The sequence below is a fragment of the Hyla sarda genome, chromosome 1 (genome assembly GCF_029499605.1).
Source record: "Hyla sarda isolate aHylSar1 chromosome 1, aHylSar1.hap1, whole genome shotgun sequence".
NCBI classification, from domain to species: Eukaryota; Metazoa; Chordata; class Amphibia; order Anura; family Hylidae; genus Hyla; species Hyla sarda.
Genome location: NC_079189.1, coordinates 1842195 through 1914283, shown reverse-complemented (window position 1 = coordinate 1914283; position 72089 = coordinate 1842195). Strand labels below are relative to the sequence as shown.

The 72089-nt window shown below is 46.4% G+C and overlaps 2 protein-coding genes and 1 long non-coding RNA gene across 8 annotated transcripts in view; 1 reads left to right on the top strand and 2 right to left on the bottom strand.

Moving 5' to 3' along the window:
• The window catches only part of LOC130276715 (zinc finger and SCAN domain-containing protein 2-like), a 114067-nt gene extending 94617 nt beyond the window's left edge, over positions 1-19450 (bottom strand). The window contains exons 1-2 of one of the 4 annotated variants that reach the window (XM_056526727.1): positions 19233-19450; positions 857-999 (exon numbers count right to left, since the gene is read on the bottom strand). In XM_056526727.1, coding sequence (XP_056382702.1) covers positions 857-889 — 33 coding nt within the window. In that variant the 5' untranslated portion in view covers positions 890-999; positions 19233-19450. Of the gene's footprint in view, positions 1-856; positions 1019-2476; positions 2615-19232 lie in introns of those variants that run through there. The other 3 variants (XM_056526484.1, XM_056526577.1, XM_056526662.1) reach the window with 3 other exon arrangements.
• A 27706-nt stretch (positions 19451-47156) lies between these two features.
• LOC130283280 (zinc finger protein 883-like) lies at positions 47157-69176 on the bottom strand. The gene is made up of 4 exons (XM_056532567.1): positions 68944-69176; positions 65580-65759; positions 62480-62606; positions 47157-49250 (listed from the first exon to the last, which is right to left on the bottom strand). Exons 1-4 carry the CDS (start codon positions 69064-69066, stop codon positions 47698-47700), a joined length of 1983 nt encoding a protein of 660 aa, XP_056388542.1. The 5' UTR covers positions 69067-69176; the 3' UTR covers positions 47157-47697.
• On the top strand, positions 55434-59792 carry LOC130290362 (uncharacterized). Of its 3 annotated transcripts, none has more exons than XR_008847593.1 (6): positions 55434-55569; positions 55670-55827; positions 56152-56334; positions 56886-57221; positions 57320-57632; positions 58031-59792. It is a non-coding gene; the product is annotated as an uncharacterized LOC130290362 (long non-coding RNA). The 3 variants fall into 3 exon arrangements; XR_008847597.1 differs by having other exon boundaries at positions 55440-55827; positions 56886-57030; positions 57119-57221; XR_008847588.1 differs by having other exon boundaries at positions 55440-55827.
• Positions 69177-72089: the final 2913 nt, after the last annotated feature.

The window sequence follows — 72089 nt, the reverse complement described above, 5'->3', positions numbered from 1 at the left end:
ACTACTGGGGTGACACACTGTAACAAACCTCCTCCTACTCATGTAATCTCCTTACTACTGGGGTGACACACTGTAACAATCCTCCTCCTCATGTAATCTCCTTACTACTGGGGTGACACACTGTAACAATCCTCCTCCTCATGTAATCTCCTTACTACTGGGGTGACACACTGTAACAAACCTCCTCCTACTCATGTAATCTCCTTACTACTGGAGTGACACACTGTAACAATCCTCCTCCTCATGTAATCTCCTTACTACTGGGGTGACACACTGTAACAAACCTCCTCCTACTCATGTAACCTCCTTACTACTGGGGTGACACACTGTAACAATCCTCATCTTCATGTAATCTCCTTACTACTGGAGTGACACACTGTAACAATCCTCATCTTCATGTAATCTCCTTACTACTGGGGTGACACACTGTAACAGACCTCCTCCTCATGTAATCTCCTTACTACTGGGGTGACACACTGTAACAAACCTCCTACTCATGTAATCTCCTTACTACTGGGGTGACACACTGTAACAAACCTCCTCCTCATGTAATTACCTTACTACTGGGGTGACACACTGTAACAAACCTCCTTCCCATGTAATTACCTTACTACTGGGGTGACACACTGTAACAAACCTCCTTCCCATGTAATCTCCCTACTACTGGGGTGACACACTGTAACAAACCTCCTCCTCATGTAATCTCCTTACTACTGGGGTGACACACTGTAACAAACCTCCTCCTCATGTAATCTCCTTACTACTGGGGTGACACACTGTAACAAACCTCCTCCTCATGTAATCTCCTTACTACTGGGGTGACACACTGTAACAAACCTCCTTCCCATGTAATTACCTTACTGCTAGGATAAGACTTTGTATCCATCATCTCTACAATAGATTCTCCTTTAGGCTGTGATGTCACAGGATGGGGCGGGGTCTATAGAGGAAGGACTGTATGTTTCTTTTAAGATTTTCTGGCTGCAGACTGGAGTTTCACTGTGGACAGGAAACATGTGACCTCCACTAGGCATCATGTGACAACCACCAGGAAGCATGTGACCTCCATTCAAAGGGTTAGTTTTTTTTAAACCGAACTTTATTGTAAGTAACAACCGGTGGACGGAATCATTCCCTTACCTCCTACCAGTAGCACGGATAAGGTGTTTCACCCACCGCAATCTGATGGAATGTTTATTGAATAATAAATTGAATAAGTGTCATTACACAGGAGAGCCCCCATGATCACCTCTTAGGGGGAGATTTATCAAAACCTGTGCAAAGTAAAAGTTGCCCATAGCAACCAATCAGATGGCTTCTTTCATTTTGCAGAGGCCTTGTTAAAAATGAAAGAAGCGATCTGATTGGTTGCTATGGGCAACTGGACAATTTTTCCTCTGTCCTGGTTAAATCTCCCCCTTAGGACGCGTTCACACGGATTAATTCCTCTTGAATTCTCCGCTACAAATTAATTCCCATCTCCTCTGCCCATTGACTTCAATGTTATTTCCGCTGTCCTGTTGACGCTGAATTCCGTTCCGCTTGAAGATAGGACATGTTCATTATTCAAGCGGAATCCGCTAGCAGAAATCAATTGAAGTCAATGGTAAAAAAAAAATTCCGCCCGACATCGTTTTTGCGCGGAATTCGCACGCAATTTGCACGCAATTTGGGCGGAATTCGCGCGCAATTTGCACGGAAATGGCTGAAAAACCCTTCACTTCTTTCTCTCCCATGTCCGCGCGCAATTCCGCGTGAATTTCCTGTGAATTTCGTGCAAAAAAAATAAAAAAATTTCCGCCCGTAAATATTCCAGCGTGAATTACTCTTCATTTACTCCGTGTGAACGCTCCCTTCGTCCCCTGTGTTCGTCCTCCGGACAGTAGGACTGGTGGTTGTCCCCTTTGGGCAGCTCATATAACCATTTTTCTTTTATTTTGCTTTGGGGAATTTTTTTCTTATTGCTGCCGACCGTCCCGTTCTCCGCCGTTTGGCGTATTTGTTTATCGGCGGGAGATTTCTTTTTACGAGCTGCTTTTTTTCTTTTCCCTAGCATCTTCTCCGGGCAGGAGTTTTCCTCCTTCTTTTACTCTGTTGCCCCAACGTTCCGAACATATTGTCCTGGGTGTGTACTGACGCTTATTCAATGAGAGGGGTGTGTCAGTGACATCACAACCCCCCACCGCCCAGGTGGGGGGTCGTGACGTCACTGACACACCCCCCTCATGACTTCATGCCACGAGTTTATGGGAGGGAGCGTGGCATAGACTTGCATTGAGGAGACGTGACGTCACGAGGGGCGTGGCCATGATGTCACGACCCCCGCCGCCGGCACCGTCGTGATCGTAGAGGTCCCAGCGGCGGGACCCCCACGATCAGACATCTTATCCTCTGTCCTTTGGATAGGGGCAGAGTACCCCTTTAAGCCACGCTAAGGGTCCTGTAGTCGTGATGCACCTTACTCTGTCCCTCCTACCTGTTTGGCTGCCGTCATCCTCCGGTGCTGCGCCATCTTGCGGAAGTGACGTCAGTGACCTCACTTCCGTTTCTCGCCACCGGTTTTCTCTGGAGATCTTTCTTACTCTCTGCCCTGTATGGGGGAAATGTTAAAGGGGTACTCCGGCGCTTAGACATCTTATCCCCTATCTAAAGGATATAGGATAACATGTCAGATCGCAGGGGTCCCGCCGCTGGGGACCCCCGTGATCTTGCACGTCACACCCTGTTAGGATCAGTCTCCGGAGCGTGTTCGCTCCGGGTCTGATTACTGTCGATCACGGGGACGGAGCATTGTGATGTCATGGCTCCGCCCCCGTGTGCCGCCCCCTCGATGCAAGCCTATGGGATGGGGCGTGACAGCTCCCATAGGCTTGCATTGAGGGGGCGGAGCGTAACTCATTATTATAAGTCTATTAAAATAATTTTTTTGGTATTAGCCCATCCTGGGGCGCTGGGCTTCAAGTTTTTGGCACCGATGACGCCTATATAAACCCTCTTTGAGCGCAGCGCTGTGTGACTTTCGGACCGTTTTTCTCTTTAGTTTCCTGCTAGAGTGCACTATTGCCAGTATAGCGCCCCCCCCCCCCCTTGGAAGACTCTTACAAGTTCTCCAGATGTCCACCATACTTCTATTTAAAAATCTTAATCCTTCCAGTACTTATCAGCTGCTGTGTAATACAGAGGAAAATTCTTTTCTTTTTGAATTTCCTTTCTGTCTGACCACAGTGCTCTCTGCTGACACCTCTTTCCATGTCAGGAACTGTCCAGAGCAGGAGAGGAGGTTTGTGATGGGGAATTGTTCCTGCTCATGACAGTCCCTGACATGGACAGAGGTGTCAGTAGAGAGCTCTGTGGTCACACAGAAAAGAAATTCAAAAAGAAAAAAACTTCCTCTGTAGTATACAGCTGCTAAAAAGTACTGGAAGGATTGTTTTTTTTTTTTAATAGAAGTCATTTACAAATCTGTTTAATTTTCTGCCACCAGTTGATTTAAAATAAAATTGTTTTCCCCCCGGAGTACCCCTTTAACCCCTTAAGGACCAAGGACGTACCGGTATGTCCTTGGTCCTGCTCTCCTGATATAACGCGGGGTTACACGGTAACCCCGCATCATATCACTGCGGGCCCGGCGTCATAGTGAAGCAGGGACCCGCCGCTAATAGTGCACAGCGCCGATCGCGGCGCCGCGCACTATTAACCCTTTAGCCGAGCGCTCAGAGCTGAGCCACGCGGCTAAAACCGAAAGTGAAAGCTCCCGGTTAACTCAGTGGGCTGTTCGGGATAGCCGCGGCGAAATCGCGGCATCCTGAAGAGCTTACAGTCCTCGTTGTCCGATCGCCGAATGACTGCTCAGTGCCTGAGATTCAGACATGAGCAGTCATGCGGCAGAATCATCGATCAGTGGTTTCCTATGAGAAACCAGTGATCAATGATAAAGATCAGTGTGTGCAGTGTTATAGTCTCCTATGGGATAATAATGATCAGTATAAGAGATCAGTGTGTGCAGTGTTATAGGTCCCTATGGGATAACAATGATCAGTATAAGAGATCAGTGTGTGCAGTGCTATAGTCTCCTATGGGATAATAATGATCAGTATAAGAGATCAGTGTGTGCAGTGCTATAGTCTCCTATGGGATAACAATGCTCAGTATAAGAGATCAGTGTGTGCAGTGCTGTAGTCTCCTATGGGATAACAATGATCAGTATAAGAGATCAGTGTGTGCAGTGTTATAGCCTCCTATGGGATAATAATGATCAGTATAAGAGATCAGTGTGTGCAGTGTTATAGGTCCCTATGGGATAATAATGATCAGTATAAGAGATCAGTGTGTGCAGTGTTATAGGTCCCTATGGGATAACAATGATCAGTATAAGAGATCAGTGTGTGCAGTGTTATAGTCTCCTATGGGATAATAATGATCAGTATAAGAGATCAGTGTGTGCAGTGTTATAGGTCCCTATGGGATAACAATGATCAGTATAAGAGATCAGTGTGTGCAGTGTTATAGGTCCCTATGGGATAATAATGATCAGTATAAGAGATCAGTGTGTGCAGTGTTATAGCCTACTATGGGATAATAATGATCAGCATAAGAGATCAGTGTGTGCAGTGTTATAGTCTCCTATGGGATAACAATGATCAGTATAAGAGATCAGTGTGTGCAGTGTTATAGGTCCCTATGGGATAATAATGATCAGTATAAGAGATCAGTGTGTGCAGTGTTATAGTCTTCTATGGGATAATAATGATCAGTATAAGAGATCAGTGTGTGCAGTGTTATAGGTCCCTATGGGATAATAATGATCAGTATAAGAGATCAGTGTGTGCAGTGTTATACGTCCCTATGGGATAATAATGATCAGTATAAGAGATCAGTGTGGGCAGTGTTATAGTCTCCTATGGGATAATAATGATCACTATAAGAGATCAGTGTGTGCAGTGTTATAGGTCCCTATGGGATAATAATGATCAGTATAAGAGATCAGTGTGTGCAGTGTTATAAGTCCCTATGGGATAACAATGATCAGTATAAGAGATCAGTGTGTGCAGTGTTATAGTCTCCTATGGGATAACAATGATCAGTATAAGAGATCAGTGTCTGCAGTGTTATAGGTCCCTATGGGATAATAATGATCACTATAAGAGATCAGTGAGTGCAGTGTTATAGCTCCCTATGGGATAACAATGATCAGTATAAGAGATCAGTGTGTGCAGTGTTATAGGTCCCTATGGGATAATAATGATCAGTATAAGAGATCAGTGTGTGCAGTGTTATAGTCCCCTATGGGATAACAATGATCAGTATAAGAGATCAGTGTGTGCAGTGTTATAGGTCCCTATGGGATAATAATGATCAGTATAAGAGATCAGTGTGTGCAGTGTTATAGGTCCCTATGGGTTAACAATGATCAGTATAAGAGATCAGTGTGTGCAGTGTTATAGCTCCCTATGGGATAATAATGATCAGTATAACAGATCAGTGTGTGCAGTGTTATAAGTCCCTATGGGATAACAATGATCAGTATAAGAGATCAGTGTGTGCAGTGTTATAGTCTCCTATGGGATAACAATGATCAGTATAAGAGATCAGTGTGTGCAGTGTTATAGGTCCCTATGGGATAATAATGATCAGTATAAGAGATCAGTGTGTGCAGTGTAATAGGTCCCTATGGGATAATAATGATCAGTATAAGAGATCAGTGTGTGCAGTGTTATAGTCTCCTATGGGATAATAATGATCAGTATAAGAGATCAGTGTGTGCAGTGTTATAGCTCTTTATGGGATAATAATGATCAGTATAAGAGATCAGTGTGTGCAGTGTTATAGTCTCCTATGGGATAATAATGATCAGTATAAGAGATCAGTGTGTGCAGTGTTATAGGTCCCTATGGGATAATAATGATCAGTATAAGAGATCAGTGTGTGCAGTGTTATAGGCCCCTATGGGATAATAATCATCAGTATAAGAGATCAGTGTGTGCAGTGTTATAGGTCCCTATGGGATAACAATGATCAGTATAAGAGATCAGTGTGTGCAGTGTTATAGTCTCCTATGGGATAATAATGATCAGTATAAGAGATCAGTGTGTGCAGTGTTATAGGTCCCTATGGGATAATAATGATCAGTATAAGAGATCAGTGTGTACAGTGTTATAGTCTCCTATGGGATAATAATGATCAGTATAAGAGATCAGTGTGTGCAGTGTTATAGTCTACTATGGGATAATAATGATCAGTATAATAGATCAGTGTGTGCAGTGTTATAGGTCCCTATGGGATAATAATGATCAGTATAAGAGATCAGTGTGTGCAGTGTTATAGTCTCCTATGGGATAATAATGATCAGTATAAGAGATCAGTGTGTGCAGTGTTATAGGTCCCTATGGGATAACAATGATCAGTATAAGATATCAGTGTGTTCAGTGTTAGAGCCCCCTATGGGATAATAATGATCAGTATAAGAGATCAGTGTGTGCAGTGTTATAGTCTCCTATGGGATAACAATGCTCAGTATAAGAGATCAGTGTGTGCAGTGTTATAGTCTCCTATGGGATAACAATGATCAGTATAAGAGATCAGTGTGTGCAGTGTTATAGTCTCCTATGGGATAATAATGATCAGTATAAGAGATCAGTGCGTGCAGTGTTATAGTCCCCTATGGGATAACAATGATCAGTATAAGAGATCAGTGTGTACAGTGTTATAGCCCCCTATGGGATAATAATGATCAGTATAAGAGATCAGTGTGTGCAGTGTTATAGTCTCCTATGGGATAATAATGATCAGTATAAGAGATCAGTGTGCGCAGTGTTATAGTCTCCTATGGGATAATAATGATCAGTGTGTGCAGTGTTATAGGTCCCTATGGGATAATAATGATCAGTATAAGAGATCAGTGTGTGCAGTGTTATAGTCTCCTATGGGATAACAATGATCAGTATAAGAGATCAGTGTGATCAGTGTTATAGTCTCCTATGGGATAATAATGATCAGTATAAGAGATCAGTGTGATCAGTGTTATAGTCTCCTATGGGATAATAATGATCAGTATAAGAGATCAGTGTGATCAGTATTATAGTCTCCTATATATAACACTGCAAAAAAAAAGTGAAAATAAAAAGTGAATGAATATCATTTAACTTCTCCCCTATTAAAAATTTGAATCACCCCCCTTTTCCAATAAAAAAAAAAACACAGTGTAAATAAAAATAAAGATAAACATATGTGGTATCACCGCGTGCAGAAATGTCCGAATTATAAAAATATATAATTAATTAAACCGCTGGGTCAATGGCGTGCGCGCAAAAAAATTCCAAAGTCCAAAATAGTGCATTTTTGGTCACTTTTTATATCATTTAAAAATGAATAAAAAGCGATCAATAAGTTGTATCAATGCAAAAATTAAAAACTTCAGATCACGGCGCAAAAAATGAGTCCTCATACCGCCCCATATATGGAAAAATAAAAAAGTTATAGGGGTCAGAAGATGACAATTTTAAACGTATTAATTTTCATGCATTTAGTTATGATTTTTTCCAGAAGTACAATATCCAACCTATATAAGTAGGGGATCATTTTAATCGTATGGACCTACAGAATAATGATAAGGTGTAATTTTTACCGAAAAATTTACTACGTAGAAACGGAAGCCCCCAAAAGTTACAAAACAGCGTTTTTTTTTCAATTTTGTCGCACAATGATTTTTTTCCCGTTTCACGGTCGATTTTTGGGCAAAATGACTGATGTAATTACAAAGTAGAATTGGTGGCGCAAAAAATAAGCATCATATGGATTTTTAGGTGCAAAATTGAAAGAGTTATGATTTTTTAAAGGCAAGGAGCAAAAAACGAAAATGCAAAAACGGAAAAAAACCCGGTCTTTAAGGGGTTAAAGCATGTATAAAGTTTCCAAAAGTGGAGTAAATTAGTAAATACCATGGAAAAAAAAGGTCAGAACAGCAAAAAACACAACAAAACCTACACTCAACTCTTAGTAAAGGGCCATTGTATCCATCATCTCTACAATGGATTCTCCTAGAAGCTGTGATGTCACAGGATGGGGCGGGGTCTATAGAGGAAGGACTGTATGTTGCTTTAAGATTTTCTGGCTGCAGACTGAAGTTCCACTGTGGACAGGAAACATGTGACCTCCGCTAGGAAGCATGTGACCTCCACTCGAAGGTTTCGTTTTTTTACAATGAACTTTATTGTAAGAAACAACCGGCAGACACAATCATTTATTTTCGTACTTCTATTTCCTATATATTGTCTGAATATTAGCTTAGATAGTTTCTATATTTCCTGTGTTCCCCACTACAATGCTGTTCCTCCTAGTTTCGGTAAATTCTAGATCTTATTGCTCTATTTTTGTATTTCTAGAGATTTTTTTTACTCTAATATTTATTCATCTCCTCCCAGTTATGTTTACGGCTCTGTGGATCATAATCCGCCTAGGAAGGCATCGGAGATAAGAGCTAAAACAGGAAGAGAGCTAGACGTGTGTCCCTGCCGAGACAGATCCTAGACGTGTGTCTCTGCCGAGACAGATCCTAGACGTGTGTCTCTGCCGAGACAGATCCTAGACGTGTGTCTCTGCCGAGACAGATCCTAGACGTGTGTCTCTGCCGAGACAGATCCTAGACATGTGTCTCTGCTGAGACAGATCCTGATGTTACCCAGGAGGAATCCTAAAGAGGAAGACGCTGGAAGAAAACCCACGTTTGCTAAAGTCCACATGGTCGGGGGACCATGATGATGACGCAGGGGAAGCCTCAACCTCTGCCTGTAAGGGGCCCGGGGCCTTTAAAGCGGATGAGACTTTACATTCCATTATGAGAGTGGAGTCAAAGAAACCCGAGAAAGGTCCCGGCTTAACTAAAAGATTTAAAGGGGTACTCCACTGGCCATTGTTCGGAACATTTGGTTCCGAACGCTGTGCGCACTCTGCTGGGGTTGACCACAACCCCTCATGGCATCAGGTTACGTCCCCTCAATGCAAGTCTATGGGAGGGGGTGTGGTGGCTGCATTGAGTGGGCGTGTCCTAACGACACAAAGCGAGCACACAGCGTCTGGAACATTTAGTTCCGAGCGCTGTGTCCGCGCTTCGTGTTGTAAGGACATGCTCCCTTAATGCAATTCTATGGGAGGGGGCGTGGCAGCCACCACGCCCCCCCTCCCATAGACTTGCATTGAGTGGGCGTGTCCTAACATCAAGAAGCGAGCACACAGCGTTCGGAACTAAATGTTCCGAACGCTAGCCAGTGGAGTACCCATTTAAGACGATACTCCCTATCCATGAGCAGCAATTATCCTCCTTGGGTCCAGTCCTCTTTGGATAGGGGATAAGATGTTTGGAGCTGGAGTACCCCTTTAAAATATCATCTGCACAGAATAAAGACACCGACTTTTTGTTGGGAAATACGGCTATCTTGTGAACTGGCTATTTCCTGTTAGAGTTCGTTCCCTCCAACTACAAGTCCCATGATTCCTTCTTTGTAACAGTGAGGTAATTTTTCTCCCTCCTACACATCGGCCACCCCAACCATTGAAGCACACATGAACTCCCTTCTATGCAATAGACCAGTGTTTTCTAAGCAGGTTGCCTCCAGCTGTTGCAAAACTACAATTCACTGGAGAATAATCTCCCTCCCACCCAGTGGTTGCTCCACCCATTGAAGTATAGACAGGCTCCCTCTGATCACCTGATTAGTGATGTAATGTCCTGGGCCGCTCTGCAACCTGGGAACAACCAGAGATGACAACCATTTTGTATGCTATTGAAGATAAACATTGGGACAAAAATCACAAAAGAATTGCAAGACCACCATCAAACACAGATACAGACACTTTATTATGAACTACAAAATAAACAAAAACCTGGAATACCCCTTTAATGGCATTTCAATGTTATAGGACTTAGTTATATTTTACTGAGCCTTATTATCGATCTTGTAATGACGACTTCACATTATCTTTGTCTCTTTTTTGCTACAAACTAATCTTGATGTTCTCTACCTCCCTTTATATTAATGTAAAGGCATTTTCTGGTAACCTATAACACATTTAATAAAAAATATGTTCAAAATAAGAAAAAAAGAGAAATGAGAAAAGTATATAGCTATACACAGCAGTCCACAAAACCTTTACTATGACACTTCAAATGTATCTCTGGCTCCTCCCATTTCTCCACCTTGGAGTCACCGGAGGTAAACGCTGTGATTGGACAGGATTTGGGAAGACAAAGTCCTGTCTATATAAGGTCTCACAGCTGACAATGTATATAAGAGCAAAAAAAACAAGTCATGAGGTGGAAAGAACTGCCTGTAGAGCTCAGACACAGCCCTGTCTATATAAGGTCTCACAGCTGACAATGTATATCAGAGCAAACACCAAGACATGAGGAGAAAAGAACTGCCTGTAGAGATCAGACACAGCCCTGTCTATATAAGGTCTCACAGCTGACAATGTATATCAGAGCAAACACCAAGCCATGAGGGTGAAAGAACTGCCTGTAGAGCTCAGAGACAGCCCTGTCTATATAAGGTCTCACAGCTGACAATGTATATAAGAGCAAAAACCAAGCCATGAGGGGGAAAGAACAGCCTGTAGAGCTCAGACACAGCCCTGTCTATATAAGATCTCACAGCTGACAATGTATATAAGAGCAAAAAAACAAGTCATGAGGGGAAAAGAACTGCATGTAGAGCTCAGAAACAGCCCTGTCTATATAAGGTCTCACAGCTGACAATGTATATCAGAGCAAACACCAAGCCATGAGGTGGAAAGAACTGCCTATAAAGCTCAGACACAGCCCTGTCTAAATAAGGTCTTATAAGTGAAATTATATATCAGAGCAAACACCAAGTCATGAGGGTGAAAGAACTGCCTGTAAAGCTTAGAGACAGCCCTAACTATATAAGTTCTCACAGCTGACAATGTATATCAGAGCAAACACCAAGCCATGAGGGGGAAAGAACTGCCTATAAAGCACAGACACAGCCCTGTCTATATAAGGTCTCACAGCTGACAATGTATATCAGAGCAAACACCAAGCCATGAGGAGGAAAGAACTGCCTATAAAGCACAGACACAGCCCTAACTATATAAGATCTCACAGCTGACAATGTATATCAGAGCTAAAACGAAGCCATGAGGAGGAAAGAACTGCCTATAAAGCACAGACACAGCCCTGTCTATATAAGGTCTCACAGCTGACAATGTATATCAGAGCATACACCAAGCCATGAGGGGGAAAGAACTGCCTGTAGTGCCATAAGGTGCGGTCCCTGGCTGGCTTCAGGGATGCTCAGTGGTGCTGCACAGCCGAGCTCACTGAGCTGTCCCAGTGCCTGGCAGTGCTGTGACAGTGTTATATAGTCAGGTACACATATGTGATGATGCGGGAAGGGGTTAATAAATAAAGATTTCTAACATTATTTTTCCCTTTATCATCATGGGGTATTGAGGGCAGAATGATGGAGAAGCACAAGGAGCAACAAAACAAAATGGTAAGAAAGTAAAAGGGTCTGAAGATTTTCCGAATGCACTGAATGTCACAGCGGAGCGGAGTAGGTGTTGTCATGTGATTTGACAGACAAAAAAAAAAAATCCCTGTGCGTGTACTGCTGGCAAACAGCCGACCTCTGGACCTGCCCCGAGATGGAGAGGGGTATCTGTGCACCATGGAGAGGACACTCAGGGGCCCAATAACAGCAGCGGGGGAACCAATATTACATTGTCACCAACAAAACCAAAAATCATTTGAAAATATAGGTACACGTCAAGTATTTCTATTTTTATTAGTAGTAATAAGGCGAAGTCTTCATTTATATAATAAATTGTCTCCATTTTAAATTGCAGTTTTTTCACTTTAAGAATAATATCGTTTATATATTTTTTTAATGTTTTATATTCAGTAATAAATCAACAGCATGTTGAAATAATAGATAGATATGAGATAGATATAAAATAGATAGATATTAGATACACAGTCATGGCCGTAAGTGTTGGCACCATTGAAATTTTTCTAGAAAATTAAGTATTTCTCACAGAAAAAGATTGCAGTAAATTGGCCATAATGTCACCAAACTCCAAAAATGATCTGGCCAAAATTATTGACACCCTTAACTTAACATTGGGTTGTACATGCTTTGGAAAAAATAACTGAAATCAATGACTTCCTATAACCATCAATAAGCTTCAGCCGGAATGTTGAAGCACTCTTCCTATAACCATCAATAAGCTTCTTACACCTCTCAGCCGGAATGTTGGACCACTCTTCCTATAACCATCAATAAGCTTCTTACACCTCTCAGCCGGAATGTTGGACCGCTCTTCCTATAACCATCAATAAGCTTCTTACACCTCTCAGCCGGAATGTTGGACCGCTCTTCCTATAACCATCAATAAGCTCCTTACACCTCTCAGCCGGAATGTTGGACCACTCTTCCTTTACAAACTGCTCCCGGTCTCTTATTGGACGGCACCTTTTCCCAACAGTAATTATAAGATCTCTCCACAGGTGATCAATGGGATTTAGATCTGGACTCATTGCTGACACTTCAGAACTCTCCAGCGCTTTGTTGTCATCCATTTCTGGGGCTTTTTGATGTATGATTGGGGTCATTGTCCTGCTGGAAGACCCAAGATCTCGCACACAAACCCAGCTTTCTGACACTGGGCTGTACAGTGCGACCCAAAATCCATTGGTAATCCTCAGATTTCATGACGTCTTGTACACATTCAAGGCCCCCAGTGCCAGAGGCAGCAAAACAACCCAAAACATCACTGACCTCCACCATATATCACTGTAGGTTCTGTGTTCTTTTCTTTGTAGGCCTCATTCCGTTTTCGGTAAACAGTAGAATGATGGGCTTTACCAAAAAGCTCTATCTTGGTCTCATCTGTCCACAAGACTTTTTCCCAGAAGGATTTTGGTTACTCAAGTTCATTTTGGCAAAATATAGTCTTGTTTTTTTATGTCTCTGTGTCAACAGTGGGGTCCTCCTGGGTCTCCTCCATAGTGGGGTCCTCCTGGGTCTCCTCCATAGTGGGGTCCTCCTGGGTCTCCTGTCATAGCGTTTCATTTCATTTAAATGTCAACGGATAGTTCGCGCTGACACTGATGCTTCCTAAGCCTGCAGGACAGCTTTAATCTCTTTGGAACTTGTTTGGGGCTGCTTATCCACCATCCGGACTATCCTGTGTTGACACCTTTTCATCGATTTTTCTTTTCTGTCCATGCCCAGGGAGATTATCTACAGTGCCATGGGTTGTAAACTTCTTGATAATGTTGCGCACTGTGGACAAAGGCAAATCTAGATCTCTGGAGATGGACTTGTAACCTTGAGATTGTTGATATTTTTCCACAATTTTGGTTCTCAAGTCCTCAGACAGTTCTCTTCTCCTCTTTCTGTTGCCCATGCTTAGTGTGGCACACACAAACACACAATGCAAAGACTAAGTGAACTTCTCTCCTTTTTATCTGCTTTCAGGTGTGATTTTTATATTGCCTTAAATTATTCATAGACCAACTAATAGGTGGTCCAACAAAACCCTATTTCCCCACACCACTTAAATTGTTTTACTTTATTATTATTTAACTCACACACCATTTGATTATAACAGCAACCTCCAAATACTCCCAAGGGACTTCAATAGGCGCAGAAAGGATGAGGGGTGATAGATGTATAGATGAAAGCATTTATTTGCAGAACAACGCGCTTCGACGCCAGGACGGGCGTCTTTCTCAAGTTCATAGCAAATGTTAGCAAAGGAACATATTTATACAAAAAACAGACAAAAAGGTAATCAACTCACAATGGGTGGTTACTCCGTCTGTGCCAAACCGGATGTGGTAATCAGAATCACGGCGCATAGACGGAAGTAATTAGACGGACTCCATACGGACAACATAGGGTAAGTGTATATAAAAATATAAATATACATATAAAAATAGAGAAATACATAAATCAATTACTGTAAAAATCTAACAACAACAAGGTACACTGGTCAAATTAGTATTATGTGATGTTTTCAATTGTCTCATTCAACCCATCAGGATGGAGACATTTAAGTTTTAAGATCCAGTAGGACTCTTTGTGGATCAGTTTTCGAAAACGATCTCGTTGGTCTATAGAAATGACATCAATAATAGTGAGTTTCAATAAATCAGGGTTGCTATTATGTTTGTGTGAAAAATGACGTGACACACTATGCAAGAGGAAGTTTTTCCTAATGTTGAACCGGTGTGCGTTCATGCGGGACCGCACCCTCTGAACGGTGCGGCCCACATACTGTAGTCCACAGGGACATCCTAACAGATAAACTGCATAGTTAGTATCACAGTTATAATTCTGTCTGATGTGGAATAATTCATTTGTAGTATTAGATTGGAAAATAATACAATTTTCTTGCATGATTGTGCAACACAAACATCTTTTTTTCTTGCAACTAGTGGACCCTGGTTTCTGTATTTGTGTCTGTTGTTTTGCTATAGTCTTATCTCTATATTTACTAGGGGCCAAATAATTATGCAGAGACATTGGTTTTCGGAATGTGATACGGGGTTGGTCCAGTACCAGATCTTTTAGAATAGGATCACTTTTTACAATAGGCCAGTGTTTGATAAGAGTTTTCCTTATTGTGTCAGAAGCACAGTTAAAAGTAGTTAAAAAATTATGTTTAATCGTATTTTCAATTGGTTCCACTAAATCTTTGTTTTTACCCTTTGGTTCTATAAGTTGTTGTTGTTTTTAGATTTTTTGTTTTATTATAAGCTTGCACCAGAATTTGTTTCGGATAGTTTTTTTTCCTGAAAGCGTTTCTGTAAAATTTTTGATTGAACTTTAAAATCGGCATCATCGGTGCAGTTCTTACGAATTCTGAGGTACTGGCCATACGGCACATTACGTAGCCACCTAGGATAGTGGCAACTATGATAATTTAAAAAGCTATTGACATCAACTTGTTTAAAAAAAGTTTTAGTTTTAAAATTTATATCTGACCTTGGCCATTTTAAAACGAAAACTTTTTTTTAAACAAGTTGATGTCAATAGCTTTTTATATGTTTTAAATCTGAAACAACAACAACTTATAGAACCAAAGGGTAAAAACAAAGATTTAGTGGAACCAATTGAAAATACGATTAAACATAATTTTTTAACTACTTTTAACTGTGCTTCTGACACAATAAGGAAAACTCTTATCAAACACTGGCCTATTGTAAAAAGTGATCCTATTCTAAAAGATCTGGTACCGGACCAACCCCGTATCACATTCCGAAAACCAATGTCTCTGCATAATTATTTGGCCCCTAGTAAATATAGAGATAAGACTATAGTAAAACAACAGACACTAATACAGAAACCAGGGTCCACTAGTTGCAAGAAAAAAAGATGTTTGTGTTGCACAATCATGCAAGAAAATTGTATTATTTTCAAATCTAATACTACAAATGAATTATTCCACATTAGACAGAATTATAACTGTGATACTAACTATGCAGTTTATCTGTTAGGATGTCCCTGTGGACTACAGTATGTGGGCCGCACCGTTCAGACGGTGCGGTCCCGCATGAACGCACACCGGTTCAACATTAGGAAAAACTTCCTCTTGCATAGTGTGTCACGTCCCTTTTCACACAAACATAATAGCAACCCAGATTTATTGAAACTCACTATTATTGATGTTATTTCTATAGACCAACGAGATCGTTTTCGAAAACTGATCCATAAAGAGTCCTACTGGATCTTAAAACTTAAATGTCTCCATCCTGATGGGTTGAATGAGACAATTGAAAACATCACATAATACTAATTTGACCAGTGTACCTTGTTGTTGTTAGATTTTTACAGTAATTGATTTATGTATTTCTCTATTTTTATATGTATATTTATATTTTTATATACACTTACCCTATGTTGTCCGTATGGAGTCCGTTTGATTACTTCCGTCTATGCGCCGTGACTTTGATTACCACATCCGGTTTGGCACAGACGGAGTAACCACCCATTGTGAGTTGATTAACTTTTTGTCTGTTTTTTGTATAAATATGTTCCTTTGTTAACATTTGCTATGAACTTGAGAAAGACGCCCGTCCTGGCGTCGAAACGCGTTGTTCTGCAAATAAATGCTATCATCTATACATCTATCACCCCTCATCCTTTCTGCGCCTATTGAAGTCCATTGAGAGTATTTGGAGGTTGCTGTTACCATTACACCTATGTGGTGGCGGGACTGGCTGCATTTTGGAAACTCTTAACAGTGGTGTGCCTGGTACACTAGCACAACTTACCGGGTAAGCGCTTCCAGTCAACTACTGTGAAATTCCACTTGCCCGGTTAATGCACTATGGAGCGCTTCTTTTTCTTTTGTATTTGTATAATAACCAAGCAGTGTCACCTCTCCAGTCATCACCAGACCCCTCCATTACTGTATAATGTCCCAGCAGTGTCACCTCTCCGGTCATCACCAGACTTCTCCATTACTGTATAATGTCCCAGCAGTGTCACCTCTCTAATCATCACCAGACCCCTCCATTACTGTATAATGTCCCAGCAGGGTCGGCTCTCTAATCATCACCAGACCCCTCCATTACTGTATATTGTCCTAGCAGTGTCACCTCTCCAGTCATCACCAGACCCCTCCATTACTATATAATGTCCCAGCAGTGTCACCTCTCCAGTCATCACCAGATCCCTCCATTACTGTATAATGTCCCAGCAGTGTCACCTCTCTAATCATCACCAGACCCCTCCATTACTATATAATGTCCCAGCAGTGTCACCTCTCCAGTCATCACCAGACCCCTCCATTACTGTATAATGTCCCAGCAGTGTCACCTCTCCAGTCATCACCAGACCCCTCCATTACTGTATAATGTCCCAGCAGTGTCACCTCTCTAATCATCACCAGATCCCTCCATTACTGTATAATGTCCCAGCAGTGTCACTTCTCCAGTCATCACCAGACCCCTCCATTACTGTATAATGTCCTAGCAGTGTCACCTCTCCAGTCATCACCAGACCCCTCCATTACTGTATAATGTCCCAGCAGTGTCACCTCTCCAGTCATCACCAGACCCTTCCATTACTGTATAATGTCCCAGCAGTGTCACCTCTCTAATCATCACCAGATCCCTCCATTACTGTATAATGCCCAGTAGTGTCACCTCTCCAATCATCACCAGACCCCTCCATTACTGTATAATGTCCCAGCAGTGTCACCTCTCTAATCATCACCAGGCCCCTCCATTACTGTATAATGTCCCAGCAGTGTCACCTCTCCAGTCATCACCAGACCCTTCCATTACTGTATAATGTCCCAGCAGGGTCACCTCTCCAGTCATCACCAGACTCCTCCATTACTGTATAATGTCCAGCAGTGTCACCTCTCCAGTCATCACCAGACCCCTCCATTACTGTATAATGTCCCAGCAGTGTCACCTCTCCAGTCATCACCAAACCCCTTGTTACGCCGAGCGCTCCGGGTCCCCGCTCCTCCCCGGAGCGCTCGCAGCGTTCTCTCATTCGCAGCGCCCCGGTCAGACCTGCTGACCGGGTGCGCTGCGATATTACTCCCAGCCGGGATGCGATTCGCAATGCGGGACGCGCCCGCTCGCGATGCGCATCTCGGCTCCCGTACCTGACCCGTTCCCCGTCTGTGTTGTCCCGGCGCGCGCGGCCCCGCTCCTTAGGGCGTGCGCGCGCCGGGTCTCTGCCATTTAAAGGGCCGCTGCGCCACTGATTGGCGCAGCAGGCCTAATCAGTATTCTCACCTGTGCACTCCCTATTTATACCTCACTTCCCCTGCACTCCCTCGCCGGATCTTGTTGCCATTGTGCCAGTGAAAGCGTTTCCTTGTGTGTTCCTAGCCTGTGTTCCAGACCTCCTGCCGTTGCCCCTGACTACGATCCTTGCTGCCTGCCCTGACCTTCTGCTACGTCCGACCTTGCTCTTGTCTACTCCCTTGTACCGCGCCTATCTTCAGCAGTCAGAGAGGTTGAGCCGTTGCTGGTGGATACGACCTGGTTGCTACCGCCGCTGCAAGACCATCCCGCTTTGCGGCGGGCTCTGGTGAATACCAGTAGCAACTTAGAACCGGTCCACCAGCACGGTCCACGCCAATCCCTCTCTGGCACAGAGGATCCACCTCCAGCCAGCCGAATCGTGACACCCCTCCATTACTGTATAATGTCCCAGCAGGGTCACCTCTCCAGTCAGCAGCTCAGCGAACTTTGGATGTGTTCTAGGATCTTGTCCTCATGTATCAGTGAGTGAGGTGAAGGATCCGTGATGGGGCCCTGGGCCCTGTTCCGTCCTCCTGACTTACGTAGATGGCTGCTGGGGGCCACACACTCCCCCCATGTCTTCTTCACTATGGTGTAATCCTGTGTATGGAGAGAGACAATGAGGGGACTGACCCCAGTATTCCTCCCTCACTACAAAGAGGAGATTGTGCCCCCTGTATAGAGCTCTAGTGAGCCCATCTGGAATACTGGGGTCAGTTCTGGAGACCTCACCTACAAAGAGACATCCAGAACATAGAGCGGCTCGAAAGATAGGGGACAACAATAGTGGAAATGTAGATGGGGGGGGGGGGGGGGGGGAACGACAAATATGGTGGAAATGTAAATGGGGACAACAATGGTGGAAATGTAGATGGGCGGACAACAATGGTGGAAATGTAGATGGGGGGACAACAATGGTGGAAATGTAGATGGGGACAACAATGGTGGAAATGTAGATGGGGGGACAACAATGGTGGAAATGTTGATGGGGGGACAAATATGGTGGAAATGTAAATGGTGGACAACAATGGTGGAAATGTAGATGGGGACAACAATGGTGGAAATGTAGATGGGGACAACAATGGTGGAAATGTAGATGGGGGGACAACAATGGTGGAAATGTAGATGGAGGACAACAATGGTGGAAATGTAGATGGGGACAACAATGGTGGAAAAGTAGATGGGGACAACAATGGTGGAAATGTAGATGGGGGGACAACAATGGTGGAAATGTAGATATGGGACAACAATGGTGGAAATGTAGATGGGGACAACAATGGTGGAAATGTAGATGGGGACAACAATGGTGGAAATGTAGATGGGGACAACAATGGTGGAAATGTAGATGGGGACAACAATGGTGGAAATGTAGATGGGGGACAACAATGGTGGAAATGTAGATGGGGACAACAATGGTGGAAATGTAGATGGGTCACCTCACCTCTCCGGTCAGCAGGTGGAGGATCTCCAAGGTGAAGTGTAATATTCTCTTAGTCATCTCATTCCTGTCCTTGTTCATCCTTCTGTATTTTACTTGATCAGGTGGAGAATAAAAATGGGTCATAAAGAAGAAACAACTACAGCAAAAGACGAATCAGAGAGAAAGAGAAAGAAATCTCCACATAACAGCAGTGACTGCCCGACCAGGACCTGATCTGATAGTGCAAGAAGCTGGAGGTTTAGGACCTGTGATGATGTCACAATCATGTGACCAGTTCATTCAGGGGCGGAGCTTAGCAGGATAGAAGAGATCGGGCGTAGCTCAGCATTAGGAGAGGAGAGGTGGTGAAGGACCTTTGATGATGTCACAATCATGTGACCTGAGCTGTGAAGAGGAGACGTGGTGTTGAGATCGGTCATTTCTATTAGTGCAGTAGTCGCTATGGTAACCAGCTCTTCTTATACTTCCTTATAGTGATCGAATAGTGTACAAATCCCAGGAGTCTGAGAAACAAAGAAGAGCAGAATAATAATACATCGTCTAGGAGACACCCCCCATATATGATGCGGAGAACCCCTCTAATAATACATCGTCTAGGAGACACTCCTCATATATGATGCAGAGAACCCCTCTAATAATACATCGTCTAGGAGACACTCCCCATATATGATGCGGAGAACCCCTCTAATAATACATCGTCTAGGAGACACTCCTCATATATGATGCGGAGAACCCCTCTAATAATACATCGTCTAGGAGACACTCCCATATATGATGCGGAGAACCCCTCTAATAATACATCGTCTAGGAGACACTCCCCATATATGATGCGGAGAACCCCTCTAATAATACATCTGTCACGATTCGGCTGGCAGGAGGTGGATCCTCTGTGCCAGAGAGGGATTGGCGTGGACTGTGCTAGTGGACCGGTTCTAAGTTACTACTGGTATTCACCAGAGCCCGCCGCAAAGCGGGATGGTCTTGCAGCGGCGGTAGTAACCAGGTCGTATCCACTAGCAACGGCTCAACCTCTCTGACTGCTGAAGATAGGCGCGGTACAAGGGAGTAGACAAGAGCAAGGTCGGACGTAGCAGAAGGTCGGGGCAGGCAGCAAGGATCGTAGTCAGGGGCAACGGCAGGAGGTCTGGAACACAGGCTAGGAACACACAAGGAAACGCTTTCACTGGCACGATGGCAACAAGATCCGGCGAGGGAGTGCAGGGGAAGTGAGGTATACATAGGGAGTGCACAGGTGAACACACTAATTAGAACCACTGCGCCAATCAGTGGCGCAGTGGCCCTTTAAATCGCAGAGACCCGGCGCGCACGCGCCCTAGAGAGCGGGGCCGCGCGCGCCGGGACAGGACCGACGGAGAGCGAGTCAGGTACGGGAGCCGGGGTGCGCATCGCGAGCGGGCGCCACCCGCATCGCGAATCGCATCCCGGCTGGAGGCGGTATTGCAGCGCACCCGGTCAGTGGATCTGACCGGAGCGCTGCCGTAGCGAGGATGTTGCGAGCGCTCCGGGGAGGAGCGGGGACCCGGAGCGCTCGGCGTAACAGTACCCCCCCCCTTGGGTCTCCCCCTCTTCTTGGAGCCTGAGAACCTGAGGACCAGACTTTTGTCTAGGATATTGTCCTCAGGTTCCCAGGATCTCTCTTCAGGACCACAGCCCTCCCAGTCAACCAAAAAAAAAGTTTTCCCTCTGACCTTTTTGGAGGCCAGTATCTCCTTTACGGAAAAGATGTCAGAAGAACCGGAAACAGGAGTGGGAGAAACAAGTTTGGGAGAGAAACGGTTGATGATGAGTGGTTTAAGAAGAGAGACATGAAAGGCATTAGGAATACGAAGAGAAGGAGGAAGAAGAAGTTTGTAAGAGACAGGATTAATTTGGCACAAGATTTTGAAAGGACCAAGATAGCGTGGTCCCAATTTGTAGCTGGGGACACGGAAGCGGACATATTTAGCGGAGAGCCATACCTTGTCTCCGGGAGAAAAAATGGGGGGAGCTCTTCTTTTCTTATCGGCAAACTTTTTCATGCGCGATGAAGCCTGTAAGAGAGAATTTTGGGTCTCTTTCCATATGGTGGAAAGATCACGAGTTATTTCATCCACAGCGGGCAAACCAGAGGGCAAGGGAGTAGGGAGGGGGGAAGAGGGTGACGGCCGTACACCACGAAAAATGGGGATTTGGAAGAAGATTCAGAGACTCTGAAGTTGTACGAGAATTCGGCCCATGGTAGAAGATCTGCCCAGTCATCCTGGCGGGAGGAAACAAAATGCCGTAAATAGTCACCCAGGACCTGATTAATTCTTTCTACTTGCCCATTGGATTGAGGATGATAAGCAGAAGAAAAGTTTAATTTAATCTTGAGTTGTTTACAGAGAGCCCTCCAGAATTTTGACACGAATTGGACGCCTCTATCCGAGACGATCTGCGTGGGCAAACCGTGAAGACGAAAAATGTGTACAAAAAATTGTTTTGCCAACTGAGGCGCTGAAGGAAGACCAGGAAGAGGAATAAAATGTGCCATCTTGGAAAATCGATCAACGACCACCCAAACAACAGTGTTGCCACGGGATGGGGGTAAGTCTGTAATAAAGTCCATACCAATCAGAGACCAAGGCTGTTCGGGGACAGGCAGAGGATGAAGGAGACCAGCAGGCTTCTGGCGAGGAGTCTTATCCCGGGCACAGACAGTGCAGGCCCGCACAAAATCAACAACATCCGTCTCCAGAGTCGGCCACCAATAGAAACGAGAGATGAGTTGCAAGGATTTTTTGATGCCCGCATGGCCTGCGAGGTGGGAGGAGTGACCCCATTTGAGGATTCCGAGGCGTTGGCGTGGAGAGACGAAGGTCTTCCCTGGAGGAGTTTGCCTGATGGAGGCTGGAGAAGTGGAGATCAGACAGTCCGGAGGAATGATGTGTTGCGGAGAGAGCTCTACTTCCGAGGCATCCGAGGAACGAGAGAGAGCATCGGCCCTAATGTTCTTGTCGGCAGGGCGAAAGTGAATTTCAAAATTAAAACGGGCAAAAAACAGAGACCACCTGGCCTGGCGAGGATTCAGCCGTTGGGCAGACTGGAGATAGGAGAGATTCTTGTGATCGGTGTAAATAATAACTGGAAATTTAGATCCCTCCAGCAGATGCCTCCATTCCTCAAGTGCTAATTTAATGGCCAGTAGCTCTCGATCCCCGATGGAGTAGTTCCTCTCCGCCGGAGAGAAGGTCCTAGAAAAAAAACCACAAGTAACAGCATGCCCGGAAGAATTTTTTTGTAGAAGGACCGCTCCAGCTCCCACTGAGGAGGCATCAACCTCCAATAGGAAGGGTTTAGATGGGTCAGGTCTGGAGAGCACGGGAGCAGAAGAAAAGGCAGACTTGAGCCGTTTAAAAGCGTCTTCCGCTTGAGGAGGCCAGGACTTAGGATTGGCATTCTTCTTGGTTAAAGCCACGATAGGAGCCACAATGGTGGAAAAATGTGGAATAAATTGTCTGTAATAATTGGCGAACCCCAAAAAACGGATAGCACGGAGTCCGGAGGGGCGTGGCCAATCTAAGACGGCAGAGAGTTTATCTGGGTCCATTTGTAGTCCCTGGCCAGAGACCAAGTATCCTAGGAAAGGAAGAGATTGACATTCAAACAGGCATTTTTCCATTTTGGCATAAAGTTGATTGTCTCGAAGTCTCTGAAGAACCATGCGGACATGCTGGCGGTGTTCTTCTAAGTTGGCAGAAAAAATCAGAATATCGTCCAGATACACAACAACACAGGAATATAAGAGATCACGAAAAATTTCATTAACAAAGTCTTGGAAGACGGCAGGGGCGTTGCACAGGCCAAAGGGCATGACCAGATACTCAAAGTGTCCATCTTTAGTGTTAAATGCAGTTTTCCATTCGTCCCCCTCCCTGATGCGGATGAGATTATAAGCACCTCTTAAGTCCAGTTTGGTAAAGATGTGGGCACCTTGAAGGCGATCAAAGAGTTCAGAGATAAGAGGTAGGGGGTAGCGGTTCTTTACCGTGATTTTATTAAGTCCGCGGTAGTCAATGCAAGGACGTAGGGAGCCATCTTTTTTGGACACAAAGAAAAATCCAGCTCCGGCAGGAGAGGAGGATTTGCGGATAAACCCCTTTTTTAAATTTTCCTGGATGTATTCAGACATAGCAAGAGTCTCAGGGGCGGACAGAGGATAAATTCTGCCCCGGGGTGGAGTAGTGCCCGGGAGGAGATCAATAGGACAGTCATAAGGCCTGTGAGGAGGTAAAGTCTCAGCTTGTTTTTTGCAAAATACGTCAGCATAGTCCATATAGGCCTTAGGGAGACCGGTTACAGGGGGAACCACAGGGTCACGGCAGGGAGTACTGGGAACCGGTTTAAGGCAGTCCTTGAAACAAGAGGTACCCCAGCTCTTGATCTCCCCTGTGGACCAATCAAGGGTTGGGGAATGGCGTTGAAGCCATGGTAGTCCAAGGAGAATTTCGGAAGTGCAATTGGGGAGGACTAAAAACTCAATTTTTTCGTGATGAGGTCCGATGCACATTAGGAGGGGCTCCGTGCGGTAACGTATGGTACAGTCCAATCTTTCATTGTTAACACAATTGATGTAGAGGGGTCTGGCGAGACTGGTCACCGGGATGTTGAACCTGTTGATGAGAGAGGCCAAAATAAAATTTCCTGCAGATCCGGAATCCAAGAAGGCCATAGTAGAGAAGGAGAAGGTAGAGGCAGATATCCGCACAGGCACAGTAAGACGTGGAGAAGCAGAGTTGACATCAAGGACTGTCTCACCTTTGTGCGGAGTCAGCGTACGTCTTTCCAGGCGGGGAGGACGGATAGGACAATCCTTCAGGAAGTGTTCGGTACCGGCACAGTACAGGCAAAGATTCTCCATGCGGCGTCGTGTCCTCTCTTGAGGTGTCAAGCGAGACCGGTCAACTTGCATAGCCTCCACGGCGGGAGGCACAGGAACGGATTGCAGAGGACCAGAGGAGAGAGGAGCCGGGGAGAAAAAACGCCTCGTGCGAACAAAGTCCATATCCTGGCGGAGCTCCTGACGCCTTTCGGAAAAACGCATGTCAATGCGAGTGGCTAGATGAATGAGTTCATGCAGGTTAGCAGGAATTTCTCGTGCGGCCAGAACATCTTTAATGTTGCTGGATAGGCCTTTTTTAAAGGTCGCGCAGAGGGCCTCATTATTCCAGGATAGTTCGGAAGCAAGAGTACGGAATTGTATGGCGTACTCGCCAACGGAAGAATTACCCTGGACCAGGTTCAGCAGGGCAGTCTCAGCAGAAGAGGCTCGGGCAGGTTCCTCAAAGACACTTCGAATTTCCGAGAAGAAGGAGTGTACAGAGGCAGTGACGGGGTCATTGCGGTCCCAGAGCGGTGTGGCCCATGACAGAGCTTTCCCAGACAGAAGGCTGACTACGAAAGCCACCTTAGACCTTTCAGTAGGAAACTGGTCCGACATCATCTCCAAGTGCAGGGAACATTGTGAAAGAAAGCCACGGCAAAACTTAGAGTCCCCATCAAATTTATCCGGCAAGGATAGTCGTAGGCCGGAAGCGGCCACTCGCTGCGGAGGAGGTGCAGGAGCTGGCGGAGGAGATGATTGCTGAAGCTGTGGTAGTAGCTGCTGTAGCATCACGGTCAGTTGAGACAGCTGATGGCCTTGTTGCTCTATCTGTTGTGACTGCTGGGCGACCACCGTGGTGAGGTCGGCGACAACTGGCAAAGGAACTTCAGCGGGATCCATGGCCGGATCTACTGTCACGATTCGGCTGGCAGGAGGTGGATCCTCTGTGCCAGAGAGGGATTGGCGTGGACCGTGCTAGTGGACCGGTTCTAAGTTACTACTGGTATTCACCAGAGCCCGCCGCAAAGCGGGATGGTCTTGCAGCGGCGGTAGTAACCAGGTCGTATCCACTAGCAACGGCTCAACCTCTCTGACTGCTGAAGATAGGCGCGGTACAAGGGAGTAGACAAGAGCAAGGTCGGACGTAGCAGAAGGTCGGGGCAGGCAGCAAGGATCGTAGTCAGGGGCAACGGCAGGAGGTCTGGAACACAGGCTAGGAACACACAAGGAAACGCTTTCACTGGCACGATGGCAACAAGATCCGGCGAGGGAGTGCAGGGGAAGTGAGGTATACATAGGGAGTGCACAGGTGAACACACTAATTAGAACCACTGCGCCAATCAGTGGCGCAGTGGCCCTTTAAATCGCAGAGACCCGGCGCGCGCGCCCTAGGGAGCGGGGCCGCGCGCGCCGGGACAGGACCAACGGAGAGCGAGTCAGGTACGGGAGCCGGGGTGCGCATCGCGAACGGGCGCCACCCGCATCGCGAATCGCATCCCGGCTGGAGGCGGTATCGCAGCGCACCCGGTCAGTGGATCTGACCGGGACGCTGCCGTAGCGAGGATGTTGCGAGCGCTCCGGGGAGGAGCGGGGACCCGGAGCGCTCGGCGTAACAACATCGTCTAGGAGACACTCCTCATATATGATGCGGAGAACCCCTCTAATAATACATCGTCTAGGAGACACTCCCCGTATATGATGCGGAGAACCCCTCTAATAATACATCATCTAGGAGACACTCCCCATATATGATGCGGAGAACCCCTCTAATAATACATCGTCTAGGAGACACTCCCCATATATGATGAGAACCCCTCTAATAATACATAGTCTAGGAGACACTCCCCATATATGATGCAGAGAACCCCTCTAATAATACATCGTCTAGGAGACACTCCCCATATATGATGCGGAGAACCCCTCTAATAATACATCGTCTAGGAGACACCCCCCATATATGATGCGGAGAACCCCCCTAATAATACATCGCCTAGCAGACACTCCCCATATATGATGCGGAGAACCCCTCTAATAATACATCGTCTAGGAGACACTCCCCATATATGATGCGGAGAACCCCTCTAATAATACATCGTCTAGGAGACACTCCCCATATATGATGCGGAGAACCCCTCTAATAATACATCGTCTAGGAGACACTCCCCATATATGATGCGGAGAACCCCTCTAATAATACATCATCTAGGAGACACTCCCCATATATGATGCGGAGAACCCCTCTAATAATACATCGTCTAGGAGACACCCCCCATATATGATGCGGAGAACCCCCCTAATAATACATCTCCTAGGAGACACTCCCCATATATGATGCGGAGAACCCCTCTAATAATACATCGTCTAGGAGACACTCCCCATATATGATGCGGAGAACCCCTCTAATAATACATCGTCTAGGGGACACTCCCCATATATGATGCGGAGAACCCCTCTAATAATACATCTTCTAGGAGACACTCCCCATATATGATGCAGAGAACCCCTCTAATAATACATCGTCTAGGAGACACCCCCCATATATGATGCGGAGAACCCCTCTAATAATACATCGTCTAGGAGACACCCCCCATATATGATGCGGAGAACCCCTCTAATAATACATCGTCTAGGAGACACTCCTCATATATGATGCGGAGAACCCCTCTAATAATGCATCGTCTAGGAGACACTCCTCAGATATGATGCGGAGAACCCCTCTAATAATTTATCATCTAGGAGACACTCCTCATATATGATGCGGAGAACCCCTCTAATAATACATCGTCTAGGAGACACTCCCCATATATGATGAGAACCCCTCTAATAATACATCGTCTAGGAGACACTCCTCATATATGATGCGGAGAACTCCTCTAATAATACATCATCTAGGAGACACTCCCCATATATGATGCGGAGAACCCCTCTAATAATACATCGTCTAGGAGACACTCCCCATATATGATGCGGAGAACCCCTCTAATAATACATCGTCTAGGAGACACTTCCCATATATGATGCGGAGAACCCCTCTAATAATACATCGTCTAGGAGACACTCCCCATATATGATGCGGAGAACCCCTCTAATAATACATCATCTAGGAGACACTCCCCATATATGATGCGGAGAACCCCTCTAATAATACATCGTCTAGGAGACACTCCCCATATATGATGCAGAGAACCCCTCTAATAATACATCGTCTAGGAGACACTCCCCATATATGATGCGGAGAACCCCTCTAATAATACATCGTCTAGGAGACACTCCCCATATATGATGCGGAGATCCCCTCTAATAATACATCGTCTAGGAGACACTCATATATGAAGCGGAGAAACCCTCTAATAATACATCGTCTAGGAGACACTCCCCATATATGATGCGGAGAACCCCTCTAATAATACATCGTCTAGAAGACACTCCTCATATATGATGCGGAGAACCCCTCTAATAATACATTGTCTAGGAGACACTCCCCATATATGATGCAGAGAACCCCTCTAATAATACATCGTCTAGGAGACACTCCCCATATATGATGCGGAGAACCTCTCTAATAATACATCGTCTAGGAGACACTCCTCATATATGATGCGGAGAACCCCTCTAATAATACATCGTCTAGGAGACACTTCCCATATATGATGCGGAGAACCCCTCTAATAATACATCGTCTAGGAGACACTCCCCATATATGATGCGGAGAACCTCTCTAATAATACATCATCTAGGAGACACTCCCCATATATGATGCGGAGAACCCCTCTAATAATACATCGTCTAGGAGACACTCCCCATATATGATGAGAACCCCTCTAATAATACATAGTCTAGGAGACACTCCCCATATATGATGCAGAGAACCCCTCTAATAATACATCGTCTAGGAGACACTCCCCATATATGATGCGGAGAACCCCTCTAATAATACATCGTCTAGGAGACACCCCCCATATATGATGCGGAGAACCCCCCTAATAATACATCGCCTAGCAGACACTCCCCATATATGATGCGGAGAACCCCTCTAATAATACATCGTCTAGGAGACACTCCCCATATATGATGCGGAGAACCCCTCTAATAATACATCGTCTAGGAGACACTCCCCATATATGATGCGGAGAACCCCTCTAATAATACATCGTCTAGGAGACACTCCCCATATATGATGCGGAGAACCCCTCTAATAATACATCATCTAGGAGACACTCCCCATATATGATGCGGAGAACCCCTCTAATAATACATCGTCTAGGAGACACCCCCCATATATGATGCGGAGAACCCCCCTAATAATACATCTCCTAGGAGACACTCCCCATATATGATGCGGAGAACCCCTCTAATAATACATCGTCTAGGAGACACTCCCCATATATGATGCGGAGAACCCCTCTAATAATACATCGTCTAGGGGACACTCCCCATATATGATGCGGAGAACCCCTCTAATAATACATCTTCTAGGAGACACTCCCCATATATGATGCAGAGAACCCCTCTAATAATACATCGTCTAGGAGACACCCCCCATATATGATGCGGAGAACCCCTCTAATAATACATCGTCTAGGAGACACCCCCCATATATGATGCGGAGAACCCCTCTAATAATACATCGTCTAGGAGACACTCCTCATATATGATGCGGAGAACCCCTCTAATAATGCATCGTCTAGGAGACACTCCTCAGATATGATGCGGAGAACCCCTCTAATAATTTATCATCTAGGAGACACTCCTCATATATGATGCGGAGAACCCCTCTAATAATACATCGTCTAGGAGACACTCCCCATATATGATGAGAACCCCTCTAATAATACATCGTCTAGGAGACACTCCTCATATATGATGCGGAGAACTCCTCTAATAATACATCATCTAGGAGACACTCCCCATATATGATGCGGAGAACCCCTCTAATAATACATCGTCTAGGAGACACTCCCCATATATGATGCGGAGAACCCCTCTAATAATACATCGTCTAGGAGACACTTCCCATATATGATGCGGAGAACCCCTCTAATAATACATCGTCTAGGAGACACTCCCCATATATGATGCGGAGAACCCCTCTAATAATACATCATCTAGGAGACACTCCCCATATATGATGCGGAGAACCCCTCTAATAATACATCGTCTAGGAGACACTCCCCATATATGATGCAGAGAACCCCTCTAATAATACATCGTCTAGGAGACACTCCCCATATATGATGCGGAGAACCCCTCTAATAATACATCGTCTAGGAGACACTCCCCATATATGATGCGGAGATCCCCTCTAATAATACATCGTCTAGGAGACACTCATATATGAAGCGGAGAAACCCTCTAATAATACATCGTCTAGGAGACACTCCCCATATATGATGCGGAGAACCCCTCTAATAATACATCGTCTAGAAGACACTCCTCATATATGATGCGGAGAACCCCTCTAATAATACATTGTCTAGGAGACACTCCCCATATATGATGCAGAGAACCCCTCTAATAATACATCGTCTAGGAGACACTCCCCATATATGATGCGGAGAACCTCTCTAATAATACATCGTCTAGGAGACACTCCTCATATATGATGCGGAGAACCCCTCTAATAATACATCGTCTAGGAGACACTTCCCATATATGATGCGGAGAACCCCTCTAATAATACATCGTCTAGGAGACACTCCCCATATATGATGCGGAGAACCTCTCTAATAATACATCATCTAGGAGACACTCCCCATATATGATGCGGAGAACCCCTCTAATAATACATCGTCTAGGAGACACTCCCCATATATGATGCGGAGAACCCCTCTAATAATACATCGTCTAGGAGACACTCCCCATATATGATGCGGAGAACCCCTCTAATAATACATCGTCTAGGAGACACTCCTCATATATGATGCAGAGAACCCCTCTAATAATACATCATCTAGGAGACACTCCTCATATATGATGCGGAGAACCCCTCTAATAATATATCATCTAGGAGACACTCCTCATATATGATGCGGAGAACCCCTCTAATAATACATCGTCTAGGAGACACTCCTCATATATGATGCGGAGAACCCCTCTAATAATACATCATCTAGGAGACACTCCCCATATATGATGCGGAGAACCTCTCTAATAATACATCGTCTAGGAGACACTCCCCATATATGATGCGGAGAACCCCTCTAATAATACATCGTCTAGGAGACACTCCCCATATGTTATGCGGAGAACCCCTCTAATAATACATCGTCTAGGAGACACTCCACATATATGATGCGGAGAACCCCTCTAATAATACATCGTCTAGGAGACACTCCTCATATATGATGCAGAGAACCCCTCTAATAATACATCATCTAGGAGACACTCCTCATATATGATGCGAAGAACCTCTCTAATAATACATCATCTAGGAGACACTCCCCATATATGATGAGAACCCCTCTAATATTACATAGTCTAGGAGACACTCCACATATATGATGCGGAGAACCCCTCTAATAATACATCGTCTAGGAGACACTCCCCATATATGATGCAGAGAACCCCTCTAATAATACATTGTCTAGCAGACACTCCCCATATATGATGCGGAGAACCCCTCTAATAATACATCGTCTAGGAGACAGTCCCAATATATGATGCGGAGAACCCCTCTAATAATACATCGTCTAGGAGACACTCCCCATATATGATGCGGAGAACCCCTCTAATAATACATCGTCTAGGAGACACTCCTCATATATGATGCGGAGAACCTCTCTAATAATACATCATCTAGGAGACACTCCTCATATATGATGCGGAGAACCCCTCTAATAATATATCGTCTAGGAGACACTCCCCATATATGAAGCGGAGAACCCCTCTAATAATACATCGTCTAGGAGACACTCCTCATATATGATGCGGAGAACCCCTCTAAGAATACATCATCTAGGAGACACTCCTCATATATGAAGCGGAGAACCCCTCTAATAATACATCGTCTAGGAGACACTCCCATATATGATGCGGAGAACCCCTCTAATAATACATCGTCTAGAAGACACTCCCCATATATGATGCGGAGAACCCCTCTAATAATACATCATCTAGGAGACACTCCCCGTATATGATGCGGAGAACCCCTCTAATAATACATCGTCTAGAAGACACTCCCCATATATGATGCGGAGAACCCCTCTAATAATACATCGTCTAGGAGACACTCCCCATATATGATGCGGAGAACCCCTCTAATAATACATCGTCTAGGAGACACTCCTCATATATGATGCGGAGAACCCCTCTAATAATACATCGTCTAGGAGACACTCCCCATATATAATGCGAAGAACCCCTCTAATAATACATCGTCTAGGAGACACCCCCCATATATGATGCGGAGAACCCCTCTAATAATACATCGTCTAGGAGACACTCCCCCATATATGATGCGGAGAACCCCTATAAAAATACATCGTCTAGGAGACACTCCCCATATATGATGCGGAGAACCCCTCTAATAATACATCATCTAGGAGACACCCCCCATATATGATGCGGAGAACCCCTCTAATACATTGCTTAGGAGACACTCCCCATATATGATGCGGAGAACCCCTCTAATAATACATCGTCTAGGAGACACTCCTCATATATGATGCGGAGAACCCCTCTAATAATACATCGTCTAGGAGACACTCCCCATATATGATGCAGAGAACCCTTCTAATAATACATCGTCTAGGAGACACCCCCCATATATGATGCGGAGAACCCCTCTAATAATACATCGTCTAGGAGACACTCCCCCATATATGATGCGGAGAACCCCTCTAATAATACATCGTCTAGGAGACACTCCCCATATATGATGCGGAGAACCCCTCTAATAATACATCATCTAGGAGACACCCCCCATATATGATGCGGAGAACCCCTCTAATACATTGCTTAGGAGACACTCCCCATATATGATGCGGAGAACCCCTCTAATAATACATCGTCTAGGAGACACTCCCCATATATGATGCAGAGAACCCCTCTAATAATACATCATCTAGGAGACACCCCCCATATATGATGCGGAGAACCCCTCTAATACATTGCTTAGGAGACACTCCCCATATATGATGCGGAGAACCCCTCTAATAATACATCGTCTAGGAGACACTCCCCATATATGATGCGGGGAACCCCTCTAATAATACATCGTCTAGGAGACACCCCCCATATATGATGCGGAGAACCCCTCTAATAATACATCGTCTAGGAGACACTCCCCATATATGATGCAGAGAACCCCTCTAATAATACATCGTCTAGGAGACACTTCCCATATATGATGCAGAGAACCCCTCTAATAATACATCGTCTAGGAGACACCCCCCCATATATGATGCGGAGAACCCCTCTAATAATACATTGTTTAGGAGACAGTCAACATATATGATGCGGAGAACTCCTCTAATAATACATTGTCTAGGAGACACTCCCCATATATGATGCGGAGAACCCCTCTAATAATACATCGTCTAGGAGACACTCCCCATATATGATGCGGAGAACCCCTCTAATAATACATCGTCTAGGAGACACTCCCCATATATGATGCGGAGAACCCCTCTAATAATACATCGTCTAGGAGACACTCCCCATATATGATGCGGAGAACCCCTCTAATAATACATCGTCTAGGAGACACTCCCCATATATGATGCGGAGAACCCCTCTCATAAAACATCGTCTAGGAGACACTCCTCATATATGATGCGGAGAACCCCTCTAATAATACATCGTCTAGGAGACACTCCTCATATATGATGCGGAGAACCCCTATAATAATACATCGTCTAGGAGACACTCCCCATATATGATGCGGAGAACCCCTCTAATAATACATCGTCTAGGAGACACTCCCCATATATGATGCGGAGAACCCCTCTAATAATACATCGTCTAGGAGACACTCCCCATATATGATGCGGAGAACCCCTCTAATAATACATCGTCTAGGAGACACTCCCCATATATGATGCGGAGAACCCCTCTAATAATACATCGTCTAGGAGACACTCCCCATATATGATGCGGAGAACCCCTCTCATAAAACATCGTCTAGGAGACACTCCTCATATATGATGCGGAGAACCCCTCTAATAATACATCGTCTAGGAGACACTCCTCATATATGATGCGGAGAACCCCTATAATAATACATCGTCTAGGAGACACTCCCCATATATGATGCGGAGAACCCCTCTAATAATACATCGTCTAGGAGACACTCCTCATATATGATGCTGAGAACCCCTATAATAATACATCATCTAGGAGACACTCCCCATATATGATGCGGAGAACCCATCTAATAATACATCGTCTAGGAGACACTCCCCATATATGATGCGGAGAACCCCTCTAATAATACATCGTCTAGGAGACACTCCCCATATATGATGCGGAGAACCCCTCTAATAATATATAGTCTAGGAGACACTCCCCATATATGATGCGGAGAACCCCTCTAATAATACATCGTCTAGGAGACACTCCCCATATATGATGCAGAGAACCCCTCTAATAATACATCGTCTAGGAGACACTCCCCATATATGATGCAGAGAACCCCTCTAATAATACATCGTCTAGGAGACACCCCCCATATATGATGCGGAGAACCCCTCTAATAATACATCGTCTAGGAGACACTCCCCATATATGATGCAGAGAACCCCTCTAATGATACATCGTCTAGGAGACACTCCCCATATATGATGCAGAGAACCCCTCTAATAATACATCGTCTAGGAGACACTCCCCATATATGATGCGGAGAACCCCTCTAATAATATATAGTCTAGGAGACACTCCTCATATATGATGCGGAGAACCCCTCTAATAATATATAGTCTAGGAGACACTCCCCATATATGATGCGGAGAACCCCTCTAATAATACATCGTCTAGGAGACACTTCCCATATATGATGCAGAGAACCCCTCTAATGATACATCGTCTAGGAGACACCCCCCATATATGATGCGGAGAACCCTTCTAATAATACATCGTCTAGGAGACACCCCCCATATATGATGCGGAGAACCCCTCTAATAATACATCGTCTAGGAGACACTCCTCATATATTATGCGGAGAACCCCTCTAATAATACATCGTCTAGGAGACACTCCTCATATATGATGCGGAGAACCCCTCTAATACATTGCTTAGGAGACTCTTTATAAACCACATGGAGGGAGATTCATCAGGGGATTTAGAGGATTTTTTTACTTACAAATGTCTTGCAAGAAATCGCACGTGCACCTAAGTAATGTTTTGTGGGAGTTTTGTGTGTTTGTATAAAGTTCCCATCTAAGCAAATCTCAGTTTTCACTTTACAGTGGTCGGGAATTTATCAAGTGTGACTGCGGGACTACAACTCCCAGCATGCCCGTACAGAAAGGACATGCTGGGAGTTTTCATGCGGCAGGTGACAAGCTTGTCACCCGCCCATATATCTCCTGCCCGTTCCGCACGACTACAACTCCAAGCATGTCTTTAATGTAAGTACATGCTGGGAGTTGTAGTTTTGCGGTGCTGGCGGCAGGCGATGTGTGAGCGGGTGACAAGCTTCCCTGGCTTGTTTGTCGCTCGCCTGCACATCTCCCACCAGCCTGCCGTCCATGACTATAACTCCCAGCTAGGACATGCTGGGAGTTGTAGTTGGGCTGCACAGGCGGGAGATGTGCGGGCGGGTGACAATAAATGTACTAACCGATTTTCTGTGTTTTTTTTTCCCTTCTCATGTCACATCCGTATATCCTGTGCATTACTTCGGATTTGGTGGACTATGTCGATGATCGTTGTTTTTTTTTTTTTTTTTATGTTAATAAAAATGGTTAACAAAGGCTTGTGGGGGAGTGTTTTTTGGAATAAAAGTTTTTTAAACGTGTTGTGTTTTTTAAAATGTACTTTTCAGGCTTAGTAGTGGAAGCTGTATTATAGACGGAATCCATTACTAAGCTGGGCTTAGCGTTAGCAACAAAAACAGCTGGCGATAACCCCCGATTATTACCCTGGTACCCACCGCCACAGGGGTGCCAGGAAGAGCCGGTACTAACAGGCCCGGAGCATCAAAAATGGCGCTCCTGGACCAAGGTGGTAACAGGCTGGTGTTGTTTAGTCTGGGGAGGGCCAGTAACAATGGTCCTCGCCCACCCTGGTAACGTCAGGCTGTTGCTGCTTGGTTGGTATCTGGCTGAGATTTAAAATATGGGGAATCCTATTTATTTATTTTTATATTGAATTATTTATGCAAAAAAGTGTGTGGTTCCCCCTATTTTCATTCTCAGCTAGATACAAACCAAGCAGCAACAACCTGATGTTACCAGGGTGGGCGAGGACCATTGTTACTGGCCCTCCCCAGCCTAAATAACGCCAGCCTGTTACCACCTAGGCCCATTTGCACATTTTGACAGTCCTGGCCCATTAGTACAGGCTCTTCCCAACACCTCTGCGGCGGTGGGTACCGGGGTAATAATTGGGGGTTATCGATTTTTTGGTTTTTTTGGCGGCTAATGCTAAGCCCTGGCTTAGTAATGCATTCTGTCTATAAGACAGCTTCCACTACTAAGCCTGTAAAGTAAATTAAATAAAAAAAATGTAAAAAAAAAAAACACGTTTAAAAAACTTTTATTTAAAAAAAAAAACTCCCCCACAAGCCCTCATCACCCATTTTATTAATAGTTAACAAAAAAAAAATGCTGGTCATCATTCTCCATTGAATCTGAAGTAGTCCTCTGCATACTCGGATCTGAAATGACAAAAAACAATGGATTAGTACATTTGGGGGGGGGGGGGGAAGTGGTAAAAGAATTTAATATACACACATATACTGTATATATTTTCATAGCTGCGACATGAGGTGGGGTTACAAATTGGTGTTCTGAAGTCTTTTATTGGTTTTTGCTTATGTGCACCAAATTTATCAACCCCCTGAGATAGTATAATAAATATGTCACACATAGCAAAACCAAAGCAAAAAAAATTAAGACAGAACTTGCTTACCAAAGCAACGATGATAAATGTCCCTCATGGCGTTTAAGATTGAACCATAGTAAATCCAGAAGAGAAGATGAGAACCGGTAGAAGATGTCACACAGAACCGGGAGATGTCACACAGAACTGGGAGAAGATGTCACAAAGAACTGGGAGAAGATGTCACAAAGAACCGGGAGAAGACATCACACAGAACCGGGAGAAGATGTCACAAAGAACCGGGAGAATACATCACACAGAACCGGGAGAAGATGTCACACAGAACCAGGAGAAGATGTCACAAAGAACCGGGAGAAGACATCACACAGAACCGGGAGAAGATGTCACACAGAACCAGGAGATGTCACAAAGAACCGGGAGAAGACATCACACAGAACCGGGAGAAGATGTCACACAGAACCGGGAGAAGATGTCACAAAGAACCGGGAGAAGACGTCACACAGAACCGGGAGATGATGTCACACAGAACCAGGAGAAGATGTCACACAGAACTGGGAGAAGATGTCACAGAGAACCAGGAGAAGATGTCACACAGAACCAGGAGAAGAGGTCACACAGAACTGGGAGAAGATGTCACAAAGAACCGGGAGAAGACGTCACACAGAACCAGGAGATGTCACACAGAACCAGGAGAAGACATCACAGAGAATCGGGAGAAGATGTCACACAGAACTGGGAGAAGATGTCACAGAGAACTGGGAGAAGATGTCACACAGAACCAGGAGAAGAGGTCACACAGAACTGGGAGAAGATGTCACAAAGAACCGGGAGAAGACGTCACACAGAACCGGGAGAAGATGTCACACAGAACCAGGAGAAGACGTCACAGAGAACCGGGAGAAGATGTCACACAGAACCGGGAGATGTCACACAGAACCGGGAGAAGATGTCTGTCAGGATTCGGATAGGTAAGCAGTGAGGATACTGGTGGTGGATCCTCTGTGTCAGTGGGGTGATGACATGGGCCGTACCAGGGGAACGGAGTCTAAGGGGTTACTGGTTTTCACCAGAGCTCGCCGCAAAGCGGGATGGACATGCAGCGGCAGGTAACCCCCAGGTCGTTCCACCCGATAGCGACTCAACCCCAGCTGACGGCTGAGACAGGCGCGGAAGTGGGGCCGCGCGCACCGGGACTGAGCAGACAGAGGACGGGACAGGTGCGGGGATTGGGATGCGAGCCGCGGACGGGAGCGCTGCATGGAGGTGAACGCCGCGAGCGCTCCGGGAGGAGCAGGGACCCGGAGCGCTTCAGCGTAACAGTACCCCCCCCTTGGGTCTCCCCCTCTTTTTGGAGCCCAGGAACCTGTGAATGAGCTCCTTGTCAAGGATATTATCCACGAGTTCCCAATACCTCTCTTCGGGGCCACAATTCTCCCATTCTACAAGAATTTTTTTTTTACCTCTGACCACTTTGGAGGCGAGGATTTCCTTTACAGTGAAGACATCAGAGGAGCCAGAGACAGGAGCTGGAGCGGTAACCTTGGGGGAAAAGCGGTTAAGAACAAGAGGTTTGAGAAGTGAAACATGAAAGGAGTTAGGAATACGGAGAGAAGGGGGAAGAAGAAGTTTGTAGGAGACCGGATTGATTTGACTCTTGATTTTAAATGGTCCAAGGTAACGTGGGCCCAGCTTGTAGCTGGGAACGCGGAAGCGGATATACTTGGCAGAGAGCCACACTTTGTCCCCAGGAGCGAAGACAGGAGGAGTTCTTCTCTTCTTATCTGCATGTCTCTTCATACGAGACGAGGCCAGTAGGAGCGTCTTTTGAGTCTCCTTCCAGACAACAGAGAAGTCCCGGGTAACTTCATCTACAGCAGGCAATCCAGAAGAAGTGGGAATGGGGAGGGGGGGCAGAGGGTGATGGCCATACACCACAAAGAACGGGGCTTTGGCAGAGGATTCCGAATTTTTGAAATTGTACGAGAATTCAGCCCAGGGTAGAAGGTAGACCCAATCGTCTTGGCGGGAGGAGACAAAATGTCGCAAATAGTCACCAAGAATCTGGTTTACTCTCTCTCCTTGTCCATTGGATTGGGGGTGATAGGAGGACAAGAAATGTAATTTGATTTTTAATTGGTTACAGAGAGCTCTCCAAAATTTCGACGCAAATTGAATGCCTCTATCCGAGACGATATGCGTGGGTAGCCCGTGAAGGCGAAAAATATGCAGAAAAAATTGCTTCGCCAATTGTGGCGCAGAAGGAAGACCTGGAAGTGGAATGAAGTGTGCCATTTTGGAGAAACGATCAACGACCACCCAGATGACTGTGTTGCCATGGGATACAGGCAGATCCGTAATAAAATCCATGGCAATTTGGGACCATGGCTACTCGGGAACGGGTGAAGGAAGGAGGAGTCCAGCAGGCTGCTGGCGAGGGGTTTTATCCCGGGCGCAAACTGTACAGGCCCGAATGAAATCAGTGACGTCACCCTCCAGCGTAGGCCACCAATACAAACGCGAGATAAGCTGGATAGACTTCTTGATGCCAGCATGGCCAGCAAGGTGAGAGGAATGTCCCCATTTGAGGATCTTGAGGCGCTGGCGTGGAGGGACAAAGGTCTTTCCAGGAGGAGTTTGTCCAATAGAAGCTGGAGCAGAGGAGACCAGGCACTCAGGCGGTACAATATGCTGCAGAGGGGTTTCAGATTCGGTGGCATCAGAGGAACGAGAAATGGCGTCAGCCCTGACGTTTTTGTCTGCAAGACGAAAGTGAATCTCGAAGTTAAAGCGGGCAAAAAACAACAACCATCTAGCCTGGCGAGGATTCAGATGCTGAGCAGACTGGAGATACGAGAGATTCTTGTGGTCAATGTAAATGACAATGGGGTGTTTGGAACCCTCCAATAGATGCCTCCATTCTTCGAGTGCTAACTTGATGGCTAGAAGTTCACGATCTCCAATGGAGTAATTTTTTTCTGCCGGAGAGAAAGTTTTAGAAAAGAAACCACAAGTAATATTACGTCAGGTAGAGTTTTTTTGGAGAAATATGGCTCCGGCTCCGACTGAGGAGGCGTCCACTTCCAGCAAGAAAGGTTTTTGTTACGCCTAGCGCTCCGGGTCCCCGCTCCTCCCCGGAGCGCTCACGGCGTCTCTCTCCCTGCAGCGCCCCGGTCAGTCCTGCTGACCGGGAGCGCTGCACTGTCATGGCCGTCGGGGATGCGATTCGCACAGCGGGACGCGCCCGCTCGCGAATCGCATCCCAGGTGACTTACCCGTCCCGGTCCCCTGCTGTCATGTGCTGGCGCGCGCGGTTCCGCTATCTAGGGCGCGCGCGCGCCAGCTCTCTGAGACTTAAAGGGCCAGTGCACCAATGATTGGTGCCTGGCCCAATTAGCTTAATTGGCTTCCACCTGCTCCCTGGCTATATCTGATCTCCTCCCTTGCACTCCCTTGCCGGATCTTGTTGCCTTGTGCCAGTGAAAGCGTTTAGTGTGTCCAAAGCCTGTGTTACCTGAACTTCTGCTATCCATCCTGACTACGAACCTTGCCGCCTGCCCCCGACCTTCTGCTACGTCTGACCTTGCCTCTGCCTAGTCCTTCTGTCCCACGCCTTCTCAGCAGTCAGCGAGGTTGAGCCGTTGCTAGTGGATACGACCTGGTTGCTACTGCCGCAGCAAGACCATCCCGCTTTGCGACGGGCTCTGGTGAAAACCAGTAGCCTCTTAGAACCGGTCCTCTAGCACGGTCCACGCCAATCCCTCGCTGACACAGCGGATCCACAACCCGTAAGCCGAATCGTGACAGTAGATCCGGCCATGGATCCCGCTGAGGTGCCGCTGCCAAGTCTCGCTGACCTTACCACGGTGGTCGCTCAGCAATCGCAGCAAATTGCCCAACAAGGACAGCAGCTGTCGCAGTTGACCGCCACGTTACAGCAACTTCTGCCTCTGCTACAGCAGCAACCATCTCCTCCGCCAGCTCCTGCACCTCCTCCGCAGCGAGTGGCCGCTCCTAGCCTCCGCTTGTCCCTGCCGGACAAATTTGATGGGGACTCTAAACTCTGCCGTGGATTTTTGTCTCAGTGTTCCCTGCATATGGAGATGTTGTCGGACTTGTTTCCTACAGAACGGTCTAAGGTGGCGTTCGTAGTAAGCCTTCTTTCAGGAAAGGCCTTGTCTTGGGCCACACCGCTCTGGGACCGCAATGATCCTGCCACAGCCACAGTCCAGGCCTTCTTCGCTGAAGTCCGGAGTGTCTTCGAGGAGCCAGCCCGAGCTTCTTCTGCCGAGATTGCCCTGTTGAACCTGGTCCAGGGTAATTCTTCAGTGGGCGAGTACGCCATCCAATTTCGTACTCTTGCTTCCGAGTTATCATGGAATAACGAGGCTCTCTGCGCGACCTTTAAAAAAGGCCTATCCAGTCGCATCAAGGATGTGCTGGCCGCACGAGAGATTCCTGCCAACCTCCAAGAACTCATCCATTTGGCTACCCGCATTGACATGCGTTTTTCTGAGCGACACCAAGAGCTCCGCCAGGAAAAAGACTTAGATCTCTGGGCACCTCTCCCACAGCATCCTTTGCAGTCTACGCCTGGGCCTCCCGCCAAGGAGGCCATGCAAGTGGATCGGTCTCGTCTGACCCAGGAAGAGAGGAATCGCCGTAGGGAAGAAAATCTCTGTCTGTACTGTGCCAGTACCGAGCATTTTTTGGTGGATTGCCCTATCCGTCCTCCACGTCTGGGAAACGCACGCACGCACCCAGCTCACGTGGGTGTGGCGTCTCTTGGTTCTAAGTCTGCTTCTCCACGTCTCACGGTGCCCATGCGGATTTCTCCTGCTGCCAACTCCTCCCTCTCAGCCGTGGCCTGCTTGGACTCTGGTGCCTCTGGGAATTTTATTTTGGAGTCGTTTGTGAACAAATTCCGCATCCCGGTGACCCGTCTCGTCAAGCCGCTCTACATTTCCGCGGTCAATGGAGTCAGACTGGATTGCACCGTGCGTTACCGCACAGAACCCCTCCTGATGTGTATTGGACCCCACCACGAAAGGATTGAGCTCTTCGTTCTCCCCAACTGTACCTCTGAGGTCCTCCTCGGTCTGCCATGGCTCCGGCTTCATTCTCCCACCCTTGATTGGACCACCGGGGAGATCAAGAACTGGGACTCTGCTTGCCATCGGAAGTGCCTCTCCCCCCCTCCCAGTCCCGTCAGGCAAGCCTCTGTGCCTCCTCATGGCTCTCGTCCTTGTGTCACCCTGCCCCGTGCCAAGCTTCACCCTCTGCCCCCCCTCCCCATTCCAACTCCTGCTGTACTGCCTGCCGTTGAGGAAACCCTCCATTCTTTCCCGGTGTCCTCATCCCAGGGGAGGCAGTTACCGGACAAAAAAAAGGGGAGACCTAAGGGGGGGGGTACTGTTATGCCTAGCGCTCCGGGTCCCCGCTCCTCCCCGGAGCGCTCACGGCGTCTCTCTCCCTGCAGCGCCCCGGTCAGTCCCGCTGACCGGGAGCGCTGCACTGTCATGGCCGTCGGGGATGCGATTCGCACAGCGGGACGCGCCCGCTCGCGAATCGCATCCCAGGTCACTTACCCGTCCCGGTCCCCTGCTGTCATGTGCTGGCGCGCGCGGCTCCGCTCTCTAGGGCGCGCGCGCGCGCCAGCTCTCTGAGACTTAAAGGGCCAGTGCACCAATGATTGGTGCCTGGCCCAATTAGCTTAATTGGCTTCCACCTGCTCCCTGGCTATATCTGATCTCCTCCCTTGCACTCCCTTGCCGGATCTTGTTGCCTTGTGCCAGTGAAAGCGTTTAGTGTGTCCAAAGCCTGTGTTACCTGAACTTCTGCTATCCATCCTGACTACGAACCTTGCCGCCTGCCCCCGACCTTCTGCTACGTCTGACCTTGCCTCTGCCTAGTCCTTCTGTCCCACGCCTTCTCAGCAGTCAGCGAGGTTGAGCCGTTGCTAGTGGATACGACCTGGTTGCTACTGCCGCAGCAAGACCATCCCGCTTTGCGGCGGGCTCTGGTGAAAACCAGTAGCCTCTTAGAACCGGTCCTCTAGCACGGTCCACGCCAATCCCTCGCTGACACAGCGGATCCACAACCCGTAAGCCGAATCGTGACAGTTTTGATGGATCAGGTCTGGACAGAACTGGAGCAGAAGCGAAGGCAGTTTTGAGGTGATTGAAGGCCTCATCGCTTGAGGAGGCCATGATTTAGGATTGGCATTCTTCCTGGTCAGGGCCACAATAGGGGCCACAATGGTGGAAAAATGGGGAATAAACTGTCGGTAGTAGTTGGCAAATCCCAGAAAGCGTTGGATAGCACGGAGTCCAGAAGGGCGTGGCCAATCTAAAACCGCTGACAGTTTGTCTGGGTCCATTTGAAGCCCTTGGCCAGAGACTAGGTAACCTAGGAAAGGAAGAGATTTGCATTCAAAGAGACATTGTTCCATTTTGGCATACAGGTGATTTTCACAGAGTCTCTGGAGCACTAGGCGGACATGACGACGGTGTTCCTCTAGACTAGAGGAGAAAATTAAGATGTCGTCCAGGTAAACCACAACACAGGTATATAACAAGTCCCAAAATATCTCATTAACGAAGTCCTGGAAGACTGCAGGAGTGTTGCAGAGCCCAAAGGGCATAACTAGATATTCGAAATGTCCGTCTCTGGTATTGAATGCGGTTTTCCACTCATCCCCTTTCCTGCTGCGAATAAGATTATATGTAGCTCTTAAATCCAATTTAGTGAAGATATTGGCGCCACGAAGATGGTCAAAGAGTTCAGAGATCAAAGGCAGGGGATAGCGGTTTTTGATGGTGATTTTATTTAAACCGCGGTAGTCAATGCATGGCCGTAAGGAACCGTCTTTTTTAGAAACAAAGAAGAACCCCGTTCCAGCAGGGGATGAGGACTTTCGAATGAATCCCCTCTTTAGACTCTCCTGGATATAGTCAGACATGGCTTGGGTCTCTGGGGCGGACAGAGGGTAGATCCTGCCCTGGGGTGGAGTAGTACCAGGAAGAAGGTCAATAGGGCAGTCATAAGGCCTATGAGGTGGTAAAATCTCTGCTTGTTTTTTGCAGAAAACATCGGCAAAGTCCTGGTAGGCCTTGGGAAGACCCGGTATAGGTGGAGCCACAGGGGTTTGACAAGTGGGAGCAGACGTGAGGCAATGTTTGAGACAAGATGAACCCCAACTCTTGATCTCCCCGATGGTCCAGTCAAGGGTAGGAGAATGACGTTGGAGCCATGGCAGACCGAGGCGGATTTCAGAGGTGCAGTTGGGTAGGACAAGAAATTACATTTTTTCGTGATGTAGTCCAATGCACATAAGCAGGGGTTCTGTGCGGTAACGCACAGTGCAGTCCAATTTTTCTCCGTTGACTGAAGAAATGTAGAGCGGTTTGACGAGACTGGTCACTGGGATGTTGAACCTATTAACAAAAGAGGCCAAAATAAAATTTCCTGCAGAACCGGAGTCCAAGAAGGCCACAGCTAAGAAGGAAGAGTTAGCAGAAGGAGAAATCCGCACAGGCATAGTGAGACGTGGAGAAGCAGAATTCACACCTAGAGTTGTCTCCCCTTTGTGAGGTAACGGAGTGCGTCTCTCCTGACGCGGAGGGCGGATAGGACAGTCTTTTAGGAAGTGTTCGGTACTAGCACAGTACAGGCATAGATTCCCGTTACTGCGGCGAGTCCTCTCTTGTAGGGTCAGGCGGGACCGATCCACTTGCATAGCCTCCTCGGCAGAAGGCACAGGAACAGATTGCAATGGACTAGAGAAGAGAGGAGTCGGGGAGAGAAATCGCCTGGTGCGAACAAGATCCTTTTCCTGTCGGAGCTCCTGGCGTCTTTCAGAGAAACGCATGTCAATGCGGGTGGCCAAATGGATAAGTTAGCAGGAATTTCTCGTGCGGCCAGTACATCCTTGATGTTGCTGGATAAGCCTTTCTTGAAGGTCACGCAGAGGGCCTCATTGTTCCAGGATAATTCTGAGGCGAGGGTACGAAACTGGATGGCGTATTCGCCTACGGAAGAACTTCCTTGGACTAGGTTCAGCAAAGCAGTCTTGGCAGAGGAGGCCCGGGCTGGCTCCTCGAAGACACTACGAACTTCAGCGAAAAAGGACTGGACAGTGGCAGTGACAGGATCATTGCGGTCCCAGAGCGGTGTGGCCCATGACAAGGCCTTTCCAGACAGGAGACTAACCACGAAAGCCACCTTAGACCGTTCTGTGGGGAATTGGTCCGACATCATCTCCAAGTGTAGGGAACATTGAGACAGGAAACCACGGCACTGTTTAGAGTCCCCATCAAATTTGTCCGGCAGGGACAGGCAGAGGCTAGGAGCGGCCACTCGCTGCAGAGGAGGTGCAGGAGCTGGCGGAGGAGATGGTTGCTGAAGCTGTGGCAGAAGTTGTTGCAGCATGACGGTCAGTTGGGTCAGCTTCTGTCATTGTTGCGCGATCTGTTGAGATCGCTGGGCGACCACCGTGGTAAGGTCAGCGACAACAGGCAGCGGGACCTCAGCGGGATCCATGGCCGGATCTACTGTCAGGATCCAGATAGGTAAGCAGTGAGGATACTGGTGGTGGATCCTCTGTGTCAGTGGGGTGATGACGTGGGCCGTACCAGGGGAACGGAGTCTAAGGGGTTACTGGTTTTCCCCAGAGCCCGCCGCAAAGGGGGATGGACTTGCAGCGGCAGGTAACCCCCAGGTCGTTCCACCCAATAGCGACTCAACCCCAGCTGACGGCTGAGACAGGCGCGGTACAAAGGACAAGGCAAGAGCAAGGTCGGACGTAGCAGAAGGTCAGGGCAGGCAGCAAGGATCGTAGTCAGGGGCAACAGCAGAGGGTCTGGAACACTGGCTTGGAACAAACACAAGAACGCTTTCACTGGCACTGAGGCAACAAGATCCGGTGATACCAGGAAGGGGAAGTGGGTTTTTATAATGAGGACACAGGTGAATGTACCGATTGGGCCAGGCGCCAATCAATGGCGCACTGGCCCTTTAAATCTCAGAGAGCAGGCGTGCGCGCGCCCTAGGGAGCGGGGCCGCGCGTGTTGGGACTGAGCAGACGGAGGACGGGACAGGTGAGGGGATTGGGTTGCGAGCTGCGGCTGGGCGCGTCCTGCTACGCGGGTCGCATGCCCACCGGTGACACTAATGCAGCGCTCCCGGTCAGCAGGTCTGACCGGGGCGCTGCATGGAGGTGAACGCCGCGAGCGCTCCGGGGAGGAGCAGGGACCCGGAGCGCTCGGCGTAACAATGTCACACAGAACCAGGAGATGTCACACAGAACCGAGAGAAGACGTCACACAGAACCAGGAGAAGACGTCACACAGAACCAGAAGATGTCACACAGAACTGGGAGATGTCACACAGAACCAGAAGATGTCACACAGAACCGGGAGAAGACTTCACACAGAACCTGGAGAAGATGTCACACAAAACCGGGAGGAGACGTCACACATGTGGTGGCCCAGTACTGGAGGTGTTACCCCGTACCCTTGCTGCCCTGTCCAGCAGCCTCCCTTCAGTGTCCCCTGGGCCCCTTGTACTTGTTTCCCCCCTGTACATATGTTCTGCATTGTAATGTATTATAAAATGTCTTGTTGCTTTAGTTGTACCATGTGACTTGTCATGTGATTGTTACTCAGGAGGTATCAGTGACCAGGTGACCCCAAGGGTGACCTATTGGCTCTCTACTAGTCTCCCCCATATAAGCCCTGGGTGGAGCTAGCTCGATCTCTTTGGAGATAAGTCTTTGCTGAGGTCAGTCGTCCCTAGTGTGTGGGTCCAGACCTCAAAGTCGGCATTAAAGTGTGCCACCCTGTAGATGTGACCCAACCTAAACCTGCCCAGGGCAGAGCTGCCCATTATACTCCATAATATTTTACATATTGAACCCCTCACCCACATGATCTGGATGAACAAGAATATTAAAGGGGTTCTCCACCGCTGTCACGCCCCCTTCCCATAGACTTTTGTTGAGGGGGCGGGCGTGACGTCACGAGGGGGCGGCCTCAAACACGGAAGCCCGCACACAGCGTCCGGACTAATAAACTTCCGGACGCTGCGACATGTCACACTTCCAGTTCAGTCGGGTCTGTGTGTATTCACGATTTCATATATATAGATTCGCCATAGTAGTAGGACTTCAAAATAGTCTTTAAAAATGGAGATTTATTACAATCTTCTTAAAAGGTTCCAGATATGGCAAAAGTATATAGCTATACTTACTATATACAATACAGTCTGCAAAGAACATGTATTCAGACCCTTTACTATGACACTTAATAGGAGTCACCAAATTCATCTGATTGGACACGTACTTTTCAAAGGCCATGAGAAGGAAAGAGCTGCCTGTAGAGCTTAGAGACAGGATTGTGTGGAGGCACAGATCTGGAGAAGGGGACAGAAACATTTCTGCTGAACAATGGCCTCCATAATTCTTACATGGAAGAAGTTTGTAACAAACAGGACTCTTCGTAGAGCGAACATCCCCCCCCCCACCAAACTAAGTAATCAGGTGACTACGATTCCAATGAGTCGCTTCTGACGTACCAATAGAAGTGATCGCCGCCTTTAGGGGTGCTCAGCTGTACTGCACAGCCGCCAGGCAATGTGAGTTTTAAATCGTGAGGTAGATGTAAGTAATGATGCGGCAAATCAGCCTAAATCAGATAATACGGTAATAACGGTAAAGATTTCTCGCATTCTTTTTTTCTCTTTGTCATTATGGAGCAGGATGATGGGAAACACAAGGAGCAACAGGACAAAATGTGAAGAGAGAGAAAGGGTCTGAAGACTTTCTGAATGCATTGACTGTCATTTGGAAGCAGAGCGGAGTAGGTGTTGTTGTGTGATTGGACAGACAAGGAAATCCCTGTGCGTGTGCTGCTGGCACACAGACCACCTCTGGACCTGCTCCGAGATGGAGAGAAGTATCTGTGCCCCATGGAGAGGACTCTCAGGGGCCCAATAACAGCAGTGAGGGACCTAATATTACATTCTCACCAACAAAACCAAAAGTCTTAAAAACAATAGGTACGCTTCAAGTATTTGTATTTTTATTAGTAGTATAAAGGTGAAGTCTTCATTTACTTGAAAGATTTCCTCTATTTTTACTTTTAGAATATAATTTATTTGATACTTTGTATGTTTTATATTCAGTTATAAATCGACATGTTAAAAAAATATATATGACATTTAATTTCACTGTGTCCCCTCTTTCGTTTCAGTGACAGATATAAAGGGTTCCTATAGAATATTTTTATATATAGATCAAAAAGGTTCAACCTCAATGACTTCTGTGTGACTTCTCTCACGTTCAAGAAGAGGTGGTGATGTGAAAAACATTTCCCACATTCTAAACATGACGTCTCTTCTGTATATTTTTCCTTTTTTATTACTTTCCACATTTCAAATAAAGTTTTTTCTCTCTGTGAATGAGTTTCAAAATTTCTTTTCCTTTTAAAGTTTTTTTTTTAAATTATAGAACATTAAAATGCTTTCTCTTCTGTGTGATTTTTCTCATGTTTTATAAGGTCTGATTTATTTATAAAACCTTTCCCACATTCTGAACATGAATATGGCTACTCTCCAGTGTGACTTCTCCTATGTCTAATAAGCTGTGATTTCCTTATAAAACCTTTCCCACATTCTGAACATGAATATGGCTTCTCTCCGGTGTGAATTCTCTCATGTCTTATAAGATCTGATTTATATATAAAACCTTTTCCACACTCTGAACATGAATATGGCTTCTCTTTTGCGTGACTTACCTCATGTCTAACAAGAACTGATTGATGTATAAAACATTTGCCACATTCTGAACATGAATATGGCTTCTCTCCAGTGTGAGTTCTCCTATGTCTAACATGCTCTGTTTTACTTCTAAAACATTTGCCACATTCTGAACATGAATATGGCCTCACTCCTGTGTGAATTCTCTCATGTGTCGTAAGATCTGATTTTCTTTTAAAACCTTTCCCACATTCTGAACATGAATATGGCTTCTCTCCTGTGTGAATTCTCTCATGTTTTATAAGATCTGATTTATTTATAAAACCTTTTCCACATTCTGAACATGAATATGGCTTATCTCCTGTGTGACTTACCTCATGTCTAACAAGAACTGATTTATTTATAAAACATTTGCCACATTCTGAACATGAATATGGCTTCTCTCCAGTGTGAGTTCTCCTATGTCTAACAAGCTCTGTTTTAGTTATAAAACATTTGCCACATTCTGAACATGAATATGGCCTCACTCCTGTGTGAATTCTCTCATGTGATGTAAGACCTGATTTTCTTTTAAAACCTTTCCCACATTCTGAACATGAATATGGCTTCTCTCCTGTGTGAATTACCTCATGTCTAACAAGAACTGATTTATTTATAAAACCTTTTCCACATTCTGAACATGAATATGGCATCTCTCCTGTGTGACTTACCTCATGTCTAACAAGAACTGATTTATTTATAAAACATTTGCCACATTCTGAACATGAATATGGCATCTCTCCTGTGTGAATTCTCTTGTGTCTAACAAAATGTGAGCCATCTCCAAAACATTTCCCACATTCTGAACATGTATATGGTTTCTCTCCCGTGTGAATTCTTCTGTGTGTAATAAGATTTGAGTTTTGTGCAAAGTCTTTTCCGCATACATCACATTGAATCTTTTTCGGATCTGTAGAACCCTGTTGGATCCTTTTTGGATCTGTAGAACCCTGTTGAATCCTTATCGGCTCTGTAGAACCCTGTTGGATCCTTTTCGGATCTGTAGAACCCTGTTGGATCCTTTTCGGATCTGTAGAACCCTGATGAATCCTTTTCGGATCTGTAGAACCCTGTTGGATCCTTTTCAGATCTGTAGAACCCTGCTGGATCCTTTTCGGATCTGTAGAACCCTGATGGATCCTTATCAGATCTGTAGTTGGGATAACAACCTGTGGTTGGTAAGGAGCAGGAAACACTTGAATAGGGGGAGTATTAATATATAATAGATAAGTGCTGGGAGGAGCCGGATATATATTAAGGGTAAGGAGGTTTCCTCCTGAGGATTGCTGCACCATATCTTTATCTTCTTCTTTATAATTTACCGATTCCGTACATTTCCCATCAGAGACGTTACTGGGATTTTCTGTTAGGAGAAAAAACATAATGGATTTAGTAATTAGGGTAGAAACACACATGTAGTTTTTTGTGCAGTTTGAAGTAGACACTAAATCACTGATAACGTCACCACGTTTATGTATAATAAGGAAAGGAAACCAATCCTCTGGGACCTGTCAGTCACATGACTAAGGGAACCAGGTGCTGGTCAATTTCAATCAATACTTATCCATGACACATGATTCCCGAAAAATGATCACATGACCATTCCAGCCAAAACGCTCTGTATAATAATACAACTGCCAATGGGTCCAGGATTGTGGTCCTCATTCCGTGGCCACTTTTATTACCTAAACCTGGACTTGATCAAGTCAAAAATGTGACCAGCACAGCATTGTCTGACCATCGAGCCCGTTCTCTGCCGATCATACCTACTGGAAATCACTTTCCCCCCTTCCAATAAATGGACATAGACCTACATTTAATGGATGGTAAAGGCACAAGAGCCATCAGCGGCGGGTGTCGGCTGTAATACACAGCCAGTATCCCATTGCAATGTCACTGTTAACCTATTGAGGACGCAGGGTGTAAATTTAAGCCCTACCCCCGAACAATAAAATGCCTTCAGCAGCCAGGACCCATGGCTAATGCCGGACAACACAGATTAGGGTTATGTCTGGCATTAACCTTTAGAACGCTGCAATGAAAATAGATTGCGGCATCAAAAAGTGTTAATAGCCATTGCCAATTAACCCCTTAACGACGATGGACGTAAATGTACGTCATGGTGACGTGGTACTTAACGCACCATGACGTACATTTACGCGCCGACATGATCGAGAGCACCGTCATGCCCGGCAGGTCCAGCCTGCTATCAGCAGCCAGGGACCTGCCGGTCATGGCGGACATCCGCGATCGTGCGGATGTCCGCCATTAACCCCTCCGATGAGGTGATCAATACAGATCACGGCATCTAAGGCATTGCGGTACTTTGAACGGATGATCGGATCCGATCATCCAGCATGGCGGCCGGAGGTCCCCTCATCTGGCTCCGGCCGTCTCAAGGGGTCTTCGGCTCTGGTCTGAGATCGAGCAGACCAGAGCAGAAGATCACCGATAATACTGAGCAGTGCTGTGTCCTATACATAGCGCCCAACAGTATTAGCAATCAACTGATTGCAATGAATAGTCCCCTATGGGGACATAAAAAGTGTTAAAAAAAAAAAAAGTAAAAAAAAAAAAGTAAAAAAATGAGAAAAATCCCCTCCCCCCAATAAAAAAGTAAAACGTCCGTTTTTCCAATTTTACCCGCAAAAAAAGCGTAAAAAAAAAATATTAATACACATATTTGGTATCGCTGCGTGCGTAAAAGTCTGAACTATTAAAATATATTGTTAATCATCCTGTACGGTGAACGGCGTAAACGTAAAAAAAAGTCCAAAATTGCTACTTTTGTCACATTTTATTCCCAAAAAAATTATAAAATATTAATAAAAAATTAATAAAAAGTAAAACCTAAGTAAAAGTGTTACTGATAAAAACTACAGATCATGGCGCAAAAAATGTCGCCCCATATACGGAAAAATGAGAATGTTATAGATGGTCAAAATAGGGCAATTTTGTTAAAATGGTTTGAGATTTTTTTTAAGCGGTACAATTATAGAAAAGCATATATCATGGGGATCATTTTAATCGTATTGACCCACAGAATAAAGAAAACGTCATTTCTACCGGAAAGTGTACAGCGTGAAAACAAAACCTTCCAAAATTTGCTAAATTGCGGTTTTCTTTTCAATTTTCCCACATAAATAATATTGGTTTGGTTGCGCCGTACGTTTTATGGTAAAATAAGTGATGTACCGTATTTATCGGCGTATAACAAGCACTTTTTAGGCTAAAATGTTTAGCCTAAAATCTATGAGGGGCATTTACTAAGGGGTTTAGTCATTTTTTTCTGACTATTTTTGGTGCAAAATTGTCCCAATTGCGCCTACCCTATTTTTTGTGCGACTTTCTCTAGCAAGAGCTAGAAAGTCACATTTTTTTTCCAGCTTAATTTACGCAAGTTTCCAGTTTTTACTTGCAGTGATCAGGAATTTATTAACTGAGACAGTCGCAGTTGCGCAATAAACTGTCGCAACGGCCGTAAAAAATGACTAAATTTACTCCAGCTCCAACATGGAGCAGGAAAAGCTACTGCCGCCCGGGCTCCGACATACTTCCTCCCCGCTGCCCTCACTGTGCTACCGGGACACTGCAGTGATTTACATCGCACCCCTCTCACCTGCCAGCGCCACACAACTTCCATCTGTCTGCTGTTGCAAGACTACAAGTCCCAGCATGCCCTTACAGTGAGGACACGCTGGGAGTTGTAGTCTTGTAGCAGCGGGAGCTGAGCAGTGCGGGCGGGAGACAAGGGGAGGGGGGGGGGCAGCGGGGAGGCCGTATGAGGAGCCCGGGCGGCTGCACAGTAATCTCAGCCCGGGCTCCTGCCCTGAGAGCCAAAGGCTTTGGATGTCAGGGCATGCTGGGTGTTGTAGTTTTGCAACAGCTGGAGGGCCACAGTTTGCAGACCACTGGTTTGTGGTCTGTAAACTGTAGTCCTCCAGCTGTTGCAAAACTAAACAGCTGAAGGGGACCAGCGAAGACGTTCACTTACCCTTCCGAGGCTCCAGCGACGATCGCTGATGGAGATCGTCGCGCGGGAGTGTCGTGCAGCGCTGGATCCTACGGAAGCCGCTAAGTTGTCCAAGCTTCCCAACCAGGGTGCCTCCAGATGTTGCAAGACTACAACTCCCAGCATGCCTGGACACCCTTTGGCTGTCCAGGCATGCTGGGAGTTGTAGTTTTGCAACATCTGGAGGCAACCTGGTTGGGAAACACTGGCCTAAAACAGTGTTTCCCAACCAGGGTGCCTCCAGATGTTGCAAGACTACAACTCCCAGCATGCCTAGACAACAAAAGGCCAGGGTGCCTCCAGATGTTGCAAAACTACAACTCCAGGTTGGGAAACACTGTGCCCGGCCTCCGCCCCACCTTACTGTAAGGGCATGCTGGGAGTTGTAGTCCTGCAGCTGGGGGCAGGGGACAAGCTTGTCACTTGCCCACACATCTCCTGCACCACACAACTACAACTCACAGCATGTCCTTACTGTAAGGGCATGCTGGCAGTTGTAGTGGTGGGGGGCGGGAGATGTGTGAGCAGGTGATAATAAATGTACTAACCCATTTTTTTTTTCTTCTCATTTCAGATCTGTGTATCCTGTGGACTCCTTCGGATTCGGTGGACTACTTCGATGACCAGCGTTTTTCTTTGTTTGATTTTAATAAAATGGTTAATGAGGGCTTGTGGGGGAGTGTTTTTTGTAATAAAACATTTTTAAAACCTGTTGTGTTTTTTCCTTACTTTACTAGACAGGCCTAGTAGTGGAAGCTGTCTTATAGACGGAGTCCATTACTAAGCTGGGCTTAGCGTTAGCCACAAAACCAGCTAGCGCTAACCCCCTATTATTATCCCGGTACCCAACGCCACAGGGGTGCCGGGAAGAGCCGGTACCAACAGGCCAGGAGCGTCAAAAATGGCGCTCCTGGGCCTAGGCGGTAACAGGCTGGCGTTATTTAGGCTGGGGAGGGCCAGTATCAATGGTCCTCGCCCACCCTGGTAACGTCAGGCTGTTACTGTTTGGTTGGTATTTGGCTGAGAATGAAAATAGGGGGGACCCTATGCGGTTTTTTTTTAAAATAAATAATTAAATATTTAAAAAAAAACACATAGGGTCCCCCTATTTTTATTCTCAGCCAAATACCAACCAAACAGTAACAGCCTGACGTTACCAGGGTGGGCGAGGACCATTGTTACTGGCCCTCCCCAGCCTAAATAACGCCAGCCCGTTACCGCCTAGGCCCAGGAGTGCCATTTTTGACGCTCCGGGCCTGTTGGTACCGGCTCTTCCCGGCACCCCTGTGGTGTTGGGTACCGGGGTAATAATTGGGGGTTAGCGCTAGCTGTTTTTGTGGCTAACGTTAAGCCCGGCTTAGTAATGGACTCCGTCTATAAGACAGCTTCCACTACTAAGCCTGTCTAGTAAAGTAAAAAAAAAAAAAACACAACAGGTTTAAAAAAAAATGTCATTACAAAAAAACACTCCCCCACAAGCACTCGTTAACCATTTTATTAACATCAAGAAAAGAAAAACGCTGGTCGTCGAAGTAGTCCACCGAATCCGAAGGAGTCCACAGGATACACGGATCTGTAGAAGAAGTAACCAAAAAAAAAAAGAGTGTAAGTACATTTAGGGAGAAAAAAACTGTTAAAAAAATGTAATAAACACACACACACACTAAACGCCGTTTACCACTATTCTGAGCCATGACTACAATTTAGTTATTGAATTATTTAGATGTGGTGAAAAAGCTAAAAAAAAAACTCAAAAACAAAAGATCCAGAAGGAAACCAGCAGCCAAACCTATTCAGACAGCAGGAAAGAGGAACAGACTATTTTTTCTACTACATGAAGTAAATTTCCCACTTTTGCCTATGTGTGCCAAATTTATTAATGCCGTGCAACAATTTAGCATATTTGTCGCACAGTCAAAATTGAAGTAGAAAAAAACAGGGTAAAAACCAGACTACATAGTTAAAGATTAGTAAATGCCCCTCTATGTGCGTGTTATATGCCAATACACCCCCAGGAAAAGCAGGGGGAGAGAGGCCGTCGCTGCCCGCTTCTCTCCCCATGCCTTTCCTGGGGTCTAGAGCCCTGCTGCCGGCCCTTCTCTCCCCCTGGCTATCGGTGCCGCTGCCCGTTCTGTCCCCCTGACTATCGGTGCCGGCGCCGATAGCCAGGGGGAGAGAAGGGGCAGCACCCATTGCCGGCGCCGCTGCCCCGTTGCCTTCCCCCCTCCCCGGTTGCATAATTACCTGTTGCCGGGGTCGGGTCCGCGCTGCTTCAGGCCTCCGGTGTGTGTCCCCTGCGTCGTTGCTATGCGCTGCACGGCTGCCGCGCCATGCAGTGCATAGCAACGACGCAGGGGACGCCCACCGGAGGCCTGACTCGGAGGGTGGGGGAGGGGCCCGACCGGTATAGCGGTATGGGCAAAAATCCATACCGGTATACTGCCCAGCACTACGGGGGGGGGGGGGGGGGGGCGGTGCGGCGGTTAGGGCATTATCGGCTTATCGGCAAGGTAATTGCCGTTACCGATAATGCCCAAAATCTTGATTATCGGCCAATAATATCGGCCATACCGATAATTGGTCGATCCCTGCTATACACCTTGCTCAGGGGGTGTACTGTCTGTAATGAGGTCTCTTCCCCCCTTTACACCTTCCTCAGGGGTACTGTCTGTAATGGTGTCTCTTCCCCCCCTATACACCTTCCTCAGGGGGTGTACTGTCTGTAATGGGGTCTCTTCCCACCCATACACCTTTCCCAGGGGGTGTACTGTCTGTAATGGGGTCACTTCCCCCCTATACCCATTCCTCAGGGGGTGTACTGTCTGTAATGGGGTCTCCCCCCTATATACCTTCCTTAGGGGGTGTACTGTCTATATTGGGGTCTCTTCCCCCCTATACACCTTCCTCAGGGGGTGTACTGTCTGTAATGGGGTCTCTTTCCACCTATACATCTTCCCCAGGGGGTGTACTGTCTGTAATGGGGTCTCTTCCCCTCTATACACCTTCCTCAGGAGGTGTACTGTATGTAATGCAGTCACTTCCCCCCTATACACCTTCCTCAGGGGGTGTACTGTATGTAATGCGGTCTCTTCCCCCCTATACACCTTCCTCAGAGGGTGTACTGTATGTAATGCGGTCTCTTCCCCCCTATACACCTTCCTCAGGGGGTGTACTGTCTGTAATGGGGTCTCGTCCCCCCTATACACCTTCCTCAAGGGGTGTACTGTCTGTATTAGGCTCACATGTGGGTGTTCTTTTCTTGTATTTTCCTCTGAATGTTTGTAACCGTCAGCTACTGATTCGGGGTCACATGTTAGTTCTTCCCAGAAAGATGAAGCAGAGCATAGGTGAAAAGTGCAATTTTCATTTTTCCCAAACTTAACTTTATCCATTCCTGGAAAATACATTTAGGAAACACCCATGAATTAACAATGTCCACTTTACCCCTATACCCATTCCTCAGGAGTACACCAACAAAACACAGTGAAAAGCCCAGTATAGGGGGGGAACTAGAGTGGGGGGGGGGCCCAGAGTGAAAACTCTACGAACTCATCAAGCAGAAGAAGACGCCAGAGACGTAAATCAGCCGTATCAGCGCACGATGTACACAAGACGAAATCCGGAGTCAGGAGCGACTAATCGCCCCGAAAATGGTACAAACGAACTACAGGTAATCAATCTGTCTTCCCATGTGTTATCAGATGACGATGTGGCAGTACTAGGTAAGGGATTAAATTTTTCCCCATGTGCTAAATTTGATATCTTTTCAGCTGTAAAAGACGTACACCTCTTTGGACGATCACTCCTTTTTAAGAAATGGCATCATCGGAGTGATCTTGATACGATTTTTGAGACCGTAGAAGAAATATACTTACTGCAGTAAGGGCATTAGAAGACCTTCTGGAGGAACAGGAAACACCCGAGACTGGTAAGGTTCCCCCATCAATACGACCTAAATCGAAGAAATTTCCACCCCTTTCCATCTGCCCCCCAATAGACCTGTTTGTGAAACTAGTCTCTAAAGAAATGGAAAAAATACCACAACACATCCAGAATGACAATCTAACAAGACAGCAACGAATGAGTATTAAAAAACAAACAACTGGATGAGGTTGTATATAAACCTTCAGATAAGGGTGGGAACATCGTCATTTGGCCTAAACAGATGTACGAACAGGAAGCATACCGCCAACTTAATGATGCATGTTGCTATAAGAAATTAACCTATAACCCACTTGTATCTTATGCACAGATTTTGGACCAAATGTTACATCAAGCAATGGATGAAGGAATCATTTCTAAGAAAATATATGAAGCACTAAGGGTGGAAAACCCAGTCATCCCGACTCTATATCTCCTCCCAAAAATTCACAAGAATGTATCCAGACCACCGGGTCGACCCATAATTTCTGGACGAGGAAGCTTCACAGAAAATGTAAGCAAATATATTGATTACGTACTTAAACCACTTGTTGAGTGCTTACCGTCTTACACCAGAGATTCAACTGACCTTTGTAAAATTGCTGATGTTCAATTGGAAGACGACATGATCATGGTAACTTGCGACATCGAATCTCTATATACGAGCATACGGCATGATGATGGGCTGGAAGCCACTAAATTCTTCTTGGATAACAGCAATATTAATCCCGATGTGAGTGCTTTGATTTGCCAACTATTGCACTGTACCCTTACCCACAATTTCTTTTTGTTCAAGGGGTCCCTGTTCCTACAGCTCCAGGGGACAGCCATGGGGCGGCCTGTGCGCCCTCCTATGCTAACCTGTTCCTGGGGCTGTGGGAACGGGACCTCCTCCTGTCAGATCGTGGGGACGTCTCGATGGATCGCGTCATTTTTTGGGCTCGTTACATCGATGACGTCTTCATGATCTGGCAGGGGACGGTGGAGGATCTTGATAGATTTATGGCAATGGTTAACAGCAACTCTAAAAACATAAAGGTGATGTATTCTTCCAATTATCATCAGGTCGACTTCCTCGATATCACATTGAGGTGAGATTGTGATGGATGGATTCAGACAGATGTGTTCCGCAAAAGCACTGCAGTGAACAGTTACCTTCATGCATCATCATCATCACACCCTACCTCAACGATAAACTCTATACCGACAGGTCAGTTTCGACGTATGAGACGTATCTGTTCACAGGAGGAGGATTTTGAAAAGAGAGCATTGGAATTAAAAGATCGTTTCCACAACAGGGGCTACAGTAATAGAAGCATTAAAAAGGCATATGTGCGAGCAAAAAGTGCAGATCGACGTCAACTCTTACAACCAAGGAACCGTAGTACAGATAACAACCAGGTACGTCTGATCACCGGTTACCATTCGAGATGGGAAGAGATGCGTAAATGCATCTCTAAATTCTGGCCGATATTAACATCAGATCCTATACTCAACAGATATATTCCTCCTACCCCGAGCATCACAGCTAGAAGATCCCAGAATCTTAGGGACTTGCTGGTTCAAAGAGAGTATCGAGAAGAACCAGCATGCAAGAAATTTGGTTCCAAAGGACTGAAATGGGGATGCATACCCTGTGGCTGATGTATCACATGTCCAAACATAGTACGCACAGACAGCTTTACCGACAGTTGTGGAAAAACTACTTTCAAGATCACACAGCACATCACCTGCTCTACCAGAGCAGTCGTATACTACGCGACATGTCCATGTCAGAAGATTTCTGTCGGACTAACAACCCGCGAACTGAAGGTAAGGGTAAGAGAGCACATGAGGGATATTAGGTTAGCCAGAGTGACAGACAGTGGACATGATTTCAAACCGTTTGAAAGACACTTTCTAAAATACCACAATGCAGATCCAGCTCTTATAAAAGTTTGCGGTATTGACAGAATACAGTTTGGTCCCAGAGGTGGAGATGTGGCAAAACGATTGGCTCAGTGTGAATCTCGGTGGATTTACAGACTCCAAACCATGGTACCCCAAGGTTTAAATGAAACTCTTCCTTTTGCGCCATTTTTATGATATGCTGAGGTTCTCTGATAGATAGATCATTCCTTTTTCCATTTCCATCATGTGGTGTTTTTATTCTTTTAATTATGGTGTCTTTTGATGTGCCTCACCTTATATGTTTTTTTCATATTTTTCAGATACCTGTCCATTTGTTTATGATCTAGAGACGGAATATTATGTGTGGAGATGGCGACTATCGGCTGAAGATTTTTTCTACATATGCATGAAGTGACTTTTTTAGCTAATTATTTTTTATTCATTACTTTTTATACAATTTTTCAAGTCTTCCACTTTTATTTTTACACGAATATATTTTTTACACAAATATCAACATGTTTTTCAGTTCCCTCACTATTCTTTATTCAGTATAATTCTTTATTTTTACTATATTTATTTTTACTAGATTCAGCGTGGTTTTTTAATTATACACCATTTTCATTTATTATGTATATGAGATACATTATTTGGGGCACATACATTCATATCTTGTTTCAATTTGCTAGTATAATTATGCACCTTATTTTTCCTTTTTTTTTTACCCCTTTCTCAATTCATCTGTTTTTCATTCAGTTTGCTGTGATCACATTTTTCATTTATCATTTTTTTCACATCACAAATTTTCCTTTTTTTTTTTCTTCCTTTTCCCTTTTTTTTTCTCCTTTCCCCATTTTTCCTTCTCTAGCCTCCCTTTTTTTCTTTTTTTTCCCTTTCTCCCTCCTCATTCCTTTTCACTTTACACGTGCCCACAAAATTCACATACCACAGTTGTTTATGCATCACGCACATATCCACATAGCAACACTGCTTTACACATATTTTTGCACTTTTCTGTTCACATCCATATATCTATGATTACACATTTTGAACATTCCTTACACACTCTCACCTTTCAATGTTTAGTTCCCTCAGTAGCAGATATCACACACACAATATATATGTTTAGTAAATTTCATAGATAGCATCACCTGTATGGGTCATAAGACCCCATTAGATGCAATACAATAATATAATTTCACAATTTTTTTCAATTCTGACATATATTTTTTTATTATTTATATATATATATTTTTATTGCTTGAATGTTTCATCAATTATCTATACATATCATTAATTCATAATGTCTCCATCTACTGTGTCTTACACTTGTCTATATCACACTTTTTTGCACATCCTCACTATTCTATTTGTTTCACAAGTTTTGTATATGTATACGTTATTGTTACCAATAGAGAGCACTGTACCGTTACTGTTAACATGTCATTTTGCATTAGCCCAATAGATGGCGATGTATGTTAAGTTCTTGCTATGTTTTTGTGCGCACGTCATGGGATTCCTGGTCATGTGGCCGCTGTTGCTTGGCGATGGCAGGTCACATGTCCTCGCTCCCATACGTAGCGCTTACCGGAAGCCCTGTTTATGGACGCAGTGTGTTCTTTTGTCGGCTGGTTACGGGTATTGCGGTCACGTGATCCCAACGTCACACGCCGGGGATCGCGCGTCTGCATATCCGGCACCATTCCGATGACGAACACACTGCGCCACGCCACTCCCCAGGTAACACAGCTGTTCTGTATCTGCTATTACAATACTATAGGTGTGATTGGGCACGGGTTAGTATAAATATGTACCACCATTATGATAAGACCACTCCCGGAAGAAGGACGCAAGTCCGAAACGGACGTAGGGGTGGACGTCTCTCTGTTGCACTTTCTGCTTGCACATGTAGGTACTTTGCTGCTGTGATCCTGCGCTTGTACTGTACTTTAGCACTTTATGTATATACAATGATGCACTGAATCTGGATACAGCACTGTATTTTTGTTAGGCTGCTATATAGATATCCATTACCTTGAGATGCTATGTTGGCATTTTTAGCAGCTTCCATATGAGAGATGTTCCTTATTTGTCAGACGCCAATCCTGTTTTTCTTGTAATTTTAAATAATAAACATTATTTGCATTCACGCTGTTGTCTGCCACAGTTTCTTTGCTATATAGGTTGTCCATTCCTCAGGAGGTACTGTCTGTAATGGGGTCACTTCACCCCTATACCCATTCCTCAGGAGGTATTGTCTGTAATGGGGTCACTTTGTCTGTAATGGGGTCACTTCACCCCTATACCCATTCCTCAGGGGGTGTACTGTCTGTAATGGGGTCACTTCACCCCTATACCCATTCCTCAGGGGGTGTACTGTCTGTAATGGGGTCCCTTCACCCCTATACCCATTCCTCAGGGGGTGTACTGTCTGTAATGGGGTCCCTTCACCCCTATACCCATTCCTCAGGGGGTGTACTGTCTGTAATGGGGTCCCTTCACCCCTATACCCATTCCTCAGGGGGTGTACTGTCTGTAATGGGGTCACTTCACCCCTATACCCATTCCTCAGGGGGTGTACTGTCTGTAATGGGGTCACTTCACCCCTATACCCATTCCTCAGGGGGTGTACTGTCTGTAATTGGGTCACTTCACCCCTATACCCATTCCTCACGGGGTGTACTGTCTGTAATGGGGTCACTTCACCCCTATACCCATTCCTCAGGGGGTGTACTGTCTGTAATGGGGTCACTTCACCCCTATACCCATTCCTCAGGGGGTGTACTGTCTGTAATGGGGTCACTTCACCTCTATACCCATTCCTCAGGGGGTGTACTGTCTGTAATGGGGTCACTTCACCCCTATACCCATTCCTCAGGGGGTGTACTGTCTGTAATTGGGTCACTTCACCCCTATACCCATTCCTCAGGGGGTGTACTGTCTGTAATGGGGTCACTTCACCCCTATACCCATTCCTCAGGGGGTACTGTCTGTAATGGGGTCCCTTCACCCCTATACCCATTCCTCAGGGGGTGTACTGTCTTTAATGGGGTCCCTTCACCCCTATACCCATTCCTCAGGGGGTGTACTGTCTGTAATGGGGTCACTTCACCCCTATACCCATTCCTCAGGGGGTGTACTGTCTGTAATGGGGTCACTTCACCCCTATACCCATCCCTCAGGGGGTGTACTGTCTAATGGGGTCACTTCACCCCTATACCCATTCCTCAGGGGGTGTACTGTCTGTAATGGGGTCACTTCACCCCTATACCCATTCCTCAGGGGGTGTACTGTCTGTAATGGGGTCCCTTCACCCCTATACCCATTCCTCAGGGGGTGTACTGTCTGTAATGGGGTCCCTTCACCCCTATATCCATTCCTCAGGGGGTGTACTGTCTGTAATAGGGTCACTTCACCCCTATAACCATTCCTCAGGGGGTGTACTGTCTGTAATGGGGTCACATGTGGTTGTTTGTTCTTGCTGTTTTCCACTGAATGTAACCGTCAGCTACTGATATGCCCGCAGAGCACTTTACATCCACACATGGGGTATTTCCATACTCCGAAGCAATGGAGTTGCAAAATTTGGGGGGCATTTTCTCCTATTACCCCTTGTGAAAATGAAAAATTTGGGGTACCACCAGCATTTTTGTAAAAAAAAGAAAAAAAAAAAAAGAAATGTGTCATTTTATGGCCCAATGTTCCACACACCTGTGAGGTGTAAATACTCAATGTACCCATTGTTATGTTCCTTGAGGGGTGTAGTTTCCAAAATGATGGCACTAGAGAGGGTCCACTGTTCTGGCACCATGGGGGCTTTGTAAACACACATGGGCCTCCAATTCCAGCAAAATTCTCTCTCCAATGGCGCTTCTGCTCCTCTGAGCCCTGTAGTGCGCCTGCAGAGCACTTTACATCCACATATGGGGTATTTCCATACTTGGAAGAAATGGGGTTACAAATTTTGGAGGGCATTTTCTCCTATTACCACTTTTAAAAATCAAAAATTGGGGGTAACCCCAGCATTTTAGTATAAAAAAAAATTTTTTTTCCTTTTCACATCCAACTTTAATGAACATTTATCAAACTCCTGTGGGGTGTTAAGGCTCACTGTACTCCTTGTTACGCTTCTTGAGGGGTGTAGGTTCCCACACAGTGTGCAATGTGGGGATTTTTACTGTTCTGGCACCATGGGGGCTTCCTAAATGCGACAAAACCATCTCAGCAAAATTCGATCTCCAAAATCCCATTGTTGCCCCTTCCCTTCTGAGCCTTGTAGTGCACCCGCAGAGCGCTTTACATCCACATATGAGGTATTTACTTACTCAAGAGAAATTGGATTACAAATTTTGGGGGTCTTATTTTCCTTTTACCCCTTGTATAAATTAAAAAAAAATGGGTCTACAAGAACAAGCGAGTGTAAAAAATGGAGATTTTGAATTTTCTTCTCCGCTTTGCAGCTAATCCTGTGAAAAAAAACTTTCTGAATGTCATTTTGAATACTTTGAGGGGTGCAGTTTTTATAACGGGGACCATTATGGGGGTTTTCTTATATGAAGGCCCTTCAAATCCACTTCAAACTGAACTGGTCCCCGAAAAATTCTGATTTTGAAATCTTGGGAAAAAATTGGAAACTTGATGCTAAACTTTAAAGCCTCTAATGTCTTCAAAAAGTAAAAACCATCTCAACTTTATAATGAAAACATAATATATGGTATATAATAAAACAAAGACGTCTCCTGTATGATGGTGACATATAGGTCTCTTCTTACCTTGTGATGTGAGGGGCCGGTGATCCTCCATCATGACTATGTCCTGGTACAGATCCTTGTGTCCTTCTACATACTCCCACTCCTCCATGGAGAAATAGACCGCCACATCCTGACACCTTATAGGAACCTGACACACAATGATACCGTCATCACCAGACCCCTCCATTACTGTATAATGTCCCAACAGTGTCACCTCTCTAATCATCACCAGACCCCTCCATTACTGTATAATGTCCCAGCAGTGTCACCTCTCTAATCATCACCAGACCCCTCCATTACTGTATAATGTCCCAGCAGGGTCACCTCTCCAGTCATCACCAGACCCCTCCATTACTGTATAATGTCCCAGCAGTGTCACCTCTCCAGTCATCACCAGACCCCTCCATTACTGTATAATGTCCCAGCAGTGTCACCTCTCCAGTCATCACCAGACCCCTCCATTACTGTATAATGTCCCAGCAGTGTCACCTCTCCAGTCATCACCAGTCTCCTCCATTACTGTATAATGTCCCAGCAGTGTCACCTCTCTAATCATCACCAGACCTCTCCATTACTGTATAATGTCCCAGCAGTGTCACCTCTCTAATCATCACCAGACCTCTCCATTACTGTATAATGTCCCAGCAGTGTCACCTCTCTAATCATCACCAGACCCCTCCATTACTGTATAATGTCCCAGCAGTGTCACCTCTCCAGTCATCACCAGACCCCTCCATTACTATATAATGTCCCAGCAGTGTCACTTCTCTAATCATCACCGGACCCCTCCATTACTGTATAATGTCCCAGCAGTGTCACCTATCACCAGACCCCTCCATTACTGTATAATGTCCCAGCAGTGTCACCTCTCTAATAATCACCAGATCCCTCCATTACTGTATAATGTCCCAGCAGTGTCACCTCTCTAATCATCACCAGATCCCTCCATTACTGTATAATATCCCAGCAGTGTCACCTCTCCAGTCATCACCAGACCCCTCCATTACTGTATAATGTCCCAGCAGTGTCACCTCTCTAGTCATCACCAGACTCCTCCATTACTGTATAATGTCTACAGGTGTGAATCGCCAAGAATTTGGCGATACGATTCGAATCGCGATACCAGTGTGGCGATTCGATATATCGCGATACCGTCTAGGTGACGATGCATCACGATATATCGCCCACCTGGGAGCATTCATAGATCCCAATAGATGCCGCTGTCAGCTTTGACAGTGGCGATCTAGTAGTCCAACGCGCACTTTTCTCATTATATCCCGTCCGGGCTGCAAAATAAAAGAAAACGCACTCTCTTACCTGCCAACAAGCCCCCGGAGCTCCGGTACAGGTGTTCGGTCCCCGGGCTGTATTCTTCTTACTTCCTGTTAGCCCGGCACGTCACATGGAGCTTCAGCCTATCACCGGCCGAGGCGGGACATCACTGCAGCCGGTGATAGGCTGAAGCTCCGTGTGACGTGTCGGGCTAACAGGAAGTAAGAAGAATACAGCCCGGGGACCGAACACCTGTACCGGAGCTCCGGGGGCTTGTTGGCAGGTAAGAGAGTGCGTTTTCTTTTATTTAGCAGCCCGGACGGGATAAAACAAGAAAAGTGTGCACCGGAGTACTCCTTTAATAGCCAGACGTGGCGATCGCCGCATGCTGGCTATTAGCGGCGGCCCCAGCAGTGTCACCTCTCCAGTCATCACCAGACCCCTCCATTACTGTATAATGTCCCAGCAGTGTCACCTCTCCAGTCATCACCAGACCCCTCCATTACTGTATAATGTCCCAGCAGTGTCACCTCTCCAGTCATCACCAGACCCCTCCATTACTGTATAATGTCCCAGCAGTGTCACCTCTCCAGTCATCACCAGACCCCTCCATTACTGTATAATGTCCCAGCAGTGTCACCTCTCCAGTCATCACCAGACCCCTCCATTACTGTATAATGTCCCAGCAGTGTCACCTCTCCAGTCATCACCACACCCCTCCATTACTGTATAATGTCCCAGCAGTGTCACCTCTCCAGTCATCACCACACCCCTCCATTACTGTATAATGTCCCAGCAGTGTCACCTCTCCAGTCATCACCACACCCCTCCATTACTGTATAATGTCCCAGCAGTGTCACCTCTGTAATCATCACCAGACCTCTCCATTACTGTATAATGTCCCAGCAGGGTCACCTCTCCAGTCATCACCAGACCCCTCCATTACTGTATAATGTCCCAGCAGTGTCACCTCTCCAGTCATCACCAGACCCCTCCATTACTGTATAATGTCCCAGCAGTGTCACCTCTCTAATCATCACCAGACCCCTCCATTACTGTATAATGTCCCAGCAGTGTCACCTCTGTAATCATCACCAGACCCCTCCATTACTGTATAATGTCCCAGCAGGGTCACCTCTCCAGTCATCACCAGACCCCTCCATTACTGTATAATGTCCCAGCAGTGTCACCTCTCCAGTCATCACCAGACCCCTCCATTACTGTATAATGTCCCAGCACTGTCACCTCTCCAGTCATCACCAGACCCCTCCATTACTGTATAATGTCCCAGCAGTGTCACCTCTCTAATCATCACCAGACCTCTCCATTACTGTATAATGTCCCAGCAGTGTCACCTCTCTAATCATCACCAGACCCCTCCATTACTGTATAATGTCCCAGCAGTGTCACCTCTCTAATCATCACCAGACCTCTCCATTACTGTATAATGTCCCAGCAGTGTCACCTCTCCAGTCATCACCAGACCCCTCCATTACTGTAAAATGTCCCAGCAGTGTCACCTCTCCAGTCATCACCAGACCCCTCCATTACTGTATAATGTCCCAGCAGTGTCACCTCTCCAGTCATCATCAGACCCCTCCATTACTGTATAATGTCCCAGCAGTGTCACCTCTCCAGTCATCATCAGACCCCTCCATTACTGTATAATGTCCCAGCAGTGGCACCTCTCCAGTCATCACCAGACTCCTCCATTACTGTATAATGTCCCAGCAGGGTCACCTCTCTAATCATCACCAGACCCCTCCATTACTGTATATGTCCCAGCAGTGTCACCTCTCCAGTCATCACCAGACCCCTACATTACTGTATAATGTCTCAGCAGTGTCACCTCTCCAGTCAGCAGCTCAGTGATCCTGTGGGTGAGTTCTAGGATCTTCTCCTCATGTATCAGTGAGTGAGGTGGAAGCTCCGTCATGGGGCCCTGGGCCCTGTTCCGTCCTCCTGACTCATGGAGATGGCTGCTGGGGGCCACACACTCCCCCCATGTCTTCTTCACTATGGTGTAATCCTGTGTATGGAGAGAGACAATGAGGGGACTGACCCCAGTATTCCTCCCTCACTACAAAGAGGAGATTGTGCCCCCTGTATAGAGCTCTAGTGAACACATCTGGAATACTGGGGTCAGTTCTGGAGACCTCACCTACAAAGAGACTTCCAGAACAAAGAGCGGCTCCAAAGATGGGGGACAACAATGGTGGAACTGTAGACCGGGGGGACAACAATGGTGGAACTGTAGACCGGGGGGACAACAATGGTGGAACTGTAGACCGGGGGGACAACAATGGTGGAACTGTAGACCGGGGGGACAACAATGGTGGAACTGTAGACCGGGGGGACAACAATGGTGGAACTGTAGACCGGGGGGACAACAATGGTGGAACTGTAGACCGGGGGGACAACAATGGTGGAACTGTAGACCGGGGGGACAACAATGGTGGAACTGTAGACCGGGGGGACAACAATGGTGGAACTGTAGACCGGGGGGACAACAATGGTGGAACTGTAGACCGGGGGGACAACAATGGTGGAACTGTAGACCGGGGAGACAACAATGGTGGAACTGTAAATGATGGGGACAACAATGGTGGAACTGTAGATGATGGGGACAACAATGGTGGAACTGTAGATGATGGGGACAACAATGGTGGAACTGTAGATGATGGGGACAACAATGGTGGAACTGTAGATGATGGGGACAACAATGGTGGAAATGTAGATGGGGGACAACAATGGTGTAAATGTAGATGGGGGGGGGGACAACAATGGTGGAAATGTAGATGTGGGGGACAACAATGGTGGAAATGTAGATGTGGGGACCAACAATGGTGGAAATGTAGATGGGGGACCAACAATGGTGGAAATGTAGATGGGGGACCAACAATGGTGGAAATGTAGATGGGGGGACAACAATGGTGGAAATGTAGATGGGGGGGGACAACAATGGTGGAAATGTAGATGGAGGACAACAATGGTGGAAATGTAGATGGGGGACAACAATGGTGGAAATGTAGATGGGGGACAACAATGGTGGAAATGTAGATGGGGGACAACAATGGTGGAAATGTAGATGGGGGACAACAATGGTGGAAATGTAGATGGGGGACAACAATGGTGGAAATGTAGATGGGGACAACAATGGTGGAAATGTAGATGGGGGACAACAATGGTGGAAATGTAGATGGGGACAACAATGGTGGAAATGTAGATGGGGGACAACAATGGTGGAAATGTAAATGGAGACAACAATGGTGGAAATGTAGATGGGGACAACAATGGTGGAAATGTAGATGGGGACAACAATGGTGGAAATGTAGATGGGGACAACAATGGTGGAAATGTAGATGGGGGACAACAATGGTGGAAATGTAGATGGGGGACAACAATGGTGGAAATGTAGATGGGGGGACAACAATGGTGGAAATGTAGATGTGGGGACAACAATGGTGGAAATGTAGATGGGGGACAACAATGGTGGAAATGTAGATGGGGACGACAATGGTGGAAATGTAGATGGGGACAACAATGGTGGAAATGTAGATGGGGACAACAATGGTGGAAATGTAGATGGGGGGACAACAATGGTAGAAATGTAGATGGGGACAACAATGGTGGAAATGTAGATGGGGACAACAATGCTGGAATGTAGGACAACAATGGTGGAAATGTAGATGGGGGACAACAATGGTGGAAATGTAGATGGGGACGACAATGCTGGAAATGTAGATGGGGACAACAATGGTGGAAATGTAGATGGGGGACAACAATGGTGGAAATGTAGATGGGGACAACAATGGTGGAAATGTAGATGGGGACGACAATGGTGGAAATGTAGATGGGGACAACAATGGTGGAAATGTAGATGGGGACAACAATGGTGGAAATGTAGATGGGGGGACAACAATGGTGGAAATGTAGATGGGGACAACAATGGTGGAAATGTAGATGGGGACCAACAATGGTGGAAATGTAGATGGGGACCAACAATGGTGGAAATGTAGATGGGGACCAACAATGGTGGAAATGTAGATGGGGACCAACAATGGTGGAAATGTAGATGGGGAACAACAATGGTGGAAATGTAAATGGAGACAACAATGGTGGAAATGTAGATGGGGACAACAATGCTGGAAATGTAGATGGGGACAACAATGGTGGAAATGTAGATGGGGGACAACAATGGTGGAAATGTAGATGGGGACGACAATGGTGGAAATGTAGATGGGGACAACAAAGGTGGAAATGTAGATGGGGACAACAATGGTGGAAATGTAGATGAGGACAACAATGGTGGAAATGTAGATGGGGACAACAATGGTGGAAATGTAGATGGGGACAACAATGGTGGAAATGTAGATGGGGACAACAAAGGTGGAAATGTAGATGGGGACAACAATGGTGGAAATGTAGATGGGGACAATAATGGTGGAAATGTAGATGAGGACAACAATGGTGGAAATGTAGATGGGGACAACAATGGTGGAAATGTAGATGGGGACAACAATGGTGGAAATGTAGATGGGGACAACAATGGTGGAAATGTAGATGGGGACAACAATGGTGGAAATGTATATGGGGACAACAATGGTGGAAATGTAGATGGGGACAACAATGGTGGAAATGTAGATGGGGACAACAATGGTGGAAATGTAGATGGGGGACAACAATGGTGGAAATGTAGATGGGGACAACAATGGTGGAAATGTAGATGGGGACAACAATGGTGGAAATGTATATGGGGACAACAATGGTGGAAATGTAGATGGGGACAACAATGGTGGAAATGTAGATGGGGAACAACAATGGTGGAAATGTAGATGGGGACAACAATGGTGGAAATGTATATGGGGACAACAATGGTGGAAATGTAGACGGGGACAACAATGGTGGAAATGTAGACGGGGGGACAACAATGGCGGAAATGTAGACGGGGGGACAACAATGGTGGAAATGTAGATGGGGACAACAATGGTGGAAATGTAGATGGGGACAACAATGGTGGAAATGTAGATGGGGGACAACAATGGTGGAAATGTAGATGTGGGACAACAATGGTGGAAATGTAGATGGGGGGACAACAATGGTGGAAATGTAGATGGGGGGGGACAACAATGGTGGAAATGTAGATGGGGACAACAATGGTGGAAATGTAGATGGGGAACAACAATGGTGGAAATGTAGATGGGTCACCTCACCTCTCCGGTCAGCAGGTGGAGGATCTCCAAGGTGAAGTGTAATATTCTCTTAGTCATCTCATTCCTGTCCTTGTTCATCCTTCTGTATTTTACTTGATCAGGTGGAGAATAAAAATGGGTCATAAAGAAGAAACAACTACAGCAAAAGACGAATCAGAGAGAAAGAGAAATAAATCTCCACATAACAGCAGTGACTGCCCGACCAGGACCTGATCTGTACGGTAGATGCTATTTCCTAGGCAGCTAAAGGACCTGTGATGATGTCATGACCATGTGACCAGCCACGTGACCAGCCATGTGACTAGACATCGAGTAGGCGGAGCCAGTGTGGAGTCTGTAGGAAACACAATAGATTTGGCGGGATTGTGAGTGATTTGCTGTGAGGAGAAAAGCTTTAGTATCAGGTGAGGTTTCCTCTTGGTGGTGTATATGACCGAGTAATAGTCTGCAGGGGGCCAAGTAATAGTCTGCAGGGGGCCAAGTAATAGTCTGCAGGGGGCCAAGTAATAGTCTGCAGGGGGCCAAGTAATAGTCTGCAGGGGGCCAAGTAATAGTCTGCAGGGGGCCAAGTAATACTCTGCAGGGGGCCAAGTAATAGTCTGCAGGGAGCGAGTAATAGTCTGCAGGGGGCCAAGTAATAGTCTGCAGGGAGCGAGTAATAGTCTACAGGGGGCCAAGTAATAGTCTGCAGGGGGCCAAGTAATAGTCTGCAGGGGGCCAAGTAATAGTCTGCAGGGAGCGAGTAATAGTCTGCAGGGAGCGAGTAATAGTCTGCAGGGGGCCAAGTAATAGTCTGCAGGGGGCCAAGTAATAGTCTGCAGGGGGCCAAGTAATAGTCTGCAGGGGGCCAAGTAATACTCTGCAGGGGGCCAAGTAATACTCTGCAGGGGGCCAAGTAATAGTCTGCAGGGGGCCAAGTAATAGTCTGCAGGGGGCCAAGTAATACTCTGCAGGGGGCCAAGTAATAGTCTGCAGGGGGCCAAGTAATAGTCTGCAGGGGGCCAAGTAATAGTCTGCAGGGGGCCAAGTAATAGTCTGCAGGGGGCCAAGTAATAGTCTGCAGGGGGCCAAGTAATAGTCTGCAGGGGGCCAAGTAATAGTCTGCAGGGGGCCAAGTAATAGTCTGCAGGGGGCCAAGTAATAGTCTGCAGGGGGCCAAGTAATACTCTGCAGGGGGCCAAGTAATACTCTGCAGGGGGCCAAGTAATAGTCTGCAGGGGGCCAAGTAATAGTCTGCAGGGAGCGAGTAATAGTCTGCAGGGGGCCAAGTAATAGTCTGCAGGGAGCGAGTAATAGTCTACAGGGGGCCAAGTAATAGTCTGCAGGGGGCCAAGTAATAGTCTGCAGGGGGCCAAGTAATAGTCTGCAGGGAGCGAGTAATAGTCTGCAGGGAGCGAGTAATAGTCTGCAGGGGGCCAAGTAATAGTCTGCAGGGGGCCAAGTAATAGTCTGCAGGGGGCCAAGTAATAGTCTGCAGGGGGCCAAGTAATAGTCTGCAGGGGGCCAAGTAATAGTCTGCAGGGGGCCAAGTAATACTCTGCAGGGGGCCAAGTAATAGTCTGCAGGGGGCCAAGTAATAGTCTGCAGGGAGCGAGTAATAGTCTGCAGGGGGCCAAGTAATAGTCTGCAGGGAGCGAGTAATAGTCTACAGGGGGCCAAGTAATAGTCTGCAGGGGGCCAAGTAATAGTCTGCAGGGGGCCAAGTAATAGTCTGCAGGGAGCGAGTAATAGTCTGCAGGGAGCGAGTAATAGTCTGCAGGGGGCCAAGTAATAGTCTGCAGGGGGCCAAGTAATAGTCTGCAGGGGGCCAAGTAATAGTCTGCAGGGGGCCAAGTAATACTCTGCAGGGGGCCAAGTAATACTCTGCAGGGGGCCAAGTAATAGTCTGCAGGGGGCCAAGTAATAGTCTGCAGGGGGCCAAGTAATACTCTGCAGGGGGCCAAGTAATAGTCTGCAGGGGGCCAAGTAATAGTCTGCAGGGGGCCAAGTAATAGTCTGCAGGGGGCCAAGTAATAGTCTGCAGGGGGCCAAGTAATAGTCTGCAGGGGGCCAAGTAATAGTCTGCAGGGGGCCAAGTAATAGTCTGCAGGGGGCCAAGTAATAGTCTGCAGGGGGCCAAGTAATACTCTGCAGGGGGCCAAGTAATACTCTGCAGGGGGCCAAGTAATAGTCTGCAGGGGGCCAAGTAATAGTCTGCAGGGAGCGAGTAATAGTCTGCAGGGGGCCAAGTAATAGTCTGCAGGGAGCGAGTAATAGTCTACAGGGGGCCAAGTAATAGTCTGCAGGGGGCCAAGTAATAGTCTGCAGGGGGCCAAGTAATAGTCTGCAGGGAGCGAGTAATAGTCTGCAGGGAGCGAGTAATAGTCTGCAGGGGGCCAAGTAATAGTCTGCAGGGGGCCAAGTAATAGTCTGCAGGGGGCCAAGTAATAGTCTGCAGGGGGCCAAGTAATAGTCTGCAGGGGGCCAAGTAATACTCTGCAAGGGGCCAAGTAATAGTCTGCAGGGGGCCAAGTAATAGTCTGCAGGGGGCCAAGTAATAGTCTGCAGGGGGCCAAGTAATAGTCTGCAGGGGGCCAAGTAATAGTCTGCAGGGGGCCAAGTAATAGTCTGCAGGGGGCCAAGTAATAGTCTGCAGGGGGCCAAGTAATAGTCTGCAGGGGGCCAAGTAATAGTCTGCAGGGGGCCAAGTAATAGTCTGCAGGGGGCCAAGTAATAGTCTGCAGGGGGCCAAGTAATAGTCTGCAGGGGGCCAAGTAATAGTCTGCAGGGGGCCAAGTAATAGTCTGCAGGGGGCCAAGTAATAGTCTGCAGGGGGCCAAGTAATAGTCTGCAGGGGGCCAAGTAATAGTCTGCAGGGGGCCAAGTAATACTCTGCAGGGGGCCAAGTAATACTCTGCAGGGGGCCAAGTAATACTCTGCAGGGGGCCAAGTAATAGTCTGCAGGGGGCCAAGTAATAGTCTGCAGGGGGCCAAGTAATAGTCTGCAGGGGGCCAAGTAATAGTCTGCAGGGGGCCAAGTAATAGTCTGCAGGGGGCCAAGTAATAGTCTGCAGGGGGCCAAGTAATAGTCTGCAGGGGGCCAAGTAATAGTCTGCAGGGGGCCAAGTAATAGTCTGCAGGGGGCCAAGTAATAGTCTGCAGGGGGC

Bases quoted from the DNA above. Each gene is read 5' to 3' on its own strand.
- LOC130283280 (XM_056532567.1), bottom strand. From the start codon at position 69,066: ATGACCCATTTTTATTCTCCACCTGATCAAGTAAAATACAGAAGGATG. The intron at 65,760-68,943 runs GTGAGGTGACCC...CTCCATACACAG, and splicing joins TCCACCTGCTGACCGGAGAG to GATTACACCATAGTGAAGAA. The intron at 62,607-65,579 runs GTGACACTGCTG...ATTGTGTGTCAG, and splicing joins CTGAGCTGCTGACTGGAGAG to GTTCCTATAAGGTGTCAGGA.